The 52,249-nt window shown below is 44.5% G+C and overlaps 4 protein-coding genes across 4 annotated transcripts; all 4 read right to left on the bottom strand.

Annotated features, from left to right (window-relative positions):
* Positions 1–1,464: 1,464 nt before the first annotated feature.
* Positions 1,465–11,084, bottom strand: LOC144326754 (vomeronasal type-2 receptor 26-like). The gene is made up of 6 exons (XM_077923537.1): positions 10,888–11,084; positions 8,212–8,503; positions 5,566–6,399; positions 3,942–4,169; positions 3,476–3,602; positions 1,465–2,369 (listed from the first exon to the last, which is right to left on the bottom strand). The coding sequence occupies exons 1-6, from the start codon at positions 11,082–11,084 to the stop codon at positions 1,465–1,467; spliced, it is 2,583 nt and encodes an 860-aa protein (XP_077779663.1).
* Positions 11,085–15,530: 4,446 nt separating this feature from the next.
* On the bottom strand, positions 15,531–24,135 carry LOC144326753 (vomeronasal type-2 receptor 26-like). Its single transcript, XM_077923536.1, has 8 exons — positions 23,939–24,135; positions 22,743–23,034; positions 21,251–22,087; positions 20,439–20,666; positions 19,771–19,897; positions 18,065–18,372; positions 16,811–17,292; positions 15,531–15,678 (listed from the first exon to the last, which is right to left on the bottom strand). Exons 1-8 carry the CDS (start codon positions 24,133–24,135, stop codon positions 15,531–15,533), a joined length of 2,619 nt encoding a protein of 872 aa, XP_077779662.1.
* Positions 24,136–27,030: 2,895 nt separating this feature from the next.
* LOC144326752 (vomeronasal type-2 receptor 26-like) lies at positions 27,031–35,377 on the bottom strand. The gene is made up of 6 exons (XM_077923534.1): positions 35,226–35,377; positions 34,638–34,929; positions 31,254–32,078; positions 30,464–30,691; positions 28,249–28,375; positions 27,031–27,932 (listed from the first exon to the last, which is right to left on the bottom strand). The coding sequence occupies exons 1-6, from the start codon at positions 35,375–35,377 to the stop codon at positions 27,031–27,033; spliced, it is 2,526 nt and encodes an 841-aa protein (XP_077779660.1).
* Positions 35,378–37,725: 2,348 nt separating this feature from the next.
* LOC114590948 (uncharacterized) lies at positions 37,726–42,853 on the bottom strand. Its single transcript, XM_028717573.2, has 3 exons — positions 42,464–42,853; positions 39,506–39,606; positions 37,726–38,699 (listed from the first exon to the last, which is right to left on the bottom strand). Exons 1-3 carry the CDS (start codon positions 42,849–42,851, stop codon positions 38,616–38,618), a joined length of 573 nt encoding a protein of 190 aa, XP_028573406.2. The 5' UTR covers positions 42,852–42,853; the 3' UTR covers positions 37,726–38,615.
* Between the last annotated feature and the right edge of the window lie 9,396 nt (positions 42,854–52,249).

The following is a 52,249-nucleotide window of genomic DNA, read 5'->3' as shown; positions in this document are numbered from 1 at the left end:
CTCTGGTTTCATCAGAAGCGGCTTAGTCATGCTGGCCACATGACCAGGAAAAACTGTCTGCGGACAAATGTCGGCTCCCTCGGGCAGTAAAGCGAGATGAGCGCCGCAACCCCAGAGTCGTTTGTGACTGGACTTAACTGTCAGGGGTCCTTTACCTTCTTTGAGGTTGGTAACTGGAAAAGTCTGTACTTTCTGGCTAAATGTAACACCTTGAAGTGTTACAAATCAGAGGTTCTTTTGATATGTTTGTAGCTGGTTCTTTAGGAGAAAGGAACACAAATAGACCCAGAGAGTTGCAACTCAGCAAAACATTTTTATTGTATACATTAAAATGGCAGTCCTTAACACACACACACATTCTCAATCATACTCACCAACACCGCTTCACCAAGGAGCGGATGGTGCTGTGGTCTAACCCACGGAGCCTCTTGGGCTTGCTGATTGGAAGGTCGGCGGTTCGAATCCCCACAACGGGGTGAGCTCCCGTTGCTCTATCCCAGCTCCTGCCAACATAGCAGTTCTAAAGCACGTCACTGCAAGTAGATAAATAGGTAGCTGTGGTGATCACACAGGGTCCCCAGACGTTTGAAGGTCTATTGATCCCTGTGCCACCACTGTGATTGCTTTCCTGCTGCCACCAACCCGTTTCTCTTGGGTACACATAGAGTCAAGATAGTTGTTAACATTAAATCAAATAAGCAAGTTTATTTTATAAGCCTTAACAAGTTTATGGTTTCAGATAATTTTTCTTGTCAGTTTCTTAATCTTAGTTTCTATACCAGCTTATACCTTTCCTAATAACTGCTAACTAATTATCCCAACTGTCTATCTGACTCCTCCTATCAGTTTCTCTCACTCCCTCATAACACAACTCGACCAACCCACAAACTTATCCTCTCTCTTCCTTCTCCAACTCCCAACTGACTTCCCAACAACTCGAACTCGAACTCTAACTCCTCCCCTTGGGTTCCCACTGGCCAATCACTTCTCACTCATTTAACCCTTTCCTTATGACCCACCTAGGAGGCAAACACCACAGTACTGCTTTAGCCAGAAGGTAAACAGTGTTTCCATGTGCTCCGGTTTACATCACAGTGTCCTGTTGCACCAGAAGCAGTTTAGTCATGCTGGCCACATGACCTGGAAAGCTGTCTATGGACTAACACTGGCTCCCTCAGCCTGAAAGCGAGATAAGTATCACACCCCATAGTCACCTTAGACTGGACTTAACCATCAAAATGATGATGGTTCCCTCCCCTTACACTTATAAAACAAAATAGGTGTGCAGAGATCAAAAGCCTGGTTGCTGTCCACTTTGAAAATATAACCAGAATTCTCCTGGGAATGATGGTATATATTGAAAGGGCACTCCAGGGAGGGAAAGATGGTCATCCCATGGTAACATGTTGAGTAAAATTTGAATTCATTTCTGAAATTTGGCTGAGCTATACATTTGACCAAACTCTAATCTTTTCTTTTCAACATCAGGTGCTCTTTTGTATTCAAATCAGGCCTGAGGACAATGATGTAGCATTTGGGAAAGAAAATACAGCCCAGTAACCCACCACTGGAAGCCAAGATGGAGAAGATCTGCACAGCCACCATGTATTTCCCCTTGGTGCTCAAGTAAGTTGGCACAAAGGAGACCCAAACACTGCAAAACACCAGCATGCTGAAGGTGATAAACTTGGCTTCGTTGAAACCGCCAGGGAGCTTCCTGGCTAGGAAAGCCACAGTAAAAGAGATGGCAGCCAGAAGGCCCATGTAGCCAAGGGCAGAGTAAAACATAGTGATGGACCCTTCATTGCACTGCAGAATTGTCTGTGTGACCTGGGAATCCATGTCCAGTTCTGGGAAGGGGGGATACATTCCGATCCAGGTAATGCAGATGCCAAACTGAATGCTGCAACAGAAGAGGACAATGGAGTTTGCCAAACTTTTCCCCACCCATTTCCTGATGCTGTTCCCTGGTTTTGTGGCCAAGAATGCAAGCACCACAGTAGTTGTTTTTGCTAGCACAGAAGAGACGCCAATTGAGAAGATGATGCTGAAGGCAGTTTGACGGAGAAGGCAGGTGACCTTTTGAGGCTGGCCGATGAATAGAAAGGAGGACAAAAAGGAAAGCAGGAGAGAAACGAGGAGGATGTAAGTCAGGTTTCGATTGTTGGCTTTAACAAGTGGAGTGCTCTGGTACTTAATGAAGATTCCCAAAATAGTACTTGTGGTTAGGCACAAAAATAGGGCAAAGAAAGCCAAGGTGACCCCCAGGGGTTCTTCATAGGAGAGGAAGACTATGGTCTTGGGGATACAACGATGCCTCTCGTTGTTTGAGTATTGATCTTCTGGACACTGATGACAATGATCTGCATCTGATAGAAAAAATGATTTCAGTACATCATATTCCAAGGTGTTCCAGAAATTTCATACCACAATGTGATTTTCTCTTCCCCCCCCCCCCTATATTATATTTTTACTCAGCATTCTCCCTTTTAATGCAGTTCTTAGGCAACATCTCAAACAAGCATGCAATAAGCCTGTGGGAGTCTGCCAAATCTTGTGAATCAGATGCAAAGCTGAAGTCCTGGAGAAATAAAAAAATTCCTTGCAGTAGCACCTTAAAGACCAACTAAGTTAGTTCTTGGTATGAGCTTTCGTGTGCATGCACACTTCTTCAGATACACAGTTCTTGGTATGAGCTTTCGTGTGCATGCACACTTCTTCAGATACACTGAAATACCACATTGAGCCGCATGAAATGGAAGTCCACATCTGTAACTGGAACTATGGAAGGCACCACATTGAGCCGCATGAAATGGAAGTCCACATCTGTTCCTGGAGAAATAGTTATTCATCAGATAATGGGTTGATTTTGAGCTTCATAGGCCATTATTAGTGCTTGGAATTAACTAGTTCAGTTGAACAAAGATCAGAAATCTCTGAATGACACCTGAAAGTAGTTCCCATAATTGCCATGGACAAAGGTGAATAAAGTCCATTTGAAGATAAAACTTTGAATGCTTTCTGGCTCATACTCTGATTCATCCCTCCATCCCACCAAAAGCCTCAAAGTATCAAGCCTTTGTTGTTGTTGTTTTTAAAAAATAAGTCAATTGGTCATGTAAAAAAAAGTTGGAAAGCAAAAATTGGAGTCAATGTTCTATGGCTTATTAGGCAGATAAGGAGGTGTGCTGCTTACAGTATTAGTCATTTAATCACTGCAGTGGAAGAGGTTATAGTTTGAGCCTGCTTGGAGCTGTGCACTCAAACAGTGTGTTGGCCTAATTGTTTCACTGAAATAGATTCACAAGAACCAAATAATAATAATTTTGAAATGTTGTGAAGAATCTGCATCTTAATTTTGGAAAGCACCACACACTTCCTTTGCAAAATTTCATTTCAAACCTAGCATGCCTACTTTCATCCTGACCCTCTTTCTCAGTTTCCTAGGGCCTCTTGTTTCTTCAATACCATTTACCTGTGTTAGTGGAAATGGTTCCGTCTACGCAAGGTTCACAACTATAGCAGCAAATTGGCTGTCCTTCTGGCACCACCTTGCTGTATCCAGGTTGGCAACTTTCTGTACAGGTAGAGTGAGGTCTTGTCTAAAAAGGCATCAAGGAAACAAACAGTGTTTGGTGAGTTTCTGTTTTGTCTATAGGTACCAAACCATTCTATGGTGATGTGTCCATGCTTTGCAGAATGGTATATATGGCTATACTAAGTATTTCAGCCTTGTTATCTTCAAATGAGAGGTTCAGGCTAAGGCCAACTTTTTATTCATCATTTATACACTATCTAAGTAGGATCTTGCAGGGATCCAGCATTATAATCTTGAGTTTGAGGTAAATATTGGCTATTTTGAATGTATTTGAACTGGAGACCTCCAGACTCACAGTTCACATTCCTAGCTACTGCTGAATTAATATGAATACATCCTCCACCTGATTAAACCAACTGGGCCACACGGTGGATTCCTCATGAATGGTAAGTTTTAGACCAAACGATGCTTGGGTTTCCAGTTTACCAACTTTCACTCTTGCAGCTGATTCGTTAGGAAATGTGACCAAATTCACAACATCATAGTCGGCCACTAATTCCCCGTCCTCATCGAAATGCACCTCATCCATGGTAGTACTGTTGAAGTGGAGACTTCTCAGAAAAGGGTGGAGCTAGATGTGGGAGAGAGAGAATGTCAACATTTGATTGGCAGAAATGACCGGCAGAATCCGAGACCAGGGAAAAGAGACAGCAGGAGAAGATTGGAAGAAATTTAAAGACTATCTTAAGAAGTACTGTAAAATTATGGAATGTTAGGACAATTTTGATTCGGAAACTAAGTGGTTGATTGCTGTAATGATTATGTAAAAATGAAAAGAAAAAACAAAGACTTAAACAGGAATTGGGGGAAGGATTTGTTGAAGAGGATGAATTAGAGAATAGAATGCAGTTAGGGGAGGTATGAGGAAGTCGGGAAAGTAAGTTGTATGAACAAAAGGGAAGGAAATTATACATGTGTTTTTGTGTCTTTTTTTTCTTTTTGTATGTATGTTTGTCTATTTTTTCTTTTTGTATTTTTTCCCTCATGTTGGTGATTTTTTGTAATTGGGTGACTTTGATGTTATATTAATTTCTGGAAAAACCAATAAATATCTTATAAAAAAATAAAATAAATAAAAAGAGAATGTCAACATTTGCAAGATGGGCCAATTAGATTCATCCTTTCTTCCATCTGAGTCTTCATCCCCCAACCCTCTTTTCTTTGGCGGAAACTGATGTAGTGTTGGATAAATTTAAAAGTGGGTTCCTAGATTGGAGGTATCTCTCCCAGAAACCCAAAAGAAAAGGATGTAAGCTCCAAGTAGAAAAAAATAGGCCTTTATTTATATGCTTATTTTCACTACATGATCTGTGCATTATTATCGTCTTCCAAAGCAGCTACTCTATTCTGAACCTAAAAATGGAAAGCTTAAAGCTGGTGGTCAACAAAAGAGGTTTAAAGACTCTCTCAAGGAAAATCTTTTTAAAATGTAGTATAAACACCGACAACTGGGAAACAATGGCCTGCGAGCGCTCCAATTGGAGAACAGCCTTTACCAAAGGTGTCATGGGCTTTGAAGACACTCAAACTCAGGAGGCAAGGGAGAAATGTGCTAAGAGGAAGGCACGCTTGGCAAACCCTCACTGTGATCAACTCCCACCTGGAAACCTATGTCCCCACTGTGGAAGGACGGGTGGATCCAGAATTGGCCTCCACAGTCACTTACAGACTCACTGTTAAAACTGTGTTTATGGAAGACATAACTCAGCTACGAGTGATCACCAAAGAAGAAAGAAGAAGACATTCTATACTTTTATTTTGCTTTTCTACCCAGGAGCCCAGAGCTGTGTACATTCCCCTATCCCCCCCCCCCTTTAAATCTTTTCAGCAACCCCATGATATAGATTAAACTGAGATAATATATGTGCATAAGCAGGATTTCTGGCCAAAAGACTGCAGGAGTGTGGGAAGACGGGCAGAATGTCCATCCATTGCAACTGTAGTAAACGGATTTCACTCTCCCTCACCTGCCATGCTTCTATGTTCAGAAAATCCAGCCTGCCTTTTTCTGTAGTTCTCATGCGGCTGGACACAGATGTGATCAGAGCATGGAAGGCATGTGCTACAACATAGACAGCACTATAAACATTGCAACTCTCTGCAGACATGTCTTTCCCAAGCCAATCTACAGGGAGACCTTCCAATTTCTCCCTCCCCATGCATCTTCTCCAGGTTTTCCTTGACCATCTGTGGTTGGGATGAGAGCAATCAAAGGGTTTTGACCAAATCTGATTGAAGGAATCTTCATCTTGAGTCAAAAAAAGGCCCTGTGATTTTGACCTTCTGTTTGTTTGGGTGCTGAAGAACAATGCCCCATGGAAGAATACGATGTCCCAGTACTCAAAAGATGCGCTTAAGGTGAAGCCCCACAGAGCTGTAGCGATCCAAACTTTCCCTACCGGGGCATTGGTTTTTAGTTCAATTCTGTACAGCGCATGTGGCAACAGAAGCATTGAATCAGGATCCCCATAATAAAGGATCACGTTGGCTCTCCTCTGAATAAGATGTCCTAAAAACCTTAAAAGTATTTGTTTGGAAACAAAGAGGTCAATAGAAAATTGTGGGATTGCATATGTGAAGGCTAAACAAATGCCACTCCCAAAGACCATCGCCTTCATGGTTCTCATGAAAAGATCTCCACCATCATTGTCTGGAGCAATGAGACCGACCCATGTCCACCTGAAATGCAGCAGCAACTGAAGGATGCCCATATACTGTGGAGCTGCCTTGGGACTCATCCAGTAGGAAGAGGGGAACTGAGTTTTATCACTCATAGTATGGATTACAAAGCCGTATGTGAGCTGGTATGGAGGAAAGGAATCAATGCTTAGTTTGGAAATAATGCTCAGGCGTTGCTTGTCTGAAATGTTTTCCACTTAACAGAGCAGTCTCACACATGTCTATTCAGAGGCAAGTCCCACTGAGTTAGATTGGAATTATACCCAGGCTATAGATCGGTTGACAGGAGGATGGAGAAACTCCCTATTGGGAAAGGTTGCAGAATTTGGGACTTTTCGCTTTAGAGAAAAGGTGAACAAGAGATAGCATGGTTGGATCTAGACACATCAAAGAAGCGTTTCAGTTAAATGCGTTGCAAACTTTGTTGTAAGAAATCACACTGGGGAAAACGGAACTCCACAGCGCCATCTGGTGTCACGGTGTTATAATGCATATACAACGCATACGAAATACTTTTTCTTCCCCAATCTAGCCATAGCTGTCAACTTACAGATTTGAAAATAAGGGACCAGCAGCCTCGAAAATAAGGGATCAGCAGCCAAAATAAGGGATTTTGCTTGGCTTATACAGAAATCTGGCACTGATGGAGCCATGTTACTTTTGCTGCGACTGATTGGGTTTTGCAGGGGGTTGGACTAGATGATCCTAAGGGTCTTCAACTCCCACCAAAGAAGAGTGGCAGACAAAACTGATGAACGACATTGAGATGGCAAAGCTTACAGGTAGAATTAGAAACCAGGAAGAGGACCTCTTTAATAAAGAATGGGGAAAGTTTATAATTTAGTTGAAAAGCTATTGTAAAGAGTTACATACATTGGTAGGATTGACAGAAAACTTGTAGTAAAAATTTGAACAATGGATGGAAAAATGATTTATAAAAATAGAGTTATGAAAGGGATGCAGCGGGGGAAATCACTACATTAAGATGCTGCACTAGTTGGAGGGTATGCTAAGCAGCACGTCGGGGCTTCCGTCATCCTGGTGCGAGGAGTTCCATCAGCCCTTCCCCGCCTGAGAGAGAGTGAGGGAGGGAGAGAGACTCTTGCCCACGCCACCCGCAAGCCTGGCATGTGGTTGTTGCGGGGGCCGCTGAAGCGCCTCCCTTCTGCGTCCCTCCCCATCCCCTCCTCTTCCTCCTCCCTCAGGCTGCCTCCTCAGCTGCTGCCGCTGCTGCTGCTGCCGCCTCCAGCTTCCCCTGGCAGCGCAGCGGAAGTCTCGCAAGAGAGGGGCTGCCTGCCCACCCGCCGCCACCCGTCTCCTCACGCTGCACCCCTGAGGGGGAAAAGGGAGAGACGGAGACGCGGCAGCTCGTGCGTGCGCGCTCTCTCGTGACGGAGGACCCCGAGCCACTGCTTCCCTCCCGAGCCGGGCGAGCATGAAACCCGGGAAATTTAAGGGACATCATCAATAAGGGACAGCAGCAGGACACGGCGCTGGCATAAGGGAGTTTCCCACCACATAAGGGACAATTGACAGCTATGAATCTAGCTGAGTCCCACAACTCCTGCTCTGAAAAAGACAGCACTGCTTTTGGAAGGTTCACCTTCCAGTACATCCCTGTTCCCTACCCTTCTCCTCCAAACCTTATTGGGCCTCAGAAAACGACAACAATAATGAGAAGCTTTTTATGATGGAATTTTAAAAATTTCTTCTATACAGGTGTCATCTTCCTGCTTGTGGTGCAAAGTTGCAGAAGGCAAGCAGTGTGAGGTCACAAGTTTATCCCAACTTTCCTGAGGCAGACATCAGCCCCAAACTCCTGAGCTGAGGAAAGGGTTCCACATTCTTCAATCCCCATTACCCCACTTTCAATCACAAGAGTTTAGGAGTTTGGTCTGGGATTTGTTCTGCCCAGCCCATGTTGTTCTCCCTACCTGAGGGACCTCGTAAACATTTAGCATGGTTGCCATTTGAAAAAAGGTTTCAAAGTCCCCTCCTTGAATAACAGCCAGGAGCTTCCCTTGCCTTCCGCACCTGAAATTAGGGACCATCCAATGTCTAGTCGACAACAGTTCTATGGTGGCTTCAGAGGCTGTCCTGGCACTGAAACAATTTTCATAGATCCTGTAGCCAAGTGTGATGTTAGGTAAGAGCTTGGGATTCTCATTAATCTCATTAATGGCAAACAAGATGGCCAGGATGTGTTGATAATTCCTTCCCAGCATCCTGGAATGGAAAGCAAATTGAACATCGGACACGGAGCAATGGATCCAAACTACAAGAAAGAAAATTCCACCTAAACATTAGGAAGAACTTCCTGACAGTAAGAGCTGTTCGACAGTGGAATTTGCTGCCAAGGAGTGTGGTGGAGTCTCCTTCTTTGGAGGTCTTTAAGCAGAGGCTTGACAACCATATGTCAGGAGTGCTCTGATGGTGTTTCCTGCTTGGCAGGGGGTTGGACTCGATGGCCCTTGTGGTCTCTTCCAACTCTATGATTCTATGATTCTATGATCTACCACCTGAAATACTATGTTCAAATGATCTACCACCTGAAATACTATGTTCAAATACAAGAAAGAAAATTCCACCTAAACATTAGGAAGAACTTCCTGACAGTAAGAGCTGTTCGACAGTGGAATTTGCTGCCAAGGAGTGTGGTGGAGTCTCCTTCTTTGGAGGTCTTTAAGCAGAGGTTTGACAACCATATGTCAGGAGTGCTCTGATGGTGTTTCCTGCTTGGCAGGGGGTTGGACTCGATGGCCCTTGTAGTCTATTCCAACTCTATGATTCTATGATTCTGTGATTCTATGATCCACCACCTGAAATACTATGTTCAAATCCTGCTTTTTCCACTCAAGGTGTCAGTGACATTTAGATCTGAGTGGTTTGTCTCCTGGGGGAGGGGGGAGAGATCTCCACCTCCATGATTCTGCCGGAACACTGAGGTCCAGCTCCGAGGGCCTTCTGGCAGTTTCTTCACTGTGAGAAGTGAGGTTACAGGGAACCAGGGCCTTCTCAGTTGTGGTGCCTGTCTTTTAAGAACATAAGAAGGGTCATGCTGAATAAGAGCAAAGGTCCATCATGTAGATGTCTAATAGGAAGAAGGCATAAAAGCCCTGGCTTGGCTAGGACTCAATGCCCTTTGGCTCATCCCAGCACAGAACAGTCACTTTCAGTGGCCACAGAACCATAATTTACTTATTTTCGCCTTTCCCACCCTGTCCCCCTTTTCCTTTGACAATGTGTTATTTTAAATACAGTAACTGTAAACAACCTTGGATGTGTTGGGAAGAAAAGCAGCCTGTAACGGTAGCAATCAAAAAAGGAATTATATACTATAGATAATGAATTTGCATTTTCAGCAAGATTGCTGTGAAATCTACTCATATTGCATTCAAAACAACACAACAGTTTACTTACATATCAATGGCTTGTTTCAGTAGTTCACTTACAGTATCAATTCAGTTAATAGACCGGCAACAAGTCGTATACATTTAACTTAAATATTTCAGAGCTTTGCATATTTCTTCTCCCTTCCCCTGATGGTACTACAACAAAAGTTGTAAGAAGTTTAAAAAATATATATTCTAGGAGTCAATGTTCATTTTAATTTATCTAAACTTTTTCAGGTTTCAAATATTTAAAATGTCAGCGGATTTGCTGCTTTTGGGGAGACAGAAGAGACCTACAGACATTCACATTCCTCTCTTTGAAGAGCGAAAGGATTGCTCTGCTGAAGCAGACCAAAGATCCTTTTCTTTCCCAAGCAAAAGCCAAGAAGTTAATGAATATTATGGTAGTCAAAGTGCATTTGATTTTTTTTCCTGGTGATTCAGGTTGCTATTATTAAAACTTTTCACATGAAATTCTAGGAATTGGATCCTGCTACCTTTTATAACACCATGTAAAATGATCCTGGAGGATAAGGAGTAATCTTTTTCTATAATTTAATGGGTAGTCCCACTTCTCACTTTTTTCCAGGGATGACGAGGAACCATTAAGGAGTACTCTTTCAGTTTCGCTCAGTCAACCAGCTTCAAATCCACCTAACAGTTACCTTGTTCAACCCACATTTTACCAGCTTCCTTGCAAGAGTATCATGACTTGAGGGACTTTGTCCAAAGCCTTACTGGAATCAAATAGGGAGCTAAAGATTCTGCCGCTCATTCAGAGCATAGGCTGCAGCAGGGAAGATCAGAATTGTCTGAGGACAACCGATAAGGTAAAGGTAAAGGGACCCCTGACCATTAAGTCCAGTCGTGACCGACTCTGGGGTTGCAATGCTCATCTCGCTTTATTGGCCGAGGGAGCCGGCGTACAGCTTCCGGGTCATGTGGCCAGCATGACTAAGCCGCTTCTGGCGAACCAGAGCAGCGCACGGAAATGCTGTTTACCTTCCCGCCGGAGTGGTACCTGTTTATCTACTTGCACTTTGATGTGCTTTCAAACTGCTAGGTTGACAGGAGCTGGGACCGAGCATTGGGAGCTCACCCTGTCACAGGGATTCGAACTGCCGACCTTCTGATCGGCAAGTCCTAGGCTCTGTGGTTTAACCCACAGTGCCACCCGCGTCTGAGGACAACCAATACTTGATAGCAAATAGCACTTACGGTTGGAAGTCATGAGCAGGGTCAGACTTGAAAGTGTGTGTTGGATACACTGCCGTTCTCACGGGTATAACTCCGGCGATGAGGTAATCTCCTGGACTGTAATAATTATTTGGAGGTGTCTGTAGGTCTGAGAGATCTATCTCTATATTCATCACTACCCCAAAGAGCAAATGAAGCAATATGAGCAGTAGGGTCATTTTAGGCACAATGAAGCAAGTGGCGCCTTTATTCAATTGGCTTTAGAATATACCCAGTCAGTGGACGGACAGAGATATGTGGCAGGAAAGAAATGCAACCACCTTGACTGAGTTCACAGATTAAGAGTTTGGCTTCAGTGCTAATGGAGACACATTCAAGCATTTAACTGACAGACCAGCTCTGATTGTCTAACTCTCAGCTCTCGTTCTCATTAGCTCTCTTCAAATTTGGTGCAAGAAATTGCTGGGTTCTGATTATTACTATTTTTATTACTGGTCTCAAAAGTGACACCTGGGGGTGGCGGGAGTCTTATGGGACTTTGGCCACAGGAACACTTATCAATCACATTGATTTTGATAATTGCAGGGGACATGAAACCATCTCTTCGTTCATTCTCTTTGCAGCACATGCACAGATGGAGAAAACATGTTTGCAGCAGAGGGCTGAAATAAACACACGGAGCATATCTCTGTGTTGAATCAGGGTCACTTCTATTAATGTAAACCCCAATTTATAGGTGTGGGAATTAATAATAATAATAATAATAATAATAATAATAATAATAATAATAATAATAATAATATACTACCCTTCATCAAGAGATCCCAGGGCAGTTCATAGAATAAAACACAAGATAAAACACAAGTAAATAATTAAACCAAAACAACAAAACAATACCCCACCTTCCCACAGATACATTTAAAAGGCTGTAGAATATTAATCAGCCAAAGGCCTGGTTGTAGAGGAATGGCTTATATTCATGGGAATCCTGAAGATATAAGGGTGATCAGACCCCCTGTTGGGTCAGAAGCAAGGTAAATAGGGAGACTTTCCTGTATCACTGTCCCTTGTTGTTGTTTAGTCGTTTAGTCGTGTCTGACTCTTCATGACCCCATGGACCAGAGCACACCAGGCACTCCTGTCTTCCACTGCCTCCCGCAGTTTGGTCAAACTCACGTTCGTAGCTTCAAGAACACTGTTCAACCATCTTGTCCTCTGTTGTCCCCTTCTCCTTGCGCCCTCCATCTTTCCCAACATCAGAGTCTTTTCCAGGGAGTCTTCTCTTCTCATGTGGTGGCCAAAGTATTGGAGCCTCGGCTTCATGATCTGTCCTTCCAGTGAGCACTCAGGGCTGATTTCCTTAAGAAAATCACTGTCCCTAGAGCCCTACAATTCTGGGTGGATGAGGCAGGTTGGTCACAGACAAAGCCCCTAGTCTGCTCCTTAACCCTTAAATGCAGGCCTCAGGTGCCGCCAATCATCCCCAAGGAAGTGTATGGGGGTCACCAAGCTGCCTTGGCTAGTTCTCCTTCCCGCACCTCCCTGCCGCAAAAGGGGATCAAATCTCAATTTAGGCCCCCACTTTGGCCCACTGCTGAGAATAAGCTTGTGCAGAAGCCCTTGCAGGTCACCAGAGGTAACACATTTCCCCATGTCTACAATATCTCAAGGACCACCTCTCCCCATATGAACCGACCTCAGACCCAGCAATCATCGTCTGAGGTGGTCAGGCGGCTGCCAGCAACTCCCACGGCCAGTTGACCAGGAACGTACAAAGACAAGGAATGTTCTTACCGTCTGCTTTTTATTCAGTATTTACAGAGAGAGGCTTTGTAACCCAGGCTCTTGCATAATGGCGTTGTCCTGAATGAATCTCCACCCTCTCCCCATCTCTCCCACTTCCTCATTTGTCATCCCTATGGGTGCTGACAAGCGCCCTCTGCCTCTGAGCTCTTTGCTCTCCTACTTTCAAGGCTCTCCGGGTTCTGGGAGATGGAGGATCTGGAATAGTTTCTAAAAACACTATATCCGTCAGCTGTCACCCCCCTGGTTCTCCCTCCTCCTCCTCTCCCATTATTTCCCAACTTCTCCCCTCATCTGCCTCTGAGCTGTGACCTCCCTCAAACCCCTGTTGTAATTCTGAACTGTCTTCCTCTTCTCTGGAAGGGTCAGGTTGGGGAGGTGGTCTCCACCATTCCTCCTCTGTCCAGTCTCTGACAGAGGTCCTTCTTCAAGTCCTGCCCCCCTCCACAAGAGATGCAGAGAATGGCAACGTGACAATGGGCCTTTTCTGTGGTGGCTCTCCATTTTTGCAATGCTCTCCTCAGGGAGAAGACCAAGATGGTGAGAGGAGAAGGGGAGGAGTGGAGCTGGAGGAAAGTTAGAATGATCTCACCCCAACCAACACTTGCCTGGTGTTGTAATCCATTCCACAGACACTGGCTTTCTGGGGGACTGTTCTGTGATACAGATCTGCAGAAACACCTGCAAATCAATTCAGGACAACCTGATCAATCCTGTAGTGCAGTGTTTCCCAACCTTTTTTGGGCAAAGGCACACTTGTTTCATGAAAAAAATCTCGAGGCACACCACCATTAGAAAATGTTAAAAAATTTAACTCTGTGCCTATATTGACTATATAAAAAGTACAGTGGTACCTCGCAAGACGAAATTAATTCGTTCCGCAAGTCTCTTCGTCTTGCGAGTTTTTCGTCTTGCGATGCACGGTTTCCCATAGGAATGCATTGAAAATCAATTAATGCGTTCCTAGGGAAACCGCCTTCAGACCAGGTCCGGGGACAGTCTGTCCCCCGACCTCTTCTGAAGGCTGGGGGGGGGGGGACAAGGGCTTTTCTTCCCACTGCCAGCCTTCAGAAGGCTGTTCTGAAGGCTGGCGGTGGGAAGAAAAGCCCTTCTTCCCACCTCCCGCCCCGCAAGCTCCGGGGACAGGAGGGCTTTGCTGCCGACCGCCAGCATTTTAAAAGCCCCTGCTGTCCTGGGGCGATTTTAAAATGCTGGCGGGCGGGAGCGAAGTCTCCGCTGCCCCGAGGAGATTTTAAAATGCTGGGGGTCGGCAGCGAACGCTTCGCTCCCGCCCGCCAGCATTTTAAGATCGCCCGGGGCAGCGGAGAAGTCTCCGCTGTCCCGGGAAGGCAGGCGGGGGGAGCAAAGACTTTTGCCCCCGCCTGCCTTCAGAAGAGGTCCAGGACCTCGTTCCGATGCCCGGCGGCGGGGTGCGAGGTTCCCGCCCCACCGCCCGGCATCGGGGCATCGTTCCGATGCCCGGCGGCGGGGTGCGAGGTTCCCGCCCCACCGCCCCGCTTCGGAGCAGCGTTCCGAAGCGGGGCGGCTGGGGCAGGTGTTCCCGCCCCCCCGCCCCGCTTCGGAGCACCGGGAGAAGCGATCTCCCCGCAGCCCCTTGCTTCAAAAGAGGTCCGGGGGCAGCGGGGAAGAAGCGCTGCGCTTCCCGCTGCCCCCGGACCTCTTTTGAAGCAAGGGGCTGCGGGGAGATCGCTTCTCCCCGCAAACCCTTGCTTCAAAAGAGGTCCGGGGGCAGCGCGAAGCGCTTCCCGCTGTCCCCGGACCTCTTTTGAAGCAAGGGGCGGTGGGGAGAAGCGATCTCGGGCGCCGCGGCGCACAGGCGCACTGCTCGCTCCTCTTTCCGCGCAGGCGCCTTCTCTCGCTCTTTCGCCTCCTTTTCTTTCTCTCTCGATGGTCCGCCTACAAAGGAGCGAGGGAGGCACCCGCCATGTTTGGATTTGCATCCAGCAGGAGATGCCGCCGCCGCCCCGCCTCTCCCGCCTCCCTCCCACGGCACACCAGGCAAGGTCTCACGGCACACTAGTGTGCCGCGGAACACCGGTTGGGAAACACTGCTGTAGTGATTTGTAGCTGCTTCAGTCTGATATGGGCTGAAGAAGATAAAGAAGATTGGCAATTTCTAAAGGATTGTATGAAATGTATGTTTGTATGTTTGTATATTCGTAATATGTATGTATTAATGTTATTTTAATAATAAAATATTTGATATTTTTTTAAAAAAAAAAAGATTGGCAAAACAAACTAGTGAACATATTAGATAATTTGAAACCCAATAAAGAAAGGGCAGCGTTGTTTTTTCTTAAAAAAGGGAAATGTATAATGCATAATTTTTGAGGGTTGTGTATAGGCTGTGTATTAGTAGAACTTTTAAAAGTCACTTGTATTAAGATGAATAAGGTTTTAAAATTGGATTGTTAAGATTATAAGACTTTATTATGGACATTAGCATGCTCAAAGCATAAAACAATGGAACCAAGAAAGGGAGGGAAGTCAATTGAGTTAAGATTTATGATTTGAATTTTTGTTTTTGATGTTTTTGTTTGTTTGCTTTTTCTTGTTATTATAAAATTAATACAGTGGTACCTCGGGTTAAGTACTTAATTCGTTCCGGAGGTCCGTTCTTAACCTGAAACTGTTCTTAACCTGAAGCACCACTTTAGCTAATGGGGCCTCCCGCTGCTGCCGCACCACCGGAACACGACTTCTGTTCTCATCCTGAAGCAAAGTTCTTAACCTGAAACACTATTTCTGGGTTAGCAGAGTCTGTAACCTGAAGCATATGTAACCCGAGGTACCACTGTAAATTGTATTTAAAATAATGAGATGTGGCTGAACTATACATCCTACACAAGCCTCCTTTTTTCCTTCCTTTTCATCATTAGGTGCTCCTTTGTATTCAGATCAGGCCTCAGTACAATGATGTAGCATTTGGGAAGGAACATGAAACCCAGTAACCCACCACAGGAAGTCAAGATGGAAAGGACCTGCAAAAATGTCATGTTGTTTCCTTTGCTGCCTACAAACACTAGAAAAGTACAGACCCAAATGCTGCCAAATGTTACTGTGCCCAAAGTGATAAACTTGGTTTCTTGGAAACCCCAAGGTAGTTTCATGGTTAAGAAAGCAACACCAAAAGAAGCAGTAGCCAGAAGGCCTACGTAGGTAAATGTATAATGAAATACAGGGGCAGAACCTTCATTGCATTGCAATACTAACTGACCAGCTGTGGATCCCTTGCCAAATTCTGGGAAGGGGGAAGATATTACAGTGAAGACCAGGAGGATGACAAACGGAACGACGGAACAGAAAAGGAAGATTGCATTTGGCAAATTCTTTTCCACCCATTTGCTGACGCTGTTCCCTGGCTTTGTGGCCATGAATGCCAACAGCACAGTGGTCATTTTTGCCAGAACAGAAGAGAGAGTGACTGAGATGCATGTGCCGAAAGCTATTTGACGGAGAATGCAGTTGAGCTTTTTAGGCTGGCCAAGGAATAGAAAGGAGGACAAAAAGGAAAGCAGGAGAGAAACGAGGAGGATGTAAGTAAGGTTTCGATTGTTGGCTTTAACAAATGGAGTGTCTCTGTATTTAATGAAGATTTTCAAAACACAACATGTGGAGAAGCACAAGAACAGGGCAAAGAAAGCCAGGATAATCCCCAGAGGTTCTTCATAGGAGAGGAAGACTATGGTCTTGGGAAAACATTGATCCCTCTCATTGTTTGGGTATTTATCTTCCGGGCACTGGTGGCAATGCTCTGCATCTGAAAGAAATAAACCCAATGATTTCAATCAATCAATCAATCAATCAATCAAATTTATTATTTATACCCCGCCCATCTGGCTGGGTTTCCCCAGTTACTCTGGGCAACAGAATATTAAAAAAATGATAAAACATCAAACATTAAAAACTTCCCTAAACAGGGCTGCCTTCAGATTTCTTCTAAAAGTCAGATAGTTGTCTATTTCCTTGACATCTGACGAGAGGGCATTCCACAGGGCGGGCGCCACTACCGAGAAGGCCCTCTGCCTGCTTTCCTGTAACCTCACTAATCACAGTGAAGGAACTGCCAGAAGGCCCTCGGAGCTGGACCTCAGTGTCTGCAATGAGCGATGGGGGTGGAGCCACCATGTATTTCCCCTTGGTGCTCAAGTAAGTAGGCACAAAGGAGACCCAAACACTGCAAAAGACCAGCATGCTGAAGGTGATAAACTTGGCTTCGTTGAAACCGCCAGGGAGTTTCCTGGCTAGGAAAGCCACAGTAAAAGAGATGGCAGCTAGAAGGCCCATGTAGCCAAGGGCAGAGTAAAACATGGTGGTGGACCCTTCATTGCATTGCAGAACTGTCTGTGTGACTTGGGAATCCATGTCCAGTTCTGGGAAGGGGGGATATATTCCAATCCAGGCAATACAGATGCCAAACTGAAAGGCAGAACGAAAGAGGACAATACCATTCGCCAGACTCTTTCCCACCCACTTGCTAATGCCGTTCCCTGGTTTTGTGGCCATGAATGCCAAAACCACAGTTATAGTTTTTGCCAGCACAGAAGAGACGGTGACTGAGAAGATGGTGCTGAAGATGGTTTGACGGAGAAGGCAGGTGACCTTTTGAGGCTGGCCAATGGAAAGAAGGGAGGACAAAAAGGAAAGCAGGAGAGAAAGGAGCCTTGTAAGTATTTACATATGACTGTTGTAAACCGCTCTGATACTTTTTAAGAATATGTATATATAAAATGGCTGCTGAAATGTGGCTGAACTATACATCCAACACAACGCCCCTTTTTTTCTTCCTTTTCATCATTAGGTGCTCCTTTGTATTCAGGTCAGGCCTCATTACAAGGATGTAGCATTTGGGAAGGAAGATGTAACCCAATAACCCACCACTGGAAGTCAAGATGGAATAGACTTGCAAAGCTGCCATGTTTTTTCCTTTGGTGCCTGCAAAGACTGGCAAAGTGAAGACCCAAACCCAGCCAAGCATTAGCATGATCAAAGTGATATACTTGGTTTCTTGGAAACCCCATGGTAGTTTCATGGTTAAGAAAGCAACACCAAAAGAGGCAGTACCCAGAAGGGCTATGTAGAGAAAGATAGAATAAAATATAGTGGCAGAACCTTCATTGCATTGCAATACTATCTGTCCAGCTGCAGAATCCTTGCCAAATTCTGGGAAGGGGGGAGATATTCCAGTGAAGACCATGCAGATTACAAACTGAACGAGGGAACAGAAAAGGACGATGGCATTTGGCAAACTCCTTCCCACCCATTTGCTGACGCTGTTCCCTGGCTTTGTGGCCATGAATGCCAACAGCACAGTGGTCATTTTTGCCAGAATAGAAGAGAGGGTGACTGAGATGCTTATGCTGAAAGCTATTACACGGAGAATGCAGTTGAGCTTTTGAGGCTGGCCAAGGAATAGAAAGGAAGATAATAAACTAAACAGAAGAGAAACAAGGAGGATGTACGTGAGGCTTTGATGGTTTGCTTTAACTATTGGAGTGCCTTGGTATTTAATAAAGATTCCGAGAACAGAAGCTGTGATGAAACACAAGAACAAGGCAAAGAAAGCCAGGATAATCCCCAGAGGTTCTTCATAGGAGAGGAAGACTATGGTTTTGGGAAAACATTGATCCCTCTCATTGTTTGGGTATTTATCTTCTGGGCACTGGTGGCAATGATCTGCATCTGAAAGAAATAAGCCCTATGATTTCAGAATAATAATAATAATAATAATAATAATAATAATAATAATAATAATAATAATTCATCTCTGGGTTATTTGTGGGGCCTGCCTAGTGTTTTACATGAGTAGAATGTGTGCTTTTATTTAAAATGCATCACTGGATTATTTGTGGGGCATAAGAATTTGTTCATTTCCCCCCCCCAAAAAAATCTGGCCCCCCAAAAGGTCTGAGGGACAGTGGACTGGCCCCCTGCTGAAAAAGTTTGCTGACCCCTGGTCCAGATGAAGGGAAATAATAGTACTACTCTATTCTGCTTTGGTCAGCCCAAAACTGGAATACCGTGTCCAGTTCTGGGATCACAATTTAAGAAGGATATTGAGAAGCTGGAATGTGTGCAGAGGAGGGTGCACAATATGATCAGGGTCTGGAAACCACGCCTTGTGAGGAATGGTTGAGAAAGGTGTGTATGTTTAGATTATCACTTTTGAGATCTTTGAGATCTAGGGAATCACTAGCATAGTTAAATTCCTGGAGAAATAGTTACTCATTAGATAATGGTGTTAATGTTGAGGTGTCTAGCACCATGATTAGTACTTGTAATTACCTAGTTCAGCTGAACAAACGTGACTGAAATAATTAAAAAATGTTTAGGAAACAGTGGAAGGTTGCTCCCATAATTGCTGGTGAACAACAGGTAAATTAAATACATTTCAGGCAGAATTTTGAATGATTTTTAGTTCATACTTATGTCCACTCCCCCATGCCACAGAGGGCTCAAATTCTTAGCTTTCAATTTTAGAAAAGTAAGTTGTACATCTATAAAGTTAGTAAGCAAAATATGGAGGCAGTGTTTGTGGCTTATTAGGCAGATATCGAGGTACTGCTGTTGCTAAGGGTTTTTATTTATTCATTTTCATAATATTTTTTATTAGTTTTCAATTACAACAATCCAACAAAAGCCTCATTATAACAATGCCAAATTATAATACAATGAATAATACCAATCATTGAGATGCCAAATTATACAATTTGGGTAGCCCCCCGCATGCTAGAATTAATGGTTTGACGATTTTCTTTGTTTCTGCGTTCCTGTTGCTAAGGATTTTTAGTCATTTTAGATGAACAAGCTGTAACCTGAGCCTACTTAGAGCAACACTCTTAAGCGATGCACTAGGAAGACTGCTTGCCTAGAATGGATTCACCAGAACTCCAAATTAAATTGAAATGTGCCTCTTGAAATTCTGGGCCAGAATTCAACAAAGCTGAACTTACTTGGTTTGCAAAATTTCAGTTCAGACCAAACATGACCATTTCATCCTGAACCTGCTCCTTGACACACACACACACACACACACACACACACACACCCCGGATCTTCTGTTCCTTCAAACCCATTTACCAGTATGAGTAGAAATGGTTCCTTGTCTGCACGGGGCACAATCATAGCAGCAAATTGGTTGGCCTTCTGGCACGATCTTGCTGTATCCAGATTGGCAGCTTTCTGTACAAGTAGAATGGGGCCGTGTCTGAAGAGAATCAAGAAAGGAAAAACCTGTCTGAGGGATTTCTGTAGGTACTATACCATTCTGTTTTCATGTGTCCATTCCTTGCAGAACAACTGTGGATCATCTTCCCATCCCTGATCTCTAAACAACCAATATATATATATAAATAAAAAAATTGTCCAGTAGCACTTTAGAGACCAACTAAGTTTGTTCTGGGTATAAGCTTTTGTATGCATGCCAAGAACAAAATTAGCTGGTCTCTTTTTTATACTGTATATCTATCGACTGCGTCAGACCAACACGGCTACCTACCTGACTCTAAACAACCAAGGAGAGATTGAGGCTGAGACCAGCTATATTGTAATTTGCTAATTTGAACAGGAGACTTCCAGGCTCAAAGCTCACTACTACATTACGCCAGCTTGTAAATTATGAATAGGTTGGGTGGCCATCTGTCATGGATGCTTTAGCTGAGATTCCTGCATTGCAGGGGGTTGGACAAGACAACCCGCAGGTCCCTTCCAACTCTAGGTTTCTAAGATTCTATGAATAGATTCCTCACCTGATTGAACCAACTGGGCCACACAATGACTTCCTCGTGAATAGTTAGCTCTAGACCGGAAGACGCTTGCCTCTCCAGCTTCCCAACTTTCACTCTTATGGCAGATTGGTTAGGAAATGCAACCAAATTCACAATATCATAGTCAGCCACCAGCTCCCTGTCCTCATCAAAATACCTCTCATCTATGGTAGCACTGTTGAAGTGGAGCCTTCTCAGAAAAGGGTGAAGCTAGAAAGAGAGAGATAAAATGTCAACATGTGTACTATGGGTCAATGAATCACATTCCTTCCTTCTTCCATCCTAATCTTAATTCCCCGCCTCACCTCCATTCCTTTAATGGAAACTGATGCACCACCTGATTGCCTGAAGATATTTACCTGGAAATTCCAGGATTTCAATGTTGGGATTCTCTGTTACTGAGCTACAGTCTCTCCTTATTGGGACAGTTTGCTGCGGCAAGCGGCTTGAGATGGCCAAAGGCTCATTTTGTGTTGCATTTCTAAACACAGGTCTAAGCGTCCCCTTGCCCTCCAGTGCTTTCCTTGCAACCTCCTGTCTTTTACCACTGAATCAGAGCAAATGGCAGAAAACCCAAGTTGCCACTTGTTCCAATTCAGGGCAAAAAAGGGACTCTGACCTCTGCAAAGAAAGCGCTGGGCAAAAAGGTAAATGGGGATGAGCCCTAAGTGAACGAAAGTAGTGTGAGACAACAAGAAACCCCTCTCTCCCTCTCTCCCTCTCTCCCTAGCCCCCTCTCTCCCCCTCTTCCTCTCTCCCTTTCTCCTTCTCCCTGCCCCGTGTCTCTCTCTCACCTGCCATGGCTCTACATTCAGAACGTCCTGTCTGCCTTTTTTGGTACTCAACATGTGGCTTGATGCAGAAGTCATCAGAGCATGCAAGGCGTGCACTGTCACATAGACAGCACTGTAAATATTGTAGCTCTCAGCAGACATGCCTTTCCCATGCCAATCTGAGGGAAGACCTTCCAGTTCTCCCCTCCTCGTGCATCTATCCCAAGTTTTCCTCGACCATTTGTGGTTGGGACGAGAGCAGTCAAATGTTTCTGACCAAGCTTGATCCAGTGAATCTTCATCGTGAGTCAAGAAAAGGTCCTGAGATTCCGAACTCTTATTTGCTTGGATGATGAAGGACAGTGCGCCGTGGAAGAATTTGATATTCTGATATGCAGAAGATGAGCTTAAGGTGAAGCCCCACAGAGCTGTGGAGATCCAAACTTTCCCTACAGAAGCATTGCTTTTTGTTTCAATATCATTTAGTGTGTGTGCCAACTGAAACATTGAGTTGGAGTCCCCATAATAAATAATCACATTGGCTTTCTTCTGTGTAAGGTTAGCTTGAAAATGTATCAAGTGTTGTTCTGCACCATGCATTTTATCGGAAGAAAATTGTGGGATTCCATAAGTGAAGGCAACACAAATATCACTCTCAACAAATGTTGCCATCATGGTTTGCAGGAAGTGATCCCCATCACTATTTTGTGGAGCAAGGAGTCCAACCCACGTCCACCTGAAATGCAGGAGCAACTTCACTATCCCCACGTATTGCAGAGTTTCCTTCGGACTCATCCAGTAGGAAGAGGGGAACAGAGTTTTAGCATTCAGAATATGGTTAGCAAAACCATAAGTGAGCTAGAAAGAAAGGAATGAACGCTTAGTGTTGCAAATAATCTGCAGACATTGCGAAATGCAAATATAGAATGTAGCATTTGCAGATCTTATGAAGAAAATAAGAATGCACAAAACTATAAAAGCTCCCTATCCACTTTAACTTCAATGTTCCAAAGTCCTGATATTATTACTTCTGGTAATCACAACAACAACGACAAAGTGTGTTAACCCCGATAAATAAAACACTTTTTGTGCAGTTTTGCAACTCTCAACTTGGATTTTTTTGTCTTGACAGCTTAACAACAGTGACTGAATGACAAGGAATCCTTTAGCAACATGGTTCCTGTTTAAGGCCTTGCAATGTTGCCCTCACATTCTGCTTTCTAACTTTCTTAATAAATTTCTGAATCACTGACTTCTTATTTAAATTCCCTGAGAATTTAAAGTTTCTTTTATATAGGTGTCACCTTCCTAAGTGTACTACAGAGCTGCAAAAGGCAAACAGTGTGAGTTCACGTGTTTATCCCAACTTCCTTGAGACAGACGTCAACGGAAAACTCCCAAAGCAAGAAAAGGGTTATATACTCTTCTACCCCCATCGCCTCTGTTTCAGTTACAAGAGTTAAGCAGTTAGATCTGAGATTTGCTCAGCCAGGCCTCCCCTTGTTCTCCATACCTGCGGGACCTTGTAAGCATTTAGCATGGCTGCCATTTGAAAAAAGGTTTCAAAGTCCCCTCCTTGAATAACAGCCAGGAGCTTGCCTTGCCTCCCACACCTGAAATTAGGGACCATCCAATGTCTAGTAGACAACAGGTCTATGGTGGCTTCAGAGGCTGTCCTGGCACTGAAACAATTTTCATAGATGCTGTAGCCAAGGGTGATGTTAGGTAAGAGCTTGGGATTTTCATTGATCTCATGAATGGCAAACAAGATGGTCAGAATGTATTGGTGGCTCCTCTCCTGTATCCTGGAATGAAAAGCAAATGTCATATCTATTGGTGCAATGAAAAAAATAGGTATCAAAGAGGAATTCCAGGATGCCAAGATCTAAGTTTGAGGCAAGTTCTCTTTGAGAGAATCCCAGCAGAGATTTAGAATCACAAAAGATGCAGGAAAGTAAAACATGGAACTGTAGTTTGTTAGTCCTACAATATATGCTCTTCTAAGATCCTTCCAAAGTTTCCCACTCCCCCTAGCATTGAAAAAGATCACATGTTTGGTAAGTTAAAAATGGTTTACTTACAGAGTCTTCAAAGGTCAGGTTTATGTTATTTAATTTATATATATAATTTTTTTAATTAAATTTTCTGTTTTACAATTTAGAGTATTCACTTAAACAGCCTTAAAATATCAACGACTTCCCTTCTTCTCTTTCCATGGTTCATTTTGCATAGCATAAATCCCTGCATATTTTACATAAACTAAACCATTCAGTATTCCATTATTACTTCCATCAAAACCTATTTACACTGTTGAATTTATCTTAATGCTGCCAACGTTTTCAAGTGTACACAATTTCTCCCCACATATTCAATAAACATTTTCCAATCTTCTTTAAACGTATGTTCTTCTTGTTCTCTTATACTATATTAGGTCCACAAGCTGCGCATATTCCATCAGTTTAATTTGTCATTTAAGTTGTTGACAGTGTTTGACCAAGAATAGATGTTTGTTCCTTGGGAAAAGGAGACTTTGGTGAGCAGCTTCCATTAATACAGCCAGACGAATCTTCCATTTTCCTAGTCACCTTTCAAGTCGTATTTCAAAACTAAGGAGCTTAAGAAACTGATGCTCACCCCACATATAAACTGCTACAGAGAATAACAGAATTGTCTGAGGACAGTTAAAGGCTAACATGAAGGGATACTTACGGTTGGAAGTCGTGGGTGGGGTCAGACATGAAAGCATATGATGGATAGACAGCTGTTCCCACTGGTATAACTCCAGTAATGAGGTAATCTCCAGGACTGTAATAATTATTTGGAGGTGTCGATGGGTTTGAGAGGTTTACATCTTCATTCATCACTACCCCAAAGGGCAAATGGAGCAATATTAGCAGCAGGATCATTTTAAACACGAGGAAGAGACACCTTCCTTCAGTTAACTCTGCAATATACCCAGTCCATGCACTGGCAGAGAAATTTGCCAGGAAAACACCGCGACAGTCTTGCAAGCCTCATCCTGTGTCTGGCTTCTCAGAGGAAGACCCCAAGCCTGGCTTCCGTGGAAAAGAAGATACAAACATCAGACCGACAGGCTAAATCTCAGCCCTCACCCTCATTACTTCAGTATATTTATATATTTATGCTGCTCTCTTTCCAGATTTGGGGAATAAATGATCAATGATTCAGGGTTATTATTATTATTATTCATCCCAAAGTGACATCTGGGTAAAAATAACTTATGGGACCTTGGTCACAGGAACACACATCAATGATGGTGATTTCAATAATTGCAGGGGACGTATGGCCTTCTCTTTGCATACTCTCTGCGGCACATTCACAGGCGCTGGGAAGGAGAAAACCTGTTTGCACAGCTTTATGCCATGCTTTCCCTTGGGACAATTGAAGAGATGATGAAAATGGACTAAAGTTAAGTGGAGCTGCAGGCAGCTCATTATTCTCCAGTTTTTTTGCTGAACTACATCTCTGACTATTGGCCAGGCTGTCTTGGCTGGTGGGCATTGTAGTCTAAAGTCAAGGGCACTCCCTAGCCATGTGCAGATAGTTCACCCTTTATAGTCCAAGCTGACACTTAACAGTAGTTTCCATGGCTCTGAATACCCATGCACACTAGCCTTGCATCTAAGCAGTCATTCTTAGGTCTGTCCTCTTTGCAGAGGTTGCAGCAACTTGGGGGGGGGGGTCCACACCAAGTATTACCAATTATTGACAATACACTATGTATTTGTTGGGATGCAGCCAAAGGAATCGGGGGCAATTGGCAGGCCCCCAGCTGGCCCCAGCCCACTCGCTGCTGTGCCAGGCGGTCTCCAGTTCTTGGATGAGCATAAGCTGCGACCCTAGCTTCAGAAGCCTTCAGAAGCTGAGCACGCACACTCAGAAGAGTAAATAACACTGTGCAACAGAAGTGGCAGGGAGAGGCTGTGTTGAGCATATTTACAAGCAATTTATTCAGCATACATCAGGACAAAAGGAAAACATGTCTTCTCCCCTTCTTGTCCAAAGCAAGCCGGAAGCAAAAGCTATACACAATCGGAAGTTCCCAGCAAGCTGTGCTGGAGTGTAAACAGACATGTGACATAAAACAATCATGCCTATTCTTAAGGTGGAACGGAATATCACGCACACGGCCAGGGGTTGTGCCTACATGGAAGCTGCCTCTGCTCTTCTTGTTTCAATTCTCCTGAACATTTGCGTACAGTCCCGTAGCAGCCATCCTGTACGACATCTGCGACACACATCCAATGGAGCTGTATGCACACGTTAGCAGAGTTCAGCAGAAAGCCAGACTGTTCAGGAATGTAGAATCGCGAAGTTCTTTATTCATTACAGCAACTTAAAACAAAATAACATGGCTAGTGTGAACAGCATCTCTCACACACATCCTCTCTTCAGAGAGAAGGGGGGGGGAGAGAGAGCGGAAGTATATCAGACAGACTTCCATTCCCAGACATACAACAATAAGGAATGTAAACAGAGGATCACATGACCCAGCAATGGTAGAATGAAATACTAACATCCTCCCCCTTTTCATGGCATCCTTGCTGTAGACTTAGCACATTCGCAGCTTACTTAAAAATACATTCAGTTGTTCTTTATTAACAACTTTTGACAACAAATCAGCAGGAATTTCTTTTCCTGGCATATAGGACACATTTAGGAGTCCTCTCAGGATACAATCCCTTGCATGACATAACTTGATCTTCAAGTATTTGGTTCTTTGCTAGCACCCTTCAGAATTAAGCAAAGCCAAGCACGATTTGCTGTCCTGATAGATCTGTATAGGACACGACACAATCACCCTCATGTCCTTACACAATTGCAATAACCATTCAACATCCTTGAGTGAATATTTCAGAGCATTAAGTTCAGCTTCACAGGCATTTAAGCTCACAGTAGTTTGCCTCTTGCATGACCAGTCAAACAAACAGTTGTTATGCAGATAACATACACTAGAAGTGCTTTTACCATCTGTAGGGTCACTTCTAAAACTTGGACAGGGTATAAATAATAAATTATTATTATTATAAATTGTTATTATCAGCATATATTTCAAGATCTCCAGACTACTAATTAGTAAATTGCATTAGTTATGCATAGTATCTTTCAGGTAGAGAGCAATGCATTTTAACGCTTAACAGGTAGCATGTCTGCTTAACAGATTCAAGCTAACTGCAATGTCTGGTCTTGTGCATCTAGCAATGAAACTGAGTTTGCCTAAAACACTGTGGAACACTGAAACACTGTGGAATAAACTAGCATCAGTTAAGCCCCTTGCAGTTAAGACCAAAAAAATGATCTCATACCTTTTAAGAATAGGAGTATGTTATATATATATATATGACTGAGCCATGATAATGTAGTAAGTGAAATATATACAGTGGTGCCTCACAAGACGAAATTAATTCGTTCCGCGAGTTTTGTCGTCTTGCGATTCTTTTCGTCTTGCGAAGCACGGTGTCAGGAAAGTTTTGGAAAAGCTTCAAAAATCACCAAAGTCTTTAAAAAACTCAATAAAGGCTACCACACCACGTTCTATGAGTTGCTCCTCGAAGTCAAGTCGCAACTGTATTAACGGTGTTAAGAAAAAGGAAACAAACTTGCAATACGTTTCCGTCTTGCGAAGCAAGCCCATAGGGAAAATCGTCTTGCGAAGCAGCTCAAAAAACAAAAAACCCTTTCGTCTAGCGAGTTTTTTGTCTTGCGAGGCATTCGTCTTGCGAGGTACCACTGTACTGACTGCTGAAATGTGGCTGACCTATACATTTGACACAACCTTCTTATTTTCTTTTCACCATTAGGTGCTCTTTTGTATTCAGATCAGGCCTCAGTACAAGAATGTAGCATTTGGGAAGGAAGATGCAGCCCAGTAACCCCGCACTGGAAGCCAAGATGGAGAAGATCTGCACAGCCACCATGTATTTCCCCTTGGTGCTCAAGTAAGTTGGCACAAAGGAGACCCAAACACTGCAAAACACCAGCATGCTGAAGGTGATAAACTTGGCTTCGTTGAAACCTCCAGGCAGCTTCCTGGCGAGAAAAGCAACCGTAAAAGAAATGGCAGCCAGAAGGCCCATGTAGCCAAGGGCAGAGTAAAACATGGTGGTGGACCCTTCATTGCACTGCAGAATTGTCTGTGTGACTTGGGAATCCATGTCCAGTTCTGGGAAGGGGGGAGATATTCCGATCCAGGCAATACAGATGCCAAACTGAAAGACAGAACCAAAGAGGACAATACCATTTGCCAAACTCTTTCCCACCCACTTGCTAATGCTGTTCCCTGGTTTTGTGGCCATGAATGCCAAAACCACAGTTATAGTTTTTGCCAGCACAGAAGAGACGGCGACTGAGAAGATGATGCTGAAGATGGTTTGGCGGAGAAGGCAGGTGACCTTTTGAGGCTGGCCGATGAATAGAAAGGAGGACAAAAAGGAAAGCAGGAGAGAAACAAGGAGGGTATAGGTGAGGTTTCGGTTGTTGGCTTTAACAAGTGGAGTGTCTTGGTATTTAATGAAGATTCCCAAAATAGTACTTGTGATTAGGCACAAGAATAGGGCAAAGAAAACCAAGGTAACCCCCAGGGGTTCTTCATAGGAGAGGAAGACTATAGTCTTGGGGATACATTGATCCCTCTCATTGTTTGAGTATTGATCTTCTGGACACTCAAGGCAATAACCTGCGTCTGAAAGAAAGAAAAACTTATTTCAGTACATGGAATCTCAATGTTTTTCCTTTTTATAAATGGAGAATCCTGAAACACATCAATCTCATGTTTTCAGGATTGTATAGATTTTGGCGGAATCTCTGGAATTCCGTTGTGTTGTAGGACTGCAGCCATGCAAAATCAGCATCTTGAAATGTTGCGTTTCAATTTTGCAAAGATCACTGTATTCCTTTGCTAATACGTCTTTTCAGGCCGAACATGGATGCTTTCATCCTGAAGCTGCTTCTCAGAACCCCTGTCTCCCGGGACTTGCTGTTCCTTCAAAACCATTTACCTGTCTGAACAGAAATGGTCCCTTCGAGGCACAGGGCACAATAATAGCAGCATATCTTCTTTCCTTCTGGCACCACCTTGCGAGCTCCAGGTTGGCAGCTTTCTGTGCAGGTAGATAGGGGCGTTGTCTGGACATCAAGGAATGAAAGAGTGTTTGATTAATTACTGCTTTGTATATAGAAACAGAGTTTGAAGTTATGGCTCAGGACCGCAATACCTCAAGGACCACCTCTTTCCATATGAACCTGCCCGGATCCTGAGATCATCTTCTGAGGCCCTTCTTTGTGCGCCTCCTCCTCGAGAGGTCCAGAGGGTGGCAACACAAGAACAGGGCCTTCTCTGCAGTGGCTCCCCATCTGTGGAATGCTCTCCCCAGGGATGTCCACCTGGCGCCTTCATTATATACCTTTAGGCCCCAGGCAAAAACATTCCTTTTTAACCAGGCCTTTGATTGACATGCCCTTTTTAAATGTGGCTCTTTGTGAGGGGGGTATTATTGGGTTATTGCTTTTATTTTTATTTTATATACTGTGATCCTTTTATGTGAACCGCCCTGAGACCTCCGGGTATAGGGCGGTAAATAAATTCAATAAAGAATAAAATAATAAAAAATAATTACTAAACCGTTCTGTTCTGTTGGGTCTATGCCTTGCAGAAGAAATGATATCTCTCCGTCAGTGGTGTAGCGTGGGGGGTGCAGGGGGGGCCGGCCGCACCGGGCGCAACATCTGGGGTTAGGGCAAATCCACAGGTTAGGGGGCGCAAATCCACAGGTTAGGGGGCGCAAATTACTTGCCTTGCCCTGGGTGCTGACAACCCACGCTACGCCACTGCTCTCCGTGTCTCATGTTCAAAGCACTTCTCCTAGAATATTAACTGTGTTTTTCTATTACACTCAAACAAGGAATCCTTTATCACCTTAAAGTGGGGGTGAGAAACCTCTGGCCCTCCAGAAATTCATGGAAACTTAGTTCTTGGCCATGTTCACAGGGGTTTATGGGAGTTGGACTCCAGCCACATCTGGAGGCCACATCTTCCCCATCCCTCCCTCCTTGGAAGACTAAATAAAATAGGATGGGATAAGAATGCTTTGTTTTCCTTTTTTTGTTTTATTGAAAAAAAAGATGCTACAGAAAGTTTCTTATACATCAGGCATGGCCAAACTTGGCCCTCCAGCAGTTTGGGACTACAACTCCCATCATCCCTAGCTAACAGGACCAGTAGTCAGGGATGATGGGAATTGTAGTCCCAAAACAGCTGGAGGGCAAAGTTTGGCCATGCCTGTTATACCTGATCACTGATCTATATCACAATGACCTTGTAGCTATTTTTGACTGAGACCAGCTTCTGTAGTTTGTTCATTGATAGATCTTCAGGCTCACAGTTAGCATTGCTGTGTTACTTTTATTGTTGTTAGCCACTCTGAGCCCGGCTTCAGCTGGGGAGGGCAGGATATAAATTTTTATTTTTATTTTTATTTTTATTATACACTACACTTGCTACATTTATGGATGGTGGAGAGAATTCAGCATTAAAAAGTAAGCCCACCTAGTCTACACTCTCTAAAACAATATGAGAATAGAAATACAGTCCTCCTTTGAAATCTGCACTTCTCCAAAATCGGCAATGCAGTTCTCCAGCCAAGGAATGTGGGTGGGTTGGTTGGTGGGTGTACGTACATGCATACACACACACACACATATATGAAAATATTAAGAATGTATGACAATGAATATGTTAGTAGCAAGAGTGGCTGGGGATAATAATAAGATCTTTATTCTTATTCTATGTTAGTGAGATATACCGTATTTACGCAAATCTAATGTGCCATCAAACCTAATGCACACCTCCATTTTCAAAACCTTGAAACCCCCAAAAAATTAATTTGCCGTTGAATGTAAATGCGCCATCAAATCTAATGTGCAACCCAATTTTCACAAAGTAATTTGTCCAAAAAAGGGGTGTATTACATTCGAATAAATATGGTATTTGGGGGAAATTGCAAAGTGAACATCTGGCAAAATTGCATGAAGACATGTGTATATTGGGATAAATTTGTACCAAAATGCTGATAGATTTTCATATTAATATTGTAAATATGCCAGAATTTGGAGAACTGAATTAAAGATTGAAATAATTTGGAGAACCAAAACTGACAGGTTCACCCATTGCTAGCTACACTTCCCCAACTTGTAAGGTAAGAATCCACCCCCTACCTGGTTAAACCAGACGGGCCATACAGTGTCCTTCTCATGAATAGTCAGTTCTACACCCAAGGAGGTTTGAGTCTGCAGCTTTCCAACTTTCACTCGTGCGGCAGTTTGGTTAGGAAATGTGACAAAATTCACAATATCATAGTCAGCCGCTAGCTCCCTGTCTCCATCAAAATACACCTCGCCCATGGCAGTACTGTTGAAGCGGATGCTTCTCACAAAGGGGTGAAGCTAAAAAGATAATATTGGCAAGATGGATAAACAATTATGCATCATGTTGTTTTTAAATTAATATTACTTCAAGAGAAATGACTATAGTAAAGGTAAAGAGACCCCTGACCATTAGGTCCAGTCGTGGTCGACTCTGGGGCTGCGGCGCTCATCTCACTTTATTGGCCGAGGGAGCCAGCGTACAGCTTCCAGGTCATGTGGCCAGCATGACTAAGCCGCTTCTGGCGAACCAGAGCAGCGCACAGAAATGCCGTTTACCTTCCCGCCGGAGCAGTACCTATTTATCTACTTGCACTTTGACATGCTTTCAAACTGCTAGGTTGGCAGGAGCAGGGACTGAGCAATGGGAGCTCACCCCGTCGCAGGGATTCGAACTGCCTAGCAGGAGTGAACCAAAGGATCACGTCCAATGACAAGATGTAGCAGAGTGACATTCCCCACCCTACCAAGCAGTGACTGATTTGGAAATAATAAGCAAGGATACAACAGATAATAAGCACAAGCACAGTGAGGAACCACCTCTATAGGTGGCTAGTTTTCTTTGTCTCCCTCCCTCTCTCACCCGCCATGGCTCTATGTTCAGAAGGTCCAATCTGCCTTGTTCTGTAGTCATCACACGGCTAGATGCAGATGTCATCAGAGCATGGAAGGCATGTGCCATGACATAGACAGCACTATAAACAACATAGATCTCCGCAGACATGCCTTTCCCAAGCCAAACTGCTTCCATTTTCCCCTTCCCCATGCACCTTTTCCAGGTTTCTCTTAACCATCTGTGTTTGGAATGAGAGCAATCAAATATTTCTGACCAAATCTGATCGAAGGAATCTTCATCTTGAGTCAGGAAAATGCCCTGGGATTTTGAACCCTTCTTCATTTGGATGCTGAAGAACAATGCACCATGGAAGAATATGACGTCCCAGTACTCAAAAGATGTGCTTAAGGTGAAGCCCCACAGAGCTGTAGAGATCCAAACTTTCCCTACCGGGGCATTGATTTCTAGTTCAACTCTGTACAGCGCATGTGGCAACAGAAACATTGTGTCAGAATCTCCATAATAAATAATCACGTTGGCCTTCCTCTGCGAAAGAAGTGCTAGGCTTCTTAAAAGTGTCTTCTTTGAAACACGAAGGTCAGAAAATATTTGTGGGATCCCAAAGGTGAAGGCTACGCATATGCCATCCCTAAAGAGCATCGCCTTCATCGTTCTCACAAATAGATTTCCACCTTCATTGTCTGGAGCAAGCAGACCAACCCAGGTCCACCTAAAATGCAGCAGCAGCATAGCTATCCCCCTGTACTGCGGAGCTTCCTTTGGACTCATCCAGTAGGAAGAGGGGAAGTGAGCTTTGTCACTCAGAATATGGTTGACAAAACCGTAAGTGAGCTGGAAAGGAAAGGAAACAATGTTTAGCGTTGGAAATAATGTGGGAGATTTGCAGCCAAAAATCTAAGAATGTATAAAGGTAAAGGGACCCCTGACCATTAGGTCCAGTCGCGGACGACTCTAGGGTTGCGGCGCTCATCTCGCTTTATTGGCCGAGGGAGCCAGTGTAAAGCTTCCGGGTCATGTGGCCAGCATGACTAAGCTGCTTCTGGCGAACCAGAGCAGCACATGGAAACGCTGTTTACCTTCCCACCGGAGTGGTACCTAGAATCATAGAATCATAGAGTTGGAATAGACCACAAGGGCCATCGAGTCCAACCCCCTGCCAAGCAGGAAACACCATCAGAGCACTCCTGACATATGGTTGTCAAGCCTCTGCTTAAAGACCTCCAAAGAAGGAGACTCCACCACACTCCTTGGCAGCAAATTCCACTGTCGAACAGCTCTTACCGTCAGGAAGTTCTTCCTAATGTTTAGGTGGAATCTTCTTTCTTGTAGTTTGGATCCATTGCTCCGTGTCCGCTTCTCTGGAGCAGCAGAAAACAACCTTTCTCCCTCCTCTATATGACATCCTTTTATATATTTGAACATGGCTATCATATCACCCCTTAACCTCCTCTTCTCCAGGCTAAACATGCCCAGCTCCCTTAGCCGTTCCTCATAAGGCATCGTACCTATTTATCTACTTGCACTTTGACGTGCTTTCGGACTGCTAGGTGGGCAGGAGCTGGGACCGAGCAACAGGAGCTCACCCCGTCGCAGGGTTTCAAACCACCGACCTTCTGATCAGCAAGCCCTAGGCTCCGTGGTTTAACCCACAGCACCACCCGCGTCCCTAAGAATGTATATTCTTGTTAATTAGTAAGCCTAGGGGCTAACAACCACAGAGCTGTAAATTTCTAGGTAGGCAGACTCCGACCATAGGAATGCAACTGGTAGAGAGAGAGCTCTGTGTTGTTTCAAGGTGAAAGAAAAGAAAGATTGAAACCCTTCTCCTTCCTGTTGCTCACTTGCTCTTTTTCCTTTTATACCATGTCTTCAATGGAGATGGATGGATGTTTACGCTCTTCCTCAGCTTAGACTCCACTTTAGAATTCAGCTATGTACAGTGGTACAAGGGACGCGGGTGGCGCTGTGGGTAAAAGCCTCAGTGCCTAGGACTTGCCGATCGAAAGGTCGGCGGTTCGAATCCCCGCAGCGGGGTGCGCTCCCGTTGCTTGGTCCCAGCGCCTGCCAACCTAGCAGTTCGAAAGCACCCCCGGGTGCAAGTAGATAAATAGGGACCGCTTACTGGCGGGAAGGTCAACGGCGTTCCGTGTGCTGCGCTGGCTCACCAGATGCAGCTTTGTCACGCTGGCCACGTGACCCGGAAGTGTCTCTGGACAGCGCTGGCCCCCGGCCTCTTAAGTGAGATGGGCGCACAACCCTAGAGTCAGACATGACTGGCCCGTACGGGCAGGGGTACCTTTACCTTATGTACAGTGGTACCTCAGGTTACTTCAGGTTACAGACTCCGCTAACCCAGAAATAGTACCTCAGGTTAAGAACTTTGCTTCAGGATGAGAACAGAAATTGCGTGGCGGCAGTGGGAGGCCCCATTAGCTAAAGTGGGTTTCAGGTTAAGTTTCAGGTACAGTTTCAGGTTAAGAACGGACCCCCAGAACAAATTAAGTTCTTAACCCGAGGTACCACTGTATTTTGTAGCCTGGAAGTATTTTTACCTGCGTTATTTTTGCTCCTGCTGTTTGCTGAAAATGAGCGCAAGAAATTAAGTAAGTAAACACTATCTTTCATTTACTTTACAGTCTGTGTTGTGGTTCTGTGTTGTGGTTAAGCAGGGAGAGAAGGGGGAAACCAATACATAGTTGGTTAGCTGGACTTGCTCAAAACAAGGTTGGATAGCCTAGTTCTCATGCTTTTAATTTTGCTGCCAAGGATGGGATTTCAAAACTCTCTTCAACCCCACTGCTGCCAGGAGAGATAACTTGTGATTAATATATCCTCCTCTACCTACTCAATCCATCCCACAAGAAAGATTGCCATCCTAAAATAGCTTCCACTCAAACTCGGATCTAAGTCCCACTGAATTTTTTTGGACTTACTTCCAGGTAAGTGGGTTTAGGCTCATTGGCATTTATTTTCATTCACTGTACGTTTGGCTCCCTTGGCAATTTTGTGTGTGTGTGTGTGTGTGCGCGCTCACGCGCGTGCATGCAAAAAAACCTTCCATCTGTGTGGTGCAACAAGTTGGTATCAGCTGCACTGTGTATAAACATTTTCAAACTTAACTACTTTTACTCTATTTTTAACAATTTATATTATTTTTCTGTATCACACAGAATGTGAAGTGTGCGAGTACATGTGCTTATCACAACTTTTTAAAACTGAGTAGTGATTTTCATTCTTGTTTCGTTCTGCTTTTGAATATTATATTGCTTTTATACCACCCTGACATTTTATGAGAAAGCTTTCAAGTTTAAAAAGGTGGATCTGAGATTTGCTCCGACAGGTTGTCGTTGTCATCCACCCCTCCCCCCACCCCCACCCCGTTCTCCATACCTGGGGCATCTTGAAGAGGTCTAGCATGGTTGACATCTGAAAAAAAGTTTCGAAGTCCCCTCCTTGAATAACAGCCAGGTTCTTTCCATGTTGTCCACACCTGAAATTAGGGACCACCCAATGCCCAGGTGAGAGGAGGTCCATTGTGGCTTCATAGGTTATCCTGACACTGAAACAGTTCTCAAAGATATTGTAGCCTAAGGTGATATTAGGTAAGAGCTTGGGATTTTCATTGATCTCATTAATAGCAAGCAAAATGGCCAAAACATGCTGGTAGTTCATCTGTAGTACTCTGGATTGAAAACAAATGGAACGTTGACCAGTTTAAACAGTGTATTAAAATGGATATATGCAGAAGATGTGCCAAGAAACCACTCAGGCGGATGGAGTAAAGCAGTGCTAGGGTAGAGACCCTACAACTTTGGGGCAAATTTCCTTCATATCTGCAGGTGAGCCTCCTACTCTCCCAGTCTCATTTCAAACCATTCTGCTAAACTATGGAGCTTAAGAATCTGCTGCTCACTCTGTATACAGGAAAGATAAGAATTGGCTGAGAAAAATCAAAAGCTATGAGCAAATAGCACTTACGGGAGGAAGTCACCAACAGGGTCAGACCTGAAAGCATGTTTTGGATACAGAGCGGTCCTCACAGGTATAACTCCAGCAATGATGTAATCCCCTGGACTGTAATAATTATTTGAAGATGTCCGTAGGTCTGACAGATCTAGATCTTCCATCATTGCTACCTCAACTGGCAAATGAAGCAAGACTAACAGAAGGATCATTTTAGGCACAAACAAGTGAGAACTTCCTTCAACTGATTTTATGATATTCAGAGCAAGGACAGAAGCATTTGCTAGGAAGGATACACAAAATCTTCATCCTGTAACTGACTTCTCAGAGGAGGAGCTAGAGGCTGGCTTTGGTGCCAGAGAAACAAATTTCAGACTAGCCTACCACCTCTGATAGTCTAACTCCCAGCCCTCGTTCTTAATAGCTCAGTATATATATTTATGTTGCTCTTTTTCCATATTTGGCAAAAAGAATGATCAATGATTCTGAATTCTGATTATTATTATTACTGATCTCAAAAGTGACCTCTGGAAAACCCTATGAGGACACAAATCAATCACAATGTTTTTGATAATTGCAGGGGAGATATAATCACCTCCTCAAAGTTTCACGCTCTCTTTGCGGCTGCTTGCGCAGGTGTACGGCAGGAGAAAACATGTTTGCAAAAGTTTGCATCATGCTTTCCTATGGGGCAGCTGAGAGGACAGTGAACTTGGAGGGCGACGTGTGATTCTCTAGACCCTTTGTTGGTGACCCTTGACTTTAAACTGATGAGAGGGTAGGACTGGGCTGTACACAGACTTTCAGCCCAGCTGCCTGAGCATTCAAATCCCTTGCATCAGTTTCCTTCCAAGACTTCAGAGGAGGGCAAGTTACTTCTCGCCCTCTCTCTAGCTTTCTTTCTCTCTTTCTTCCCCTGCTATTTTTTGACAGCCAATAGCGAGGCCTGGAAACAGATGGAGAAACAGCACACAAGCACTCTGCTGGCTACCCCCTGATCACTTTCTGCATGCTTGGTCTCCCTAGGACAGCGGTTCTCAACCTGTGGGTCCCCATATCTTGTTGGACTACAACTCCCATCATCCCTGAGCTCTGGCTAGCTAGGGGTGATGGGAGTTGTAGTTCAACAACATCTGGGGACCCACAGGTTGAGAAAGGCTGCCCTAGGAGGTTATGGACTCTCCTTCCTTGGAGGTTTTTAAGCAGAGGTTGGGTGGCCATCTGTCATGGATGCTTTAGTTGAGATTCCCGCATTGCAGGGAATTGGCCTAGATGACCCTCAGGGACCCTTCCAACTCTGCAATTCTATGAGAAAACTGTCCATTTAATCCTACCCTCTGTTTCCTGCTATTTAACTTGTTACTGATCCACAAGAGGACCTTGCCTCTTACTCCATGACTGCTAAGCTTATTCAATAATCTTGGGTGAGTTACTTTGTCAAAAGCTTTTTAAAAGTCCAAGCACACAATATCAACTGAACCACCTCTGTCTATATGCTTGTTGACGCTCTCAAAGAACCATCTCACTAGGCAGTCACCTGATACTAACGTATTTAAGAAGAGTTTGGATTTGATATCCCGCTTTATCACTACCCTAAGGAGTCTCAAAGCAGCTAACATTCTCCTTTCCCTTCCTCCCCCACAACAAACACTCTGTGAGGTGAGTGAGGCTGAGAGACTTCAGAGAAGTGTGACTAGCCCAAGGTCACCCAGCAGCTGCATGTGGAGGAGCGGGGAAGCGAACCTGGTTCACCAGATTACGAGACTACCGCCCTTAACCACTACACCACACTGGCTACAATATTCATCTCACTGTCTACTATTTAACACCGTTTGTGCAACTTGCATTCATTTCTTTCATTGTTGTTAGTCTTCAGGTTTTTAGGAATGTGCTCCACAATTTTATTTTATTTTTTGCATCCCTTATTGTCCTCTTGCATGTTTTTAGGCAAAATTTGTGTTCCTTTTTGTTCTCCTCATTTGGACAAGGCTTTCATTTTCTAAAGTAAGCCTTTGTGTCTCTAATACTCCACACACACACACTTTGCTTATCAACCACATAAGGCTAACTCCTGGCCCTGCAGTATACATTATAGCTGAGCTTTTATACAGCTCCCAAACATTTTGGAAAGATTTGACCCTAACTACGTACCTGTTAGGCAGTGTACATCTGATTCCACATATGTGTTCACCACAGGCATGAACTCAATGCACAGCTCTGGGAGGGTGGAAACTTTTATGTGGAGTCAGGCTGTGCATCCGCTGAAAACATGTGTATACCTTTAGCCCGTATACCCAATGAAGAACTTGTCACACCAGGTAGAAGAAAAAGATTGATTTATTGAACATACATGAAGAAAGACAGCATATAGGTGCTGCTTCAGACAGCAAGGTTAAAAATATGCAGGCAGCAAATAATCATTAAGCATTTACACACAAAGAATCCCTGACTACCAAAAAGCCTAGAAAATAAGCAATGCAATTTCTCATAGCCTTATACTGAAAAGAAAGAAAGGAAGGGAAGGGTATACCTGATCTTGGAGCAAGCAGGATTTGAGAACTATGCCTCTGGTAAGAATTAAGCTCTCTCCTTCAGAATTCCATGCAGGCAAGGCAACAAAGTCTCTCACCCATTATTTGTTCTAGAAAATTGAGGAGTTGAACTTTGGATTCACCAAGAAGCAAAGGTGGGGTCACATGGGAACTGGGAACTGACAAGCCATTGAAAATTCCTCGCCTAACCATACTTTGAACCAAAATAACCCCTATGGAGAGGTCAGAGGGCTTCCTTAGTGAGTGAATAACATTACACCTCTTTTGAAGTCTAAAGTGGCTGTGTTGGGTTTTCTCAGCAACTGTCTATTTACATATATATTGAATTTGAAAGCCCTGTGACCACTAGTCCTTATTGGTTTGACAACATTTACATCTCGCACCAGGCCTTGGGTACCACTTAAGATTAAGTCCAGGGTTACCACCCCTCTGGCTGTTCCATGGCCAATTCTTCTTGGGCACAGTCTGACCTTTAGAGTGCCTAGAAATTGTACTTCTTCGTTGTGACTTGAGCACACATGAATATTGCCTATCTTGCTGTAATACAACTCCCTTCATACCTGACCATTGGCCAAGCCGACTGGGGCAGCTAGGAGTTGGAGTCTAAGAGCTGAAGACTAGTTCTCTTTCTGCTGCCTGAACTTAAGGGCTTCACGGTGCTGGTTGAAGTCATATTTGTATGCCTGTTGCAATTCAAGATATTCGGTTACTTCCAGATCATGATACTTGAGTGGCTGAAAATTGCAGCCCTGCAATGGGGGTAGATGGGGTAGACAACAGTTCCCAATTTTTGATAGGTGTCCTGTTGCTCTCCTTGATTCATGAAATGAGCAGATGGCTCATTCATGACATATCAGCTCCAGTCAATAGTGGATTTCCCAGGATGGCCCACAGTCTTCCTTCCCTGAGTGATGCTTCCATCCACTGTGCAAAAATGCTAGGAGAAAAAGAGTGGAGTTTGGCCCTCAAGCTGTGGAGGCTTCAGTAAAGATCCCTGTTCCCATAATGATTATTTTGCAGCAACGGTTTGCTAGGACAACATAGAAATCAGGTTCCCCCTTGCCACTTGGCTTGGAACATTTGAGGAACCTCTGACATATGGGCAGAACGTGGCAGTCCAGAATTCTCTTTCTTGACCTCTAGAACTTACACTAGGGATGTGGGTGGTGCTGTGGGTTGAGCCATAGAGCCTAGGACTTGCTGATCAGAAGGTCGGCGGTTCAAATCCCTGTAACGGGTGGAGTTCTCGTTGCTCGGTCCCTGCTCCTGCCAACCTAGCAGTTCGAAAGCACGTCAAAGTGCAAGTAGATAAATAGGTACCGCTCCAGCGGGAAGGTAAACGGCGTTTCCGTGCGCTGCTCTGGTTCGCCACAAGCAGCTTGGTCATGCTGGACACATGTCCCGGAAGCTGTACGCCGGCTCCCTCGGCCAATAAAGCGAGATGACGCCGCAACCCCAGAGTCGGCCACGACTGGACCTAATGGTCAGGGGTCCCTTGACCTTTCCTAGAACTTCCACAGGCCACGCCTCTCTCTGGCTCTTGCCCTGTTCCCTCCTTGGGGGCTTTAGCTTGGTTGGAATGTGACTCCAACCAACTTCTGTATTTGGGTTTTTTAAAAAAATTAATAAATGGGTGTTATTCATTTAAGCCTTCTTCAGGGGGTCTATTCTGAGGAAGACACTTAACATTTCCCTTTGCTCTTTTTCCAAGCAATTTTTTTTTAAAAGAAATGCAGCACTTACATCTACCACCAAGAGCCCAAGGAAGCAGAGGAGGAGGCCACCCCAAATCATCCGAACCATATTCTCAGTGCTGAGTTTTTCCTGGGTTAATGATCTTGCTCCTGCAGTAAATGTGGTGGGGGGGAAAGGGATATTGAATCAGAAAAGGTGAAAAACAAGAAACATATCACGTCTTCCTTAAAATACCTTGGGTGCTTTAGCTTGGCTGGAATGTGACTCCAACCAGCTCTAGTTTTTGTTTTTTTAAAAAAAAAAATATGGGTGTTATTCAGTTAAGCCTTCTTCAGGGGGGTCTGTTCTGAGTAAGACTGAGCCGAAAGCCATCCAGTAATTTTTATTTAATTACATAAAGAAGATAAAGCAGAATAAAAGAAAGAAAAATACTGTTAATGTGATTGGTTTAAAACAAATATCAAGTTCAAGTTCAAGTTTTATTGCGGCAAAAGCCAGTGACACTAAACACCACAAGGTCAAACAAAAAGAAATCAACAACATCAGAAAAAAGAAAAAAAAAGGATTACACAAGGGAACTTCGCAGTGTGCCATTCAACAGAGGAGATTTATCCATAAGTTAGAGCAGGCAGGGTAGCTGGGGTAGCAGGCTTGTTGGTTTTTGAATGTCTGGTGTAGATTTTTTCAATTTCGTTGTTCTGTATGGGCCAATGACAATAAAGATTATCGTATCATTATAGGTGAGTCAGAAGGATTATACAGTGGAACCTCGGTTTTCGAACATATTCCGTACCGGAAGACCATTCAATTTCCGAAACGTTCAGAGACTGAGGATCAATGGGCGGTCAGCAAAATCCATTGAAAAAAATGGAGAAACACGCCTTGGAAGCCATTTGACTTCTGAGGTGAGTTAAAAAATGGAAGCAATTACTTTGGGGTTTTCGGCGTTCAGGTTCCAAATTGTTCATCAATGGAGACAATCGAGAACTAAGGTTCCGCTGTACAGTGTCAGGATATCAATGAGGGTTCACAAGTATACCTTTACGTTTGCATCAGAGTTTTTCCTGGGTTAATGACTCTGCTCCTACGGCAGATGTGGAGGTGAAAGAAAAGGGATATTGAATCAGAAAAGGTGAAAAACAAGAAACATATCACGTCTTCCTTAAAAACAAGCCAACATCAAGACATGGTGTGTGAAGCTGACTTGTTTTACTCATCTGTAGTTGGGATGATCTGCCATTTTTCTGGCTTCGGACCAGAGGTATTGCTAAATATTTACAGGGTTCATGGCAGAAGCCCATGTCAGGGACTGGGCAGAGGAGGAATGGTGGAGACCACCTCCCCATCCTGACCCTTCCAGAGAAGAAGAAGACAGTTCAGAATTACACAGGGGTTTGAGGGAGGTCACAGCTCAGAGGTAGATGAGGGGGAAAGCTGAGAAATAATGGGAGAGGAGGAAGAGGCAGAGCCGGAACAACTGGCTGACACGTTATCACTAGAAAGCATTCCAGACCCACCATCTCCCAGAACCCAGTGGGCCTTAAAAGTGGGAGAGCAAAGGGCTCAGAAGCAAAGGGTGCTCAGCACTACCCATAGAAGAGATGACGAATGAAAAGGGGGAGGAGAGATTTACTTGGGGGCAACACCATTATTCCAAGAGGCTGTGTTCCCAACCCTCTCTCTGTAAATATTGAATAAATAGCAGGTGGTTAGGACTTTTCCTTATCTTATCTTATCCATTACTGGCAACCTGCCATGGGGGTTGGTTCCTCTCCTGCCTGATGGCCTGTGATGACATCCCCCTTGGGGTCCCTTGTAACTCTACACTTCTACAACTTGATGAATAACATTTCCTATATGTTAAGTTTCATATAAATATAAGCTTCTGGGAAATTAAGATGGTTGAATGGGGTCTTGCCAGCTGTGTTGTACAGTGCAGCCAGCTGCCCTACGTTTTGTTTTTAAGGAGAAAGTGATATGGTGACCAGTACAAACAAACTGGGGCTCAGAGATGAAAAGAAGACAGAGTCCCTACCAGAGAAGAATGGCAGGTTAGGTTGATGGACCATGCCGAATTGGCAAAAGTGACCAGAAGAATAAGAAATCAGGAAGATGAAATTTTTAACAAAGAATGGGGGAAATATATAATCTGCCTTAGAACCATTGTAAACAATAAAAATTATTAGTAGGATTGGAATAACAACTGTAGTTTAATGTTGAATTTGGGGTATAATGGAGATTTAAAAGATTTGGATTAATACATAAGATGCAGGAGGAAAAAGTTAATATAAGGACCCACAAAGGGGAGGAGGAAAGTTCAGGAGATTCTTCGGAATTATCTTTCTGTGCTGATTGTTTGATAATTGTTTGTAAATTTTTAAAATCTGAAAAACTAAATAAAAAGCAGAAAGGAAAAGAAAATGTGTGGCGAGGATGTTGTGGGGTTTGTAGCTTTCTTGCAAAGAGAATGACATAAGAACAATAAGTGGGGGCTGTTGGGTTGTTGTTTTTATTTCTATTAGGTATTTTGTGGTTTTCTATCCTGATTTTATTCTGTGAACGGCCCTTAGACCCCCTGGGTATAGGGCAGTATATAAATTCAATAAAGGAGGAGGAGGAGGAGGAGGAGGAGGAGGAGGAGGAGGAGGAAGAAGAGGAAGAAGAAGAGGAAGAGGAAGAGGAAGAAGAATAAAGCTGCTAGATTGCTCCCCCACCCCCTAGATCAGGGCGTCTCAGCATCTAGGAACTGGCTGTACCAGATGCTGGACCTCAGGTTATAATTGTTGGACAACCACCAAAATAGATTTTGTGAAGGGAGACTTGTTTCAGTTCTATGCGAATAGAACTGAAACAGTGGCATTCTCAGTCATACCTTATGCCTCACTGAATTTAGTGGAGTTAAAAATGCATAGGATTGAAGCCCTGGAGATCACATCAGGACAGCAGGCAATCATTCCAAGCATGAAGCACCCTAAATATTTATTTATGCTCATTGCTGTCCATTACCTTCAGTCACGGTGAGATTCACTGTCGCATGCAGTCTTAAATCCAAGGATTTAATTGTCGCGCGGTACATTCCCGCATCGTGAAGCCCCACGCGATGAAGCACTAGCGTGCCATTCTTGAGAACGTCTGCCCGCTGCTGATACATCTCATCCACCAGTTTGTTAGTATTACATTCTTTCCCCCACCATTTGAGGGCTGTTCCACTGCAATTGTCTACAATGTATGCAAGGATAAGGACATTTCTGTTGCCGGCAATAAAAGTCCATGTGATGTGGAGGAATTCCCAGGAAGGACTGGGGGGCTGAAGGGAGAAGGGTAACTGAACAGTCTGGTTGATGGTAGCGTTGACCCAACTGTGAGCTGAGGAGATGGGCACTGCTGATGCCATGCCTGGAAGAAACAGAGAAGGAAAATGCATGTGTTGTCTGCTATACATAAATGGTAAGGTAAAGGTAAAGGGACCCCTGACCATTAGGTCCAGTTGTGGCCGACTCTGGGGTTGCGGTGCTCATCTCACTTTACTGGCTGAGGGAGCCAGCGTACAGCTTCTGGGTCATGTGGCCAGCATGACTAAGCCACTTCTGTCGAACCAGAGCAGCGCACAGAAATGCCATTTACCTTCCCGCCGGAGTGGTACCTATTTATCTACTTCCACTTTGAAATGCTTTCGAACTGCTAGGTTGGCAGGAGCTGGGACCGAGCAATGGGAGCTCACCCCATCGCAGGGATTCGAACCACTGACCTTCTGATCCGCAACCCCTAGGCTCTGTGGTTTAACCCACAGCGCCACCTGCGTCCCATACATAAATGGTATTTGTGGCTAATACCCATTGAAAGCCTTATCCTCGACGTATTTATCTAATCCCTTTCAAAAGTCACCCCTGTTGGTGGCCATCATCATGTTTTTCTTGGAACATCTGTACAGAAAAAGCCTGTCAGAGAAGGGGGCCCTGCCCAGTAGCTGATAAGATAATCTAGTGCTTTTGTGAAGAAACAGCATTTTGGAGAAAGGCAGAGAGTCTGAGACTGAGAAAGAGAGGAAGATGTATGGGAGGGTATGCAAAAAATCCTATGACACTGGCTGTGCCACTGAGACAGCATCCACATCAGTGCTAAATAATGTCTTATTTATACCCTGCCCATCTGGCTGGGTTTCCCCATCCACTCTGGACGGCTCCCAACAGAGTATTAAAAACACGCTGAAACATCCAACATTAAAAAACGTCCCTAAACAGGGCTGCCTTCAGATGTCTTCTAGAAGTCAGATAGTTGTTTATTTCCTTGACATTTGATGGGAAGGTGCTCCACAGTGAGGGCGCCACTACCCAGAAGGCCCTATGTAATCGCATAGAAAGCCACCCACAGGGAAAGTGTTCATCCCTGACATTTCTCACCATGTGAGGGGCATTAAAAAAATAGCAGGTGTGAAGAAGAAGAAGAAGAAGAAGAAGAAGAAGAAGAAGAAGAAGAAGAAGAAGAAGAAGAAGAGGAGGAGGAGGAGGAGGAGGAGGAGGAGGAGGAGGAGGAGGAGGAGGAGGAGGAGGAATAGTTTGGATTTGATATCCCACTTTATCTATCCCCTTCAGGAGTCTCAAAGCAGCTAACATTCTCCTTTCCCTTCCTCCCCCACAACAAACACTCTGTGAGGTGAGTGGGGCTGAGAGACTTCAGAGAAGTGTGACTGGCCCAAGGTCACCCAGCAGCTGCATGTGGAGGAGCGGAGACGCGAACCCGGTTCCCCAGATTACGAGACTACCGCTCTTAACCACTACACCACACTGTCAGAGCCTATATACATGTCTTTATGCATGGCTGCCCATTATAAACATTTTTGCACACTAATATATGCATTTTGCAGTCTTTTTATGTGGCACGCCAACTCAAAATTCAGAAAAGTATAAAACTTCAAGAGTAGGTGTATTTTGGTCCATGTGTTGATTCCGCGGGGAGGATTCATCTAATGAAACTTGTCATCAGAAGCCCTGCGAAAGGTCTTCAACCCATGCAAGAGAGATTTCTCCCTTCCTCCCCTCGTCCATCCCACAAATTTGGCCTAGGATGGGTCAAGAGAACTCCCAGAACCAGAGACATAACTGGGCCCCCTTGCTTATTTGGCATGGAGATATATAGGTGCCTCCAAAGCTGAGAGAGACCATGGACCAGAAACTCAAAGAGTTTCCTTTTTGTTGCCTTTCGTGCTCCGCCAATGACTTTCTAAACTGAGGGCTATTTTTGCGCCCTTCCTGGGCCTGCGCCCTTGGCAGCCACCAACCTATCTAACTCCTAGGGACGCCCCTGCTCAGAACAGCACACAGGGGGGAAGGGATCATTCTGTTTGGCAAGCTGAATTGCTTGTGCAGATGGAAGATTTGATATAATTCGCGATGTTGAATTCCACCCAGGGTGTGGGGTGATCTGCTTTGGGTTTTCTAAAGGAGAACAAAGTGTCTAAACTCACTGCCATTCGTTTGGTTCTCCTGCCCTTCAGAAGCTCACCCCAGCAGCCTCACTATCCCATTTGTAGAACGCTTATAGCAATAACCGCCCATCTTGCCGGCTCTTCTGCCCAGCGTTGTCCCCAAAGAACCGACTTCCAAAGCACAATCTGCTTTTGCTTTTACTCACCTGAGAATGCCCAGAAGAATGCCACACTGATCAACATCCTGGAGGGTCGTACAATTAGATACCGCACCAATTCTGAAATCATACCCGTCTCAAACCTCCAGCAACTGAACTGGTTCCTTAATTGAATGTTTCAAAATTGTGTCTCTCATTTTTTCTTCTACGTGGTAAGTGAAAGATCTGGTCTCTGGAAAATGAGAGAAGCAAGCAGCTCTGGTGTGATGAGACCACTTGAGATAACACGATCAGCAAAGGATGTGGTCTAGCAGGGTCAGGTACCTGCTGCACAATACATTTAGGCTGGGCAGCTAGGAAGAGAATAGAAACTTAACTTGCACCATTTCAGAGAATTATGGCCTTGAAGCATAAACCGAGGGGGAGGGCGACAGCTCGGAAAAGTGGTAAGCAGAAGGCAGATGAGGAATAGAAACGTCACACAGAAACCGCAGTCTTTATAGTGTATTAAATTAGGGTTGGTTGCTTGGTGAATGGGACGTATACAGCTGTGTGTGTGCAAAAAGGGGACTGCCCAGAGGACACTCAGCATTCTACTTGCCTGCTTCTTCAAATGGCAAGATGTTCTAGAGGTGCAGCCTTTAACCAGGGTTGTTTTCCTCTCCAAAAAGGTCACCGGAGGATTGTGACAAGACTCCCTTTGATACTGGACAAGGACCTTTGACTACTGGCTTCCAGGTCCTGAGGAATATTGCAGGTGGAGGATGGATAGGGATGGGAAATCACATGGGGACAGGAGATTTAGCAGTTTGAGTCCACAATCATTCACAGCATCCCTGAGGGAATGGGGGTTAAGGCTGGGAGATGCACACCATGACTTTAAAACAAAAACAAAATAAAAACCATCCCTAGCCTCGCTGCACTATATGGGAAGGTTTCAGGAGGGAGGGCAGTGAGAGGGAATTATACATTTTGTCTTCCCTGCTTTCCAGAAAGCTGCCCGTCCTAGCTATACAGTCTTACCTCGGGTTACAGACACTTCAAGTTGCGCATTTTTGGGTTATGGATGCACTGAAACCCAGAAGTACTAGAACAGGTTACTTCCGGGTTTCAGCGCTCACACATGTGCAGAAGCATTAAATCGTGCTTTGCGCATGCGCAGAAGCGCAGAGCCACGACCCACACGTGCGCAGGTGCGGCGCTGCAGGTTGCGAATGTGCCTCCTGCACGGATCACGTTCGCAACCCGAGCGTCCACTGTATAGCAATTAGTCAGGTATGTTTGGGGTTGATAGACAGCCAGTGGGGAAATGTTCCTTCATCATCATCATCATCATTTTTTATTTGTATGCTGCCTTTCCACAGTTAAAAAACAATGCTCAAGGCGGCTTACAGCTTAACATGATTTACATAATTACAAAAGTCATAAACAATAAATAAACCACGTCAGAAAAATACACAACCAAATGAGAAACAATTTCCACATAAATCAAAACCTAAAACTAAGAATACAGCATTAATGTCACAGTTTAAAATGACATAGGTAAAAAATAACAGCAATTTAAACAAACAAAAACAAAACAAAATGAAGCCCTCTCTGCCCAGCAGCAGCAGCAGCAGTCCTTTATAGAGCCCAACAGGCCCCGCCCTGGGCCAGGTGTTGAGTGGCAGGACTTTCTAATATATAGACACCCAGTTTTAACCCCAGTCTTCCACAAGGCACCTTGGAGGCCTGAGCTTATTTCTAACTGTTTATCTATACATGATCATGTATAGTGATCGTGTATCTCACAGCCTGCAAGACAAGGTGGCAGGGTAGGGTAGCACAGTTGTCACAACACTAGGGTGGCAGGATAGCTCTGGACAAGTACATTGCTCCAACAAGCTAGGAATTCAATGATGGCTTTCCAGCCTCTGCCTCTCTGAGGCTCCAACTGGCCCCTGGGTGAACTAGCCTCTTAAAGGCTGAAGACAGATACATCTCGTCTCCTATCTGGTGTGTTCCCTGCACCATTGGGCTGGTGAGCTAGTGTGGAAAGCCTTTGGTTTCCCTGTGATGGATCTGGGTCTGGTTCTATAGGCCCTGGTACTCTGGGAACTGGTTCAGTGGATTCTTGCCTACCAGGCTGAGGTTCAGGGATCCCTTTATTACCAGCATCAGATTCAGGATCAAGAATCTAATCTGTCTCCCCAGCTGTAGCCTCTGACTGCAGCAGTCCTGGCTGCTGCTGGACTTCAGGTTTGTGATATCATGCTAAAGGTAAAGGTAAAGGTACCCCTGCCCGTACGGGCCAGTCTTGCCAGACTCTAGGGTTGTGCGCTCATCTCACTCTATAGGCCGGGAGCCAGTGCTGTCCGCAGACACTTCCGGGTCACGTGGCAAGCCAGGGCAGCACACGGAACACTGTTTACCTTCCCGCTAGTAAGCGGTCCCTATTTACCTACTTGCACCCGAAGGTGCTTTCGAACTGCTAGGTTGGCAGGCGCTGGGACCGAACAACAGGAGCGCACCCCGCCGCAGGGATTCGAACTGCCGACCTTTCGATCGGCAAGTCCTAGGTGCTGAGGCTTTAACCCACAGCGCCACCTACGTCCCTGTGATATCATGCTACTCCATTCCTAATGTAGATCTTCGCTCACCCTTTTTCCCCTAGCAGGAAGGGCACCATTTTGTGGTTCAGCTCAGGTGTCAAAATGTCTTGGGCTGGACGTGCTCTCAGCTCATTTTGTGGAGACATATGAGATTTTATTCATGAGTGACCATGGTATCTTGAGGTCACAACTAATCACAAGTTTGTTTCTTTTTGCAACAGAAGTAAGCCTTTTGTTATTACTTGAAACAGAAGAAGCTTTTAGTTTTGTTTCCCCCAGTTCCTCAATTTGTTTCTGGTCTTAAATTTAGTTTTCACCATTTCTTCATCAGTTTGCAATTTTGTGTATATGTATATATAAATCTACACGAGGAAGTCATACACGTGTCTGCACATTTTCACTAACATATGCATGTTCATATATAGTTTTGCCACTTTCCCTAACAGAATGCATTTTCTCCATGCTTCTTTCCCTGGTATACTTTCTGCATGCATTGCTGTTGCTGTTTTAGAAAACAAGAGTTGCAAAGTGCAAGTTTCTGGATGTATTGATTACTGGATGTATTGATGAAATGATTACTGTCATTTGCTGAATTGAGCAAGACAACAAAAATATCAAAACACTGGCTACGCTGGAGGCGTCTAATGGGAGTTAGAGCCCAGCAACATCTGACGGATACCACATTTACTTCTTACCTTTGACCTGTGAAACCATGTACTGTTTCCATTTATCTGAATAACATGCATCTCAGCCATTGTCTGTATCTGGTGCTGCAGTCAGTACCTTGGCAGCCACAGTTGGGTTAACACAGGGCTACCAGCTCATCCCTCTGGGTCTCAATAAGCAGTAAGAAGACTATAAAAATGACCCACTTTTGGGAGGCTATTTTAAGAAACCTTGGTGATTATTAGCCCTTGAGCCCACTTATTGAAATGGAAACTTGTTTTTATTATTAACACACACAAAAACGTCACCTAGACAATATCCTGCCATGACAGCATTGTATCTCCTGTGCAATCAACAAAATATCACAAATGTTCAAGCCACAATAAAAATGGAGGAAATCGCATAGGTTGTCTGCTGAGAGGCACAATTATTCACAGGCTTTTCTGCACCAGCAAAGACACCTAAATTCTTACGGGCATAAGCACAACTTGCACTGAATGTTTTCTTCTGCAGACACACAAAGTTTATTAATAGCCACATACCAACATCCTGTTTCTTTGTCATGCCCAGAGAGGAACCAAGAGAAAGGCAAGAAAGACTTGGCTTTCACTCTTTGGTAGCATAAGAGCAGATGTAGGGGACATTTTCCAGCCCTAGGACCACATTTGCTCATGGGCAAGTTTTGAGGACCACATTCCAGTGGTGGGTCTGGTAAAGGTGGTTGTGGCCACCCATCCCACACCATAACCCAGGCATAGGCAAATTTGGCCCCCCAGATGTTTTGGGACTACAATTCCCATCATCCCTGACCACTGGTCCTGTTAGCTAGGGATGATGGGAGTTGTAGTCCCAAAACATCTGGAGGGCCGAGTTTGCCCATGCCTGCCATAACCCATCCTCTGTCCAGGCAAGCAAGAAGTACTCTGATAGTTCAAGGACACATCCCATCAAGGTAAAACCACCAGAAGAGAGAGCAGATCAGGACCCTTGAGGGTTGTGCCCCAGGAAAGGTGCATGAGCTAAGCCCTTTGAAGATCCAGATAGAGGTTCCCCATCCCTTGTATTAGAGATAAGTAAAGGACCCCTGACCATTAGGTCCAGTCGTGACCGACTCTGGGGTTGCGGCGCTCAGCTCGCTTTATTGGCCGAGGGAGCCGCCGTTTGTTCACAGACAGTTTTTCTGGATCATGTGGCCAGCATGACTAAGCTGCTTCTGGCGAACCAGAGCAGTACACGGAAACGCCATTTACCTTCCCGCCAGAGCGGTACCTATTTATTGACTTGCACTGGGAGCTCACCCCGTCACAGGGATTTGAACCGCCGGCCTTCTGATTGGCAAGCCCTAGGCTCTGTAGTTTAACCCACAGTGCCACCCGCGTCCCGGGTGTATTAGAGATACACGGCCCTATTTGTACCCAAGAATATCCTTGCTTGGGGAAGGATTCTAGCTCAGTAGTGAAGCACATGCTTGCGTCTCTGAGTGAATATTGAATAAATAGCATTGGTAAGAACTTTCCTTGTCTTATCCGTTCCTGGCAACCTGTTGTAATTCTGAAATGTCTTCTTCTTCTCTGGAAGGGTCAGGCTGGGGAGACGGTTGTGGCGATCACACAGGGTCCACGGACACTTCACCATCTATTGATCCCTGTGCCACCATTTTATTTCTCGCTGCCACCACCCAGGCCCTACCTGGTACAATACTCCTCAGCATGGTCCCTGACAGGAGCCAACTCCTAGGGGCCAAGGGGGTCTCTGGCCCCCCAATCAAATATTTGAGGGGGCTGGGGCCTCCCAATGTTGAAGGGCATTGGCATTCAAATGGTCTGTGTGTGCCGTGTCATTGATTATGTGGGACGTGGTTTACCTGCCCCCCCCCCCGATATTCTATTCAAGTTGGCACCTCTGCCTCTCGCACTAGCAGCTGACTCACATAGCACCCGTCTTTTGGGGCCTCACTCTGTTGCTGTTTAGTCGTTTAGTCATGTCCAACTCTTCGTGGCCCCACGGACCAGAGCACGCCAGGCACTCCTGTCTTTCACTGCCTCCCGCAGTTTGGTCAAACTCATGTTGGTAGCTTCGAGAACACTGTCCAACCATCTCGTCCTCTGTCATCCCCTTCTCCTTGTGCCCTCCATCTTTTCCAACATCAGGGTCTTCTCCAGGGAGTCTTCTCTTCTCATGAGGTGGCCAAAGTATTGGAGCCTCAGCTTCAGGATCTGTCCTTCCAGTGAGCACTCAGGGCTGATTTCCTTCAGAATGGATACGTTTGATCTTTTTGCAGTCCATGGGACTCTCAAGAGTCTCCTCCAGCACCATAATTCAAAAGCATCAATTCTTCAGCGATCGACCTTCTTTATGGTCCGGCTCTCACTTCCATACATCACTACTGGGAAAACCATGGCTTTAACTATACAGACCTTTGTTGGCAAGGTGATGTCTCTGCTTTTTAAGATGCTGTCTAGGTTTGTCATCGCCTTTCTCCCAAGGAGCAGGCGTCTTTTAATTTCGTGGCTGCTGTCACCATCTGCAGTGATCATGGAGCCCAAGAAGGTAAAATCTCTCACTGCCTCCATTTCTTCCCCTTCTGTTTGCCAGGAGGTGATGGGACCAGTGGTCATGATCTTGGTTTTTTTGATGTTGAGCTTCAGATCATATTTTGCGCTCTCTTTCTTTTCTCTATTTTCATCAGCGGAATGTTGGAGGATATGCTTCTGCAAAAAAAAAAAAGTGTTGAATGTAGCTTTGGCTCTTAGATCCTGGCGAGGATCCAGTCATTGTCTCAATGGCTATGGTGTCGCTGAAATATTTACAAACTTTCAAACTGTTCAGCAATTAAACAAACAGCTTCAGATGGAAGCTGATAGTGAGTGCTGAGGACAGAAAAGTTTCACAGAGGGAAGGACAGGGGTCAGAGATATTAAACAGTGGGACAGAGAATTATCATCAGGAAAAGGAAAAAGTAAAGTGTTTGCTAAGTAGTAGTGTTGTGAGAGAATGGCGAGTCTAGTAGGAATAAAGGAAATGGCTCTGCTCCAATCTGAAAAGTTCTCCCTCCCTCCCCATGACTCCTCTTTTGGCCCATGTGCTCATCCCTAGATCTCAGCTGTGTTTCCACCTTATCTCCACGTTTCTAGCAGGAAGGAAGGAAACAAAAACCAAGTCAAGTTATGGACTTGAAGAGCTGTTTGAAATTCAGCAGGCATGATCATGAGGCGCCCTCTACTGGCTCTCTTAGGTACATTCACTGCAAGAGGAGTAACACCAGTGCTGTCCATCAGATCTCAGGCTTATGTACACTATCTAAAAAATTGCCTTGCGGGCTGCCTGTTCCTGCATTTTGGGGGGAATGAATCACATGACTTTTCAACCGTCAGTTTCCCTGGAACAAAAACCTACTTTTTTTCCAAATGGGCAGTGATGTGAAAAGGTTTGCTAAAATTATTACATGCCACTGTGCGATGTAACGTGTGTTTACCATATTGCCGTTTTGGGGTTATCCCATTTCCCCCTGTCTCTTCCACATAATGGAAGAGTATTCAAGCAGTACACACTTGGAACCAATTTTTTAGCTTCCAGGCAGAGCTAAATACTGCAAAGAAATTGTTGAGGTATCACAAATGGGTCATTGACAATGGGTTGTGGGATTTTAAAACTTATTGGACTTTGTCTTGAAATGGTAAATCCAGTTTAAGTGGGGAGATACCAGTGGACCAGCCATCTTTCAGCCTTTCCTTTAACAACTTGTTCACTGCAACACTACCTGGGAACCTGTGGCCTTCTGAATGATGTTGGACTACAACTCCCATCATCCCTTTTCAATAGCAATGATGGGTGGAACTGAAGTGGAGGGCTAGAGGTTTGGCTTTTGCTTGGATTTCATTTATGTAAGAATAGTGCATCCTTCCTGCCTGCAGTGCTAATTAAAACACAATTACCTCTTCATAGAGCATTC

This window comes from Podarcis muralis, chromosome 2 (genome assembly GCF_964188315.1).
Source record: "Podarcis muralis chromosome 2, rPodMur119.hap1.1, whole genome shotgun sequence".
In the NCBI taxonomy this organism is placed as follows: Eukaryota; Metazoa; Chordata; class Lepidosauria; order Squamata; family Lacertidae; genus Podarcis; species Podarcis muralis.
Note: the sequence above shows the minus strand (reverse complement) of the source record. Positions and strands in the feature narration are given on the sequence as shown.

Coding starts and splice junctions, on each gene's coding strand:
- LOC144326754 (XM_077923537.1), bottom strand. CDS start 11,084: ATGACCCTACTGCTCATATTGCTTCATTTGCTCTTTGGGGTAGTGATG. Junction 8,504..10,887: donor CCTGCTCATGACTTCCAACC/GTAAGTGCTATT, acceptor TTTCCATTCCAG/GATGCTGGGAAGGAATTATC. Junction 3,603..3,941: donor GGCCCAGTTGGTTTAATCAG/GTGGAGGATGTA, acceptor ATGCCTTTTTAG/ACAAGACCTCACTCTACCTG.
- LOC144326753 (XM_077923536.1), bottom strand. CDS start 24,135: ATGATCCTGCTGCTAATATTGCTCCATTTGCCCTTTGGGGTAGTGATG. Junction 22,088..22,742: donor ATGCTTACAAGGTCCCGCAG/GTATGGAGAACA, acceptor CTTTCTTTCTAG/CTCACTTATGGTTTTGCTAA. Junction 19,898..20,438: donor GGCCCAGTTGGTTCAATCAG/GTGAGGAATCTA, acceptor GATTCTCTTCAG/ACACGGCCCCATTCTACTTG.
- LOC144326752 (XM_077923534.1), bottom strand. CDS start 35,377: ATGATGGAAGATCTAGATCTGTCAGACCTACGGACATCTTCAAATAAT. Junction 32,079..34,637: donor ACCTCTTCAAGATGCCCCAG/GTATGGAGAACG, acceptor TTTCCTTTCCAG/CTCACTTACGGTTTTGTCAA. Junction 27,933..28,248: donor GACCATTTCTGTTCAGACAG/GTAAATGGTTTT, acceptor TCTTTCTTTCAG/ACGCAGGTTATTGCCTTGAG.
- LOC114590948 (XM_028717573.2), bottom strand. CDS start 42,851: ATGGCATCAGCAGTGCCCATCTCCTCAGCTCACAGTTGGGTCAACGCT. Junction 39,607..42,463: donor GAATCTCACCGTGACTGAAG/GTAATGGACAGC, acceptor CATTTACTGCAG/GAGCAAGATCATTAACCCAG. Junction 38,700..39,505: donor TTGGGCTCTTGGTGGTAGAT/GTAAGTGCTGCA, acceptor TTTTTCTCCTAG/CATTTTTGCACAGTGGATGG.